This window comes from Branchiostoma belcheri, unplaced genomic scaffold (assembly GCF_001625305.1).
Source record: "Branchiostoma belcheri isolate BF01 breed outbred unplaced genomic scaffold, Haploidv18h27 scaffold13, whole genome shotgun sequence".
In the NCBI taxonomy this organism is placed as follows: Eukaryota; Metazoa; Chordata; class Leptocardii; order Amphioxiformes; family Branchiostomatidae; genus Branchiostoma; species Branchiostoma belcheri.
In genome coordinates, this window is record NW_017802713.1 from 2,617,509 (window position 1) to 2,689,597 (window position 72,089).

Sequence of the window (72,089 nt, forward strand, 5' to 3'; positions counted from 1 at the left end):
ATTTTCTTCTCATAGTTATCTGCCATCCGCGTTCTAGCATGGCAACAGACATCTTTGCCCATTTGCGGCATATTGACCACTGTCAGAGGACAACAAAATTTCTTGTTTTTTTCCCCAAAATCAGGCAAAAATTCATGCGCGCGCTGATGTCATCCATGAAAATTACTAGCTGTGGCCTGGTTGAGGATGGTTTGATTCTTTGTGTGTCAGTTGTAGAGCGCGCATTCATGAACACGCATATGTACAACATACTACGAGAGGAGCATTCTCAACAATCAAGTAAGGTCAAGGCAAGGAAACGAGTATGTGGGTGAAAACTGCTACTAGTAGTGCACATTGTTCAACTTGGCGCAAAATCGGTATAGATCTAACTTTGTGGCCATGGACGTTAAAACTATGTAAATTTGTCCATACATGTTTCAAAAAGAGAGAAGAGATCCTGAAGACAGATCTTGTAGATATATCCTGTAGGTAGACGTAGCACAGAAATGTAGCACCTGAAAAAAAGCATGTCTCGCCCCCGCGTTTCTTCCGTGCGGACGACAGGCAAGAGTTTTACGTCAAGTTTCGCCCCCTCCTTTCCCTGTGTGCATCCAGATAACGTACACGAGTAATCACCAGGGTCCTGAGTTTAATTAAGTTGCATTAATCTCATGTTAACGCACGTCCAGGAGCTTCAGAATGAGTTTCGCCCCCTCCTTTCTTAGTGTGAACCACATTAATGTACATACTGCAGTACCCTATAGGGCCGTAAGGCCACAGCATGTAAATTTTATGGATGCCATCCTCCGCAGACTCCAAATATAATGCGAGCGGGCGAAAAAAAAACAAGGTCCCTACATTTTAGAATTTTGACTCAATCATTGTAAAAATGGTTTTGATTCAGTGGGAACATCACATATACACAGCCAACATTGCATATCACTGCATCAAAGTAAGAAACAAAACATTAAATCAGAGCCTTTTCTTGTCTCCTCTCTTTATAGTTATCTGTCATCCACCGGCATGGCAACAGACATCTTGGCCCATTTTCGGCATGGTGACCACTGTCAGAGGGCAACAATTTTTTTTCCAAAATCAGGCGAAAATTAATGCGCGCGCTGATGTCATCCATACAAATTACTTGCTGTGGCCTAAGCAAGGTTAATAACGAAGCAGCTTTCGCCCCCTCAGAGTTCTTCATCATGATAACAATACAGGAGGAACATCTACGGCGCTAGTACATGTACGTACCATTTATCCCGTGTAATTATAACGTCCCCAAGGCCACAAGGTTAGATCTATCCCGATTTTGCACCGAGGTGAACAACTCGAACGTGTTACTTCAGTCGTTTCCAGCGCCCACGCACTCGTTTCCTTGCCTTGACCTTCCTTGATTGTTGGGAATGCTCCACTCGTAGTGGGCTGTAGAAGCTCTGAGGAAGGTTTCTATCGAAACGTAAGCAAGGTGAGAAAAGTTCTGGTTGTGTAAAAGAAAAAAAAATCCCAAAATATATCCTATATGTTTTACCAATCTGATGAAACTATTTTCAAAAGTACAGAAATGACCTAAACCACTCATTTAGTCGATCACTACTCTCTAAACAAAGGTTTGAGTTTTGGGTTATTTTTGGCGTATTTTAGGCTTTTCTTGTTGGGGTTTATTTTTTGCACTGGATTTTTTTGTTGGGTTCAATGGGTGAAAAAAAATCCAGCGCAAAAAAGAAACCCCGATTAAAAAAAAAGCCTAAAAACACGCCCAAAATAACCCCAAACCCAAACCTCTGCTTGGAGAGTAGTCCTGATCCAGTTGTCAGACGAGTAGCAGAGTAAGTAGTGAAAGTACAAACAGAACCACCTGCCGACCGCCTTCCTGTCATCTTTACCCCGTCTCACTTTCACTTTCCAGCTGTTCCGTGCACCTCCCTCCGGAAGATGCGGCCGGGACACTTCGCATGCGCGTCCGACCACTTCCGCAATATCGCAAAAAACCCCGGCCCAAAACAAAATCTACGGTTGCATCTGTGGACGCAACTCATTTTATTTCTACCCGGGCAGGCTAGTATAAAATCGTGGAAGGGATGAAAAAGTAGGTACAGCGTGTAGGAAATATATTTTCTTCTCAAAGAGGGACATTGTGAGCGATTTTCCGGGCCGTACAGTGAAAAGCGGAGATACAGCTGACTACAGTGCCGCTACTCACATCTAACTGTCTCGGCAACCCCGCAAACAAAATGGCTGAAGGACAACAAGAAGACAGCGGACAACAAATCGTGTTTCCCTGCGACTTACCCACCTGGGATGACCTCAAGTTGCTTCTTCAGGGCCTGAAGACGGTCCAGACGACCGATGATCTTGTCCCGGCGTTAGATCACGTTTACGAGCTCGCCCACTCGCGGCAGAAGGTATCGAAGCGAGGGAAGCACTCTCGGCGGGCGAGGGGGAGGAAGCCCCCGAAGAGAGACCGAGACAGTCACGTCGCGGGCCTGGCTTGGTTCCTGCAGAACGTCCTCGGCGAAGAAGAGAGACGGGACTTTTTCGGGAAGACCTTGCCGTGTATAGCAGACAGGGCTCTGGAGCTGGGAGAGTTAAAACCGGCCTCTGGACTGAAAATAAGTCAGCGACAGAGAGGTAAGATTTGGTGGGTTAGGGGAGGGGGGCAACGCTCGCACTGCACTGTATAATATTTGACACAACTGTGTCCATCTGTGTAAGATATTACAGAGCCGAATTATTTTCTACGAGAGACAGAAAAGACTGATGGCCATGCCATCTTGTGCTCCATGTGAAGTCATTTCAATGGAAAAGTGAGACACAAGTACAGTTGCATCATATGATGACAACACCTTAAATTTAATAATTCTTACGTTACGTTTTTAAGACCATGGGTTATCTTTCAAGCCCGATATGCGATTATTTGTTCTTATTTATGCAACGTCACCGCTGAAAATTTTACTAAGGCACGATCTGACTGTCATAGGAAAGAAAGACAGAAGGAATTTTGCATGAATGAACTCTCGAAAAAGCACACCTGTTTTTTGAGTGATCGCCCATTGACGAAACCTTGGGTTAAAAATAACAAATCGTCATGCCTGAGTACTGTTAATTTACAGTTGACGTCATGCCCAAATCTTTCTTTTGTTGTTTGGTGTAGGCTTAAAACAACAACATTGAGCCTAAAGCTAGCAGAAAGCCTTTCTAAGTATATTTGTTTACTTCTGTTGATATCCGTAAATGCTACTGCAGTATTAAAACACCGAATTGCCTCATAAATTTTAATCACCTAGAAGGTAGGAGGATGAAAATTCCATTTAAATTCTTCAAGGTTCCTGCCCCCCATTTGACAACATGCACTTTAGACAATACAGTCCAGGGCTCGAAATACTGGGTGCATGTGCACCTTAGTGCACCCAAAATTAGAGCTGTGCACCCAATTATTTTCTGTGGGTGCACTGGTGCACTGGTATTTTTGTAATTATCAAAATGTAGTATGCAGGATATTCTTGGCATCTAAGGGTCAGAAAAATAATAAAATCTTTGTTGTAGTACTTGTTTAAGATTTTGAAGTTAGCTCCCATTTCAGATTCAAGCTCAGAAGAGGAGCAGTAAGAATAAAGTTATTAAGTTTTGTTTTATATGGTGCACCCAAAAAATTTTTTGTGTACCTAATTTTTTAGGTTGGGTGCACCTGTGCACCTATTCCCAAAAATGAATTTCGAGTTAGCTCCCATTTTAGATTCAAGCTCAGAAGAGGAGCAGTAAGATTTGTATTATATTATATATTTTGTTTATATGGTGCACCCAAAACATTTTTGTGCACCTAATTTTTTAGGTTGGGTGCACCAGATATCCCAAAAAATGAATTTCGAGCCCTGTAGTCCCTGGAGTATCTTTTAAAGGATCAGGGCAAGACATGAATGTTCTTTGGTCATGCATCATTTGTTAGGAGCTATATATAGACTCATTTTAAATGGTTGTCAATTTCCTTAGCAAAGGTTACATGTACTTTGAGGAGAAGAAAACTCTCAAGGGGATTTGCATATATCAACAGCAATTTAGGATTTTTGTGGGGCCAGAACAGGTGTTAAGAACTTGGATGAGGTAATATATAGAATACACAGTACAACACAGGATATTCCGTATTGCCCGCCGGGCCCCGAGGTACCAGCCCGACCGCGCGTCGGATCTCCCAATGCCGGAGGGAGATCCAATCCGTGGGAGGGCTGGGACCGAGGGTGAAGCGGAATACACTGTGTTTGTATTTTATTTATGTCATACCCACCCAAGAAAACACGCCTTTCAATGCGAAATGAGCAAAAATTTGGTGTCCCTAAATCCCAAAAAATGCAACAACATCAGTTCCAACGTCTGGATTCTGTATTCGAATTTTCGAAAGCGGTGCAAAATGCGTTCGAATTGCTCTATGGAAGCCACGGAAGCCTGGGCCGTACGCGTTAAGAACCCCCTGGCCATATCGCTAGTTATCACACTGGCTGGAACACCCGTATCGAACGTAATCGCGGCCCAGGTATGACATAAATATAAAATATCACTGTGGTGTCCTTGTGAAAATGTCTAAAAATTTCAGAATGGCCTATGAAAAAAAGGATAAAATATTTCCTACTATCACAAATGTACATGTAACTTACTACACTGAAGTAACCAAAATTGCAGGTGCAATAATAAAGAAATAATTGATTTTCAAGATATTGATATTATTTTCATGGTACCATTAAGGTATAATTTACAGCTCTTTTGATTTTAATATAGTGTACTGGCTGTGACTGGACTACTAAATGCCATATTTAATTGTTTACTTTATGACAACATTGACTAAAATATGCTTCCTGGGCACAATCAATAAATCATTAGTACTACTAGTGTATAGCACAAATTGTTTGTTTAACACTCAATGTTTGTCCTAGCTAATGCAACCGGAACTAGATATGATATTGAACTTTGGTTGATAATATTACACAGTGTACAAAATACTTTTTTGAACCATTGTTGCCCAGTGGGCAACCTACGGCAAAAATTAGGTTGCCTATCAGAATTTTAGGTTGCCCCACCTATAAGTTACTAATTTCTTCAAATTAAGTAATGTTACATACATAAGCCTTTGACAATATTAATTTCTAACAGCCTTTAGTTAACTGAATTGGATAATAACATTAAAAAGCATCTGCCGGATACTACAGTGGTGCAAGCGAAGTGGGCATGATTTGGGGGGCATTCTTAAAATTCAGGTAGCACACTGGGCTACCTAGGTTCAAAAATAGGTTGCCCCAAGTAAAATTTGGTTGCCCGGGGCAACTGGGCAACCAGGTATTTTGCACGCTGTATACAGTGAAACAATGTTACAAATATTCTCATGTACATTATGATTTACACAAGTTGATAACGTATCACTATCAAAGGTAAAAATAGATGTAGTTACTGTTTTGTAAACAAGTTATTCATAGCTGTTGATGGGATATAAAAATCAATATATTGATCTGTACCCAAATGCCTTAATCTCAAGGATAGAAAACTGTACAGTCAAAATATTTCAATAGATGAAGCACCTGGAAGGTCCCTTATAAGTTATAGTATACTCTTTTTGATAAGTGCGGTGGGTTCTTTAACATGCGTGGGGTGTGACTCTCCCCAAACACAGGACCTCCATTTAACGTCCTATCTGAGGAACGTGCCTATTATAGTAACCAAAGCTAGTAGGCACTTACATGTATTTCCACCTGAGTGAAGTGAGGAAAGTCGTGTAAAGTGCCTTTCTCAAGGGCACAAGATCGGTGACATGGTAGTATTTGAACCCGCGACCTCTTGGTCCTGAGCCGAACATGCTACCATTTATGTCACAAGGCCCCATAACTGTGCTTTATCCAGAACCGTGTTGTACTCATATTAGAACTGTGCTAAAATGTCCCAAACCAATTGTATTCAGAACTGTACTTTAGGCTACACCAATTTAATTTCTTGGTTAACGGATTCGCCTGCTGCAAAATGCTCATATTTTGCCCTGAACAGTTGAAAACAGTCCTTTTCTTCCTAGTTGTTACAGTTATTCCATCTTTCAATGCATTGGTATCATAAAAGTTCAAAATTCAGCCTGGTGTGTTGACTTCATGGCTCCTATCGTACCATTTTGGGCCATAATAGGATGCCTACGCCTGTTTTTATTTTTATTTTTATTTCACCCACCCGCTCCATTATTTTTCTAGAAAAATCTGTTAACCAAGAAATTAAATTGGTGTGGCCTCAGCCCTCAGGGGCTAACATATTATATGATCTTGGAAACACTCTGAGAGACCTGTATATACAGGACCGTGCCTGATTCTAAACCATAACCCATTCAGTCATAGAACTCTGTAGATACTAGATAGGCATTTGGTTCTGGATTTGACATTGATAGGGCCTTGCAACACCATTTTGTTTAATGTGTCTTACAGTCCATTATGAGATTTGATATTACACATGAATGTCATGATGAAGAGTTCCTACAATTCCATAGACATGAAATATATAGTGTGTATAATATACTTGACAGCTGAAAGGATAGGGAGGCATCTCTCCTAATCTTCCCTTTCAAAATGATGGATGTTTTTCTGCCGTGTAACATATGCATCTTGTGGTGAATTCCAAGGCTCAAAACGTCAGAGGACGATTTCAAGTGCAGTCACGCTAAAATATAAAAATAAAAATAATGTACGCAGTCTTAGTTGATGAAACTTAGGGAAGAACAAATTTATCTCTTTCTCTGAGTCTCAGTCTTGTCCAGGGATGCAATTTGCTTGTAAGTGATTGAAAGAGTATAATATAATAATCTTGATTTCCCTTTTCCCAGCACGTCGGAAGAACCGTAAGTAGTTGCACCTGCATGAAATCTGTAATGTATTGTGCATAGAACCTCGGCAGAATGTCTACATAAGGTCATATTCGTATAAAGTTAACTTCCCGTCTGAACTTCCAAAATTCTTATGTTGAAAAAAATATCTTCCGCAATAGGCAAAATTCTAATGCAGAGGTGACCAAAAATCCAACGAAAATCGTTAAAAAAATCAGGGTTTCCTGCTGGCGCAGTACGTTCTGCCGATGCGCTCCTTTCTCCTGTATACTATATGTTAGCCTGGGTACCATCCGGATTTTTGCTACGCAACGCTAGAAAAAAACAATTTTTTTGAGCGTTGCGTAGCGAAAATCCGGATGGTACCAGAGCGTTGTGTAGCGAAAATCCGGATGGTACCCAGGCTAACTATATGTGGTATTTGGGGAGGGAAATATAGCAGAAATGTAGAAAATGCGCCATGTAAAATGTCTTGTTCAGGTGAGATGTTTATGAACAGAGTACCTGTACCTGTGGTAAACACTTGAAACACAAACTTCCTCAGGGAAGAATGAATGGGAAACTTGAAGAAGGGTGCCCATTGTTGCCTGTGTGAATACAGGGTAATACGACCCCCTGGCTCAAAGAACATGTTGCAGGCCTCGAAATTAACTTTTCTTCCTATTTTCCCAGCACTGTCCCAAAAATAAATTTCAATTGTCCCGAAGTAAGGAAAAATTGCCCCAACCTGTTTTTGGAAAGTATTGTATGACTTTAACTTGAACTTCCAACTTTATTTCTTATGTTCACTCCCAGGCGCACTATAATATTGCAGAGTAGACAGGAAATTTGGGGGACTTTTCCGAATCCAAAAGCCAGGACGTGTGCCTGATAGATTAAAGAAGAGCTGACATTTTGATGTTGATCATTTTTCGATTGTCCCAAAAAAGTGTCTTTTTAGTTGTCCCAGCCTAAATTTTAGTGGTCAGTGGCCATTGGGACACCTTTAATTTCGAGCCCTGATGTTGACCATGGCTTTAAATGCAGGTTGGCTGGAACAAACATGGGTGGGACCATTTCTCCATACATCAAGTGCCAGGCTGGACAGTGTTCAAACAACATGTGCATTATGCCATCGAGTTGATTTATGTACAACGCACTACCCACACAAAAGATCTTTTAAGTAAGTGTAATCTTAAGTTAGACTGCGATTTCCCAACATGGCGTCAAGTTTCTGAGACTTATCCAAATACTTTTAGAAGCGAAGAATGAGACTACTCTGAATAGCAAAGTTTGCAACCATTTATTTTTCACGAGCCAATGTTTCGATGACCGTCTGTCATCTTCATCAGGGCAATTCTGACTGGTTTAAAACTGTGCACTGCTGCTAGATGTTACTTGGGGCAGAGTGCACTAAACGTGTTACATGGTTCACAGTGCACTGTTACTTGGTTCAGTTGAACTGTTAACAGTGCATTTAAAAGTGCAATTGTGACATACATCGGCATTGTTACTTCATCGAAACGTCGGCTCGTGAAAAATAAATGTTTGTGATCAAAGAACCTTGCTATTCATTCGTTTACCAACCTGATGAAATTATTTACGGATGAGACTACTCTGTACTCTAGTAGCACTTGCTTGCATGTACATTCTGTATAGTGTGCACTAAAAAAGTTAGATATTCCATATGTTCATAAAAAAGGTGACCATGCAGCACAAATTATACACCTGTTGACCTTGGACCTTTTACCCACATGTATGACCAAGGTAAAAAACAATGGACGATGTTGAAGTTTAATCAAAAACAACTTAGGAAGAAGAATAATGCTTAAGAATTGTCATTAAAACCAACATCTTTTGCAACATCTCATTTTTTGCAAAGTCTAAAATTGTGACGGTGGTGGTGATCATTTAATTATGATGATAGTACAAGGTTTCTATACTATATGCTAATATAACTGTCTTTCTCCTAATAATGATACACATCTTTTATAATTTTGTAATATTGTAAAGGCAACCAATTCAAATTTGAGCCCACTTGGTTCAACTTATAATTTCAGCTGCTCATGAAAGATAAACTAATAATTACATATTGTATACATGTATATCACCAATTATGTCACACCATGTCCTTGCATACAGGTAACACTATGCACTTATCATATAGCTGTTAAAGTTTACTTCAATGTGTGCAGTAGATTTTAGCTGATTGCCCCAAAGGTGTGATGTAATGAGAATTTAATACCAGATCATGGTCCAGGGTCACAAACCACTATTTCTTATCTATGGCATTTTGAGTTATTACATGTATCATGATACTATGTTGCTACCCCCAGGAAAAATCCTTCAAAAATTAATAGCATTCTATGTTAATAATGTATAGCATTTGGATTGAAGTCCAACTAGTGTATGATATGTGTATAAGCAAAGGTAATTTTTTTTGGTCTATGCAACATTGAAAGAAATGTAATCCTTAATTCAATATTTGATTAAGCAAAGAACAAATGTCGCATGCACACAGCAGTTTGTTGCAATAAAAAAAATCCTTCAAAAATTAATAGCATTCTTTAAGTTTGGATTGAGGTTCAACTAGTATATGATATGTGTATAAGCAAAGGTCGTTTATGCAACATTGAAATGGAATCCTTGATTCAATATTTGATGGCAAAGAACAAATGTCACATGCACACGTACAAATGTCGCATGTTCCTAGCCAGAGGGGTTCAGCAATGGAATCACTGAATCTGTATGACCGTGGTGCCATTACCAGGTCCAGATATGATCCATTAATGGGAATAAGATATTTAGAGGGATCCAAAAGGATATAGGAAGCCTTAAGGGCTTCTTAGATCTGTATATGATAGATACGAGGCTTTGTACATGTTTGCATATACTGTATACATGTTATACTGTATACATACAGATGGATTGAATACAGATGGTGCCATGGTGGTCTTGTACATATATATATGTGGTAACCTTTACAGTTATGTTAAGGGTAATGGTTGAGTGAGAAATTTAAAGGTTCTGGATTCAAGTCCAACACACATGTACACACCCACACACACACACACACGCACACGCACACGCACACGCACACACACACACACACACACACGCACACGCACACGCACACGCACACGCACACGCACACGCGCGCACACACACACACACACACACACACACACACACACACACACACACACACACACACACACACACAAACACACACAAACATACACATATACATACATGTACGTTTGTAGAGAAATGTTAGACATAAAATGAACCATTGATAAAGATGTCAATAAAGATGTATTTTATATGTTCAACCATGTATTTCAGACCACTTTGCTACATTGCAGGTAACAGAAAAACAGACAAACAAACAAACAGAAAAAGGATGTTGAACATTTTAAATCTCATGACATGCTGTCCTCCAAAACCTCCAAAAGTCTGAGTGCCGTTGTTTAAGTGCAGTCGTTATAATTAGTAAAAGTGGGCTGCATGGGCAAAATTGAGGGTACTCAGATGGGAGTACTCTAGTAATAGGAAAAGCCATGCATTGAGAGGACAGTGTTGATACAAGCGATACTCTGACTGCTCTTATCTGGAACACCTTGTCTTCTCAGCATGAGTGCTTTATTACTTCCCACTCAGTCTAGAGTGATTTTATCAACCTGCCGGAAATTCATTTTCGCAGGCCGACTTGACTAGAGGAGAAGGTAGCCTGGTATCCAGTCTGATCGTGGTCGGGGCCGTAAGAGCTCAGGGCCGTAAGAGCTCTGTCCCGCCCGCCTCACATAGGTTTCCCGGTGTGTATTTCACGAGAGATTAATTAGCCCTCCAGGAACACAACCAAATCCCCAAGCATACTGTCTCTGATTAGCGTAACACTCCTACCGGGACGGTCTGTTGCACTGGGCGGGGGAAGCTATTAGAGCCCCCGAAGACACAACCTGCCTGAACACCCCAATACCCCCAATCACGATCAGACTGGATACCAGGCTAGGGAGAAGGAGGGTATAGGAGGTTTTCACTGCATTTGAAGTTTGCAGTTGAAGCCACACCAATTTAATTTGTTGGTTCTCGGATTTTCTCAGAAAAAAATATGAAGTGACAGGGCGAAAAAAATAGAAATTAAAACAGGTCTAGGCATTCTATTATATTTATAGCCCCAAAGGCAACAATAGAAGCCGTGAAGTCAACACAAAAGGCTGGTTCAAAATTTAAACAATGAATTTTGAACTTTTGATGATACCATTGCATTTTAAGATGGAATAACTGTAACAACTAGGAAGAAAAGGACTGTTTTCAACTGTTCAGGACAAAATATGAGCATTTTGCAGTTGATTCTAACTTTTTTTTTGCAAATCAGAAAAAAATGAAGCGGCGAATCCGTTAACCAAGAATTAAATTGGCCTTGTACCCGGTAGTACACAAGACTTCTAATTCACTGCATTTCGAAGAAGTCCTTATGTACTAATTAAACATGTAACGACTTACATATAAATATAACTTATAAAGACACCCTCATTAGTACAATGTACATCGTGTGGTCATTTCTTTGATCCACTGTGTTCAATTGAGCATTCATTCCCCTTACTAAAAGGGTAGATGTATCAAGGACTTAGACCAGTTCTTGTTTTTGTGCATCAGAGTCTAATGGAACAGTGATATGGATTTATCCTCTCCCTAAAAGGGGGAATAAGATTTAAGACATTTTGGCTCTTAGTTCAAAGGGACCTTAAGTGGCACCATTGCCAAACGTAAAAGCTTCGCTTCACTTTGAACTTGAATCAATATTCCGCTGGACATCTAAATTTGGTTGCACAATACCAGGTGCAAAGTTGTAACTTGCTTATACAATAATATTGTAAATTTATAAGGCCACACCAATTTAATTTCTTGGTTAATGGATTTTTCTAGAAAAATAATCGAGTGGGCGGGCGAAAAAAAATAAAAACAGGCCTACAGTAGGCATCCTATTATGGCCCAAAATGGTACAATAGGAGCCATGAAGTCAACACACCAGGCTGGTTCAAAATTTAAACAATGAATTTTGAACTTTTAAGGATACCACTGCATTGAAAGATGGAATAACTGTAACAACTAGGAAGAAAAGGGCAAAATAAAATTGAGCTTTTTGCAGTTGATTCTGAGTTTTTTTTTTTTTTTTTTTGCAAATCAGAAAAAATGATGCGGGCAAATCCGTTAACCAAGAAATTAAATTGGTATAGCCTAAGTGCAACATACGAGGCCTCTTTTTGAACAGTTCTGGAATGATTCTGGCAGTATTCATTTTGCAGTGACTTATTCATATAAGAAGAATATCAGCGATTTCTCAAAATTGTATTTGGACTTGTAGAATTGTTGCAAATTCATTTAATTTGTTAAAATAGAAATGTTATGATGATTTTTATGGTCTATTGTGTACATGAGTATGATCCGTAGAATGATCCTGACTGTCTTTTACACATTTAGCAGTTCCACCAATGAGAGACTGGCAGCATGTCTGTCAAATATGAACATTTTTATGTTTTTATTTTGTAAATAGTAATGAATGAAACAGGAAATTCGCAAAAACTCTAGGTACTTCATAAATTGTCAAGGATCATAATTTCATCTTTCATCCTATTAAGAAAAATGGATGGTGAAGCTTTCTGTCCGAACTGTGTATGATACATCCCATAAACTTGTAATGGATCTGAAGTTTTTTTAAATTAATATGAAAACTTCTAAGCTGTTCCAGTCGTTGATTTACTGTTAGAAGCGCTCATGACTTTTATTCCTACTGACTTATTCATGTTTGTTCTTCATCGCAGATTGGAAAACAACATGTTAACCTTCAACTTCACGTCAGTAACAGCTGGCTAATCACTCAGATCTGTGCTCCGCTGCTTTAACATTTACAGAACTCTGCTTTGTACATTAACCATGCTGCTCACACATACAGTCTGTAAAAGCACTCTAAAGGTTTTACAATGTAGCTAAGGGATTTTATTTTAATGTTACATACAGGTCCAGTTAGAGCTGTGTACCTAAACAAATTTTAGGTACAGGTACAGGTACAGGTACACAGGTTTAGGTACAGGTCCGGACCTGAACCTGTACCTGAACAATTCGACCAATTTATATGCTCTTCTGAACTCCTTCAATAACAAAAAAACATTAATAAACTTGTTAGTTAAGGTTTATTCTTTGTTTATGGCGAATGCTCAGATAAAATATAGGCAAAACTAAAGATGTTTTTGTTTTCATGAACACACTGTCCTTACACAGGGACCCATTTGAGGTCACAAATAGGCATAAAATTGGTGTGAAATTGTTTAGGTACAGTACAGGTACTGAGGGATTAGGTATTTTGGACCTGTACCAAATCAATTTTTCCGGTACAGTATCGGTACTGCGTACCGGTACACAGCTCTAGGTCCAGTGCATTAGTGGAAACACACAAATATACAAGTTGAGTCAGTCTTATATGTAGTTGAGGATCCAATGTAGTGACTTACATTTATGTGAATTAACCGATACATAAACACAACAGACCAATCCCATAGTGTGACCAACGTTGATTTTGCCTAAATAAAATGTACTAGGACAGGATGAGACAGTCTGAATAAAAGTTTCTAAACAGGAACTATGTCTTACTGACAGAGGGACAACTGCATGTGCAATCCCCTCAAATTTACACTAAATGTATTAATCATATATTATAAGTTTACCGAAGGAAAACATTATTATTATATTAAAAATTTATTGTTTTTGCTCTATTTCCTCTTCTTCTCCAAACCATTATATAAGATCAATGACCTGAACCAGAAGTCTGTCACCATGGTAACTCAGTGTTGGGTTACATGTACATCATGTTGCAATTTCATAGCAGGAGGGATTTAGACTCCTGTCACCATATATATCATGTGTTTGAGTAATACATGTGTAATTAACAGTGTAGACGATATGCGAAGGTAAACATTATATGCATATTAATATGATTTGCAAATGTCACCTTTAAGTTTTTAGTTCTGAATTTGAACCTCTTTTTAGTTAATTCTGAATTTGAGCCATCAGAATCTCAGCTTCTGGGACCCAACTTCCTGTGTCTGACCTTATGAGAGATGAAAAGCACTGACTTAAACGTTATGTTGTTCCTACAGGTGGGTCGGTGGTTCTTCAGCGCCGGTTTGTTGCATCGGTCGTGGCTCACACGTTCCTCTGCACGTTTCCCAAGGGTCGGAACGCCGCCCTGAACGTCTTCAACTTCACCAGGTTCTTCAACGTCGTTTTCGTGGCTGGAAGGAGGTAGCCATTTTAAATTATTTCCAGCTATTGTTTGCATGGCACTGACATGATTTAATGATTTTGAGGAAGACTTGGTACCTTTAAAGTCTAGACAGATACAGTGCACTCCTCCCCTGAGTGTATAGTGAACGAGCCCCGGAGTCACAGAAAGTAGGGCCATCTGGGAAAAGAGAGGTCTTCCCAAGGGTTTCCAGGAATGTGGGCATTGATGTGGGTCAGAGACATGCATGTGGACATTCTGCATGCCTGTGGACAAAATGCCTGTACCATTCCTAGAATTCTTGCAAACTGCACACAATACTGTACCATTAGGCTCCTCACTGAGACGTCGCCAAAAATGCCTGTACTATTCCTACATGTAGAATTCTTGCAAACTGCACACAATACTGTACCATTAGGCTCCTCCCTGAGACGTCGCCAAAAATGCCTGTACTATTCCTACATGTAGAATTCTTGCAAACTGCACACAATACTGTACCATTAGGCTCCTCCCTGAGACGTCGCCAAAAAAGTCTTGGGTAAGTATCCATCTATTTTATGGTGGGACACTGCACAGGTCACATACAGGGACTACATAAACAACTTCTCTGCCGGCAGCACTCTGACATTTAAGTAGGGGTGAGATAAGAATGATGCCTTTTGGCTATGTCCTGAGATGGAATGCCATGTTCAGACTACAAAATGTACATCATGGTAATGTCAGTAATGGATGATATTCTCCAGAGAACAGATTTAGCTGTGTGTGTTTTGCAGCAAGGTATTCTGTATTCAAGGCACACATAGTCATTGTCAATTTTTTTTTTTGTAAACCTTGGGGGAGGTACCAAAAAATTACGTGCACCAGACATACCTTACGTGCATCACTATGATTTTCTTAGTCTTTTAAAACTGTAATCCTCTAATAATAAAAAGAAGGTTAGATATGTTAGTATTAGAGCATTATTTTATTATCTCATTGTTGATTTTTGTTATAATCATGATCATTGTTATTAACATTTTTGTTACAATTATTATTGTTGTTATTCTGTTGGTATTATTATTTCTTGTTATGCCATCTTGTAATCTTATTGTTATCTGATCAGGTAGCAAAGAAGGAAACTCTTGTTTCCTCAACTGTTGGGGGCAAAATACATGTATATATTAAGCATATTTGAGTTGACTCAGAACCAGAATCCTTTTTTAAATTTTTTTTTGCAAATCAGAAAAAATGAAGAGGCGAATCCGAGAACCAACAAATTAAATTGGTGTGGCCTAATAGATGTTATTCATTCTTGGACCTAAATCCTAAGGAGTATTAGTAATGACATTGCCTCCTACAGGCAGAATGTGAAGCTGTAGTTTAGACATGTCCCCAGGGTCTGTCTCCCTAGCAGTTCTGATTCAGTCACGGCAAAATCGAATCCACCGGCCTTGAGATGATGGAAGGGATGGTTTATAGATATGGATGGCAAGGCAACATGTTAGAGGCAGGGTGGCATCTGTGTTCCCAAGGCATGACCTAACCTTAATGACGGACTCTGGAAGATTGCGGGGACTGATAAGGGTAAAGAGGAAAATAGATACATGCACTTGGAGACAGATGATAGAACAGAAATGGAAAGGTAACATTTTCAAAGCAAATGCATAATGTTTACCTACACATTTTGTATGCTCTGTTAACTCTTACTCAAACACATTCATAATATATGGTGACAGGAGTCTAAATCCCTCCTGCTATAAAATTGCAACATGATGTAACCCAACACTAGTTACCATGGTGATAGACGTCTGGTTGAGGTTATTGACCTTATTTGTTTGGAGAAGAAGAAGAGGAAGAAGAAGAGGAAGAAGAAACAGAGCAAAAACAGTGTGTTTTCTTTTTGCGAAGGTAAACATAAATAGAGACATCTACTGGGACACGTAGAAGACAACAGTTAGAAATGTTTTCTTTGTGAGGGTGGAAAACTTGGTGAAAATTTAGCATATCTTATTACCGGGTACCAAAATTTGAAAATTGGTGTAGCTGAAATCATAGCAAGACTCAGGGCTTGAATTACACAGGTGACATATAACTACATGTCCCTGGCAGTAAGTAATGTGTCCGTGCAACTACAATTCTAAAGGAGCCATTAATATTGTAATGCTGGGATAAGTACAGCATTAGGCTCCATTTGTACGTAATGGCAGGCATTTGCATTGCTGGGGTTTTATTTAGTGCCAGCTTTGACACGTAGAATATGTCTGGACGCAAGGCGCCGCCGCATAGATTTTTTACCATCTAAGTAATATAGTATCCATTTGCTGCATCGCTGATGAAAGAAATACGTGTGTGCTTCGGGCTGAGTGCTCAAAGGAGGCATTGATGTATATTCCTAATGCGACTAGACAAACCACCCATCGAAAAACAGATCTGTACCTTTATCTCCACAATAACTGAAAAGCGAGGAGAAGTTGAATTTATATAAAGATAGTTAGTTAATTTTGTATCTGTTAACCGTGTCCATTCATCTTGTTTTGTTGTGACCTGTACTTAGCCAAGTGTTGCAGAAATGTGCAATAAAGGTCTTCATTCATCATTGAAAAGACTGAAAGGATCAGAAATACATTAATATAGAATACAACACGGTGTATTCCGTATCACCCGAGGTACCAGCCCGACAGCGCGTCGGACCGCCCGACGGCTGAAGGCCGGAGGGAGATCCGATCCGCGGGAGGGCTGGGACCGAGGGTGATGCGGAATACACCGTGTTGTATTTTATTTATGTCATACCCACCCAAGAAAACATGCCTTTCAATGCCAAATGAGCGAAAATTTGGTGTCCCTAAACCCAACAAATGCAACAACATCAATTCCAACGTCCGAATTTTGTATTCGAATTTCGAAAGCGGTGCAAGCGGTTAGGGCGAAACGCGTTCGAATCGTTCTATGGAACATTTGGAAGCCCCGGGCCGTACGCGTAAAGAACCCCCGGGCCGTACCGCTAGTTATCACACGGGCCGGAACACCCGTATCGAACGTAATCGCGGCCCTGGTAGGACATAATATTATGTACAGAAACTTGGTAGAAGCCTGATGTAGCTTGGAACTTTCAGAACTGTGCTAAATGCAAGATTTTGAAGTTTTTTTTTCGTTGCCTACACTGATTGTAACTAAAGTGATCAGAATTCAGGGCTCGTTCCTTCCACAGCTGTGAATTTTTGTTCATCCTCTCAATTAACTAGAGCAGCACATCGGCAGAACGTACTGCACCTGTGCAAAACCTCCATTTTTCCTGGTTTTCGTTGAATGTTTGGTCAATTTTGCATAAGAATTTTGCCCATTGCAGACGATATCATTCATTCATTCATTCATTCATTCATTCATTCATTCATTCATTCATTCATTCATTCATTCATTCATTCATTCATTCGTTCGTTCGTTCGTTCGTTCGTTCATTCATTCATTCATTCATTCCTTTCTTTAATTCATTCATCCATCCATCCATCCACTCATTCATTCATGTTTTCCAACATAACATTTTGAAACTACAGACGGGATGTTAACATTATACAGTATGCGCAAATACAACCTTATATGAGCTGTTCTGCCAAAATGCTATGCACAATACATTACGGGTTTTGCGCAGGTGCAGTACGTTCTGTGGATGTGCTTACTGGAGCAAAGTTTCGCCACCATGAAAATCCAAGGGCGTTATTTCCACTGGGAAATTTTGAAGGAAGGTCAAAACTATTCCCAGCCTTTTTAGGGGCAAATTTCAAATCTTTTAATCTTGTGGAGGTATTGCGGCACCGTTGATGACCCAATGAAAATACGATGAAGTTTCGATTTTTTGGCCGTCAAGAGGGACATCAATTTTGTGTTCCTCCCACGCAGTCCCCAAAATTCTGTCCAAAAACCAATTCTGGAGAAAGGGCTGAATTTGTATTCTGTTACCAGGTACATGTAGTTATATGCTAAGGTCAGAAGGTGGATGGCAGATAACTATGAAGAGAGGAGACAAGAAAAGGCTCTGATTTAATGTTTTGTTTCTTACTTTGATGCAGTGATATGTGATGTTGGCTGTGTATATGTGATGTTCCGACTGAATCAAAACCATTTGTACAATGATTGAGTCAAAATTTTAAAATGTAGGAACCTTGTTTTTTTCGGTCGCCTTGTTTTTTTTTCGCCCGCTCGCATTAGATTTGGGGTTTGTGGAGATTGTCATCCATAAAATTTACTTGCTGTGGCCTAAGCCTTAAAGATTGGTGAACTCTCTTCAAGGCTAATAGATAGAAGGGCTAAAAAAATGCTGGCTAAATCTTAAGGTGCACCAGGGCACCTATATCTTATTCCCAAAAATGAGATTCAAGCCCTTTACTATGAAATGTACACTTCAATCAGTTTCAAAGGGAACCCAACTTCAAAATACTTTCTCCTTGAACTGTGCCACCCTTTCTAAAACAAAAGAAGGCAACAAAGAAAATCCTTCTGGTTCCTCCCTGACAGGCGTTTATTAAGTATGTAGCCTCCACATGAGAAGTCATTGGTTAAATAGGTCAGGCGTACCCAGACAAATTACTCCTGTACGCAGGTTAGCTGTCGGAAGGAATATGGCCCAGTGGGCAACCTGGTTCAAAAAGGATTTTGTACACTGGTAGTGCTGCATACCTACAATGTAAACCCACATTTAGGTTCAGGTCCGGATTCAAGTCCAGAGGTTTAGGTTCAGTTCCGGACTTGTAAGTCCAGACCTAAACCCATGGCATATACAAACTTGCATGATGGCAACCTTGCAATGTTGTTTGGGTGAAACTTTGACCACGTAACATGGAGGCCGGTACTTGATGATGCCAGATGGCAATGTTTTTTTTCGAATTCATTTTGCAGCAAAGATTTTGCAATCTACGGAAGGTTTTAGGTGGTTTGGAAAGAAAAGGGGTATGTGAAATTGTCTTTTATGGTAATAAGTCCGGACTCGGTTCTTGACTTTTAGGTTTTTTTGGACTTGAACCTAAACATTCTTACAAGTCCAGATCCAAGTCCAGTGAACCGGTATGCAGCACTTTACACTGGTAATAGGTACACAGCACTGTGTGCCATATTCCTTCCGACAGCTAACCTGCTGTTGGTTGCCCAGTCTTACAGCAAAAATTAGGTTGCCCATCAGAATTCTAGGTTTCCCCACCTATAAGTTACTACTTCTCTAATTAAGTAATGTTACATACATAAGCCTTTGACAATATTTCTAACAGCCTTTAGTTAACTGATACTAATAATAGCCATTAATACCTAAAATTAAAAAGCATCTGCTGGATACAGTGGTGCAAGCCAAGTGGGCATGATTTCGTTTGGGGGGGGGGTGGCATTATTAAAAATCAGGTAGCACACTGGGCTACCTGGGTTCAAAAATAGGTTGCCCCAACTAGAATTTGGTTGCCCGGGGCAACTGGGCAACCAGGTACATGTATTTGCACGCTGCCTAAACCCAGGTTCAGGTTCAGATTCAAGTCTAGAGATTTAGGTTCATGTCCGGTCTTATAAGTCCGGACCTAAACCCAGGGCATATACAAAATATGGAACAGACTTCTCAGTTAACATTCATTTTTCCCAATGGAAAATTATCCCGGGGCATCTTTCGTAGTGAGCACAGCACTACCAGGGTTTAGAAGCAAGATAATGTTCCGTAAATAATGTCATCAGTCATATATGTATATTCAAGGAGATTAAATACAAATATTGTGTGTATACTAAAAAACCTTGTATTTAACCTCCTTGGTATATTGTATAACATCTGTGTCCATAATATCACCAGGGTCCATAATATCGCCACCTTGAGAAACAGTGTGCTTTGAGATATTTTTACTGCAACATACTTTTGGTATGCACTCCTGCACACCTCAAATGTACATACCTAGGGTATGTTGCAGTAAAAATATCTTTAAGCACACTTTTTCTCAAGGTGGCGATATTATGGACCCTGGTGATATTATGGACACAGATGTTATATCTTTTCTGCTTCTACAGATGGAAGATGATTTTACCATTTAGGGATAAAGACTAATCCCAACCATGCATGACAGTATCTAGTGATGGAATAGATACATGTACACACTGGGATGTTTTCCTTCCAGTATTGATTCTGAGGTCTGCTCGAAATACTGGGTGCATGTGCACCTTAGTGCACCCAAGTTTTTTCTGTGGGTGTACCAGTGCACCCAGATATTTTTGTAGGTTTATGTATGTTAAGATTTTAAAAATAATTATGTATAGTTAGTAAACAGCATATTCTTTTTTTTGACAAATATTTATACCAAAACACACAACTAAAGTTCAGCTACACTGGGGAGCTTTTGAGACGCACTCTGTCTCCTGACTTCAACCCGGTTAAGATCTTGTCTTGGAGTTCTCTTGTCACGTGACTTGATGGGATAATCACGTGACAAGAGACAGTCATATACAGGTTGCAGGTAGTGACACAGAAAAATAATAAAATCATTGTTGTTACAGTTACTTTTCTATAGAAATGAAACATCACAATATATAATAAGTTTTTTTCTGATATTCTAGTCTTACTTGTACAATATTTTGTTTCATATGATGCACCCAAACTATTTTTTGTGTACCCAATTTTTTACCTTGGGTGCATCAGTGTACCTATTCCAAGAAATGAATTTTGAGCCCTGTATATGTTATCGTTTCTTCTATCCAGGGAGACCCAGGTTGCCAAACTACGCTGCATCCTGCACTATTTTGAAAGACTGGCTGAAGACCCTGAAGGACCCCAGGGTAACATCACCTTCACCAGAAAGGTACATTTTATCTTACTTAGCACAACGACACGCGTGGTGTGAATTGTGTATACGGGTACAATACATTATGGATGTTATGGCCACTGCACCATCATTTTGGTACAGCTCCAAAATAGCTTGAACATTTAGTACACAGCTCTAGGCAATGGACCTGAACAAATTAGAACATGTGTGGACATATATTTTGCTGATAAAAATGTGAATGAAGGTAAGAATCGTGCAGCATTGATGCATGAATTACATTACATGCATGACAGACTCTGTTTTTAGTATTTACTGGTAATTGTCATCTAATTGTCTGTTCATATCGGAATTCTACATCAACTTTGCTACGTCAGGCTAGAGCTGCATGTGTACCTAAACAAATTTTAGGTACAGATACAGGTACACAGGTTTAGGTACAGGTTCAGACCTGAACCGGAACAATTCAACCAATTAACATGCTCTTCTGAACTTTTTCAATAACAAGAAAAACAGTAATAAACTTGACAGTTAAGGTTTAGTTTTCCTTAATTGAGAATACTCAGACATGTTTTTGTTTCTCTTGAACACACTGTCCTTACACAAATGCAAAAATTGACTTTAGACCAGGTCAGCTTGATTTCATAATTAAACATGTAACACCTGTCCTTGGTGCTGAATGAGAAATCCATTGGGTAAGACTAGTGCTTTCTGTTTCTAGTGATTTGAGTGTAATTGCTTCATCCAAAAAAAAAATAATAATATGTGACCTGTACACCTCCTAACAAGCTAACATAAAATCAAGGAGTTGTTTTGATAGGAATATACAGACAAAAATGAAAAGGCTAACCAAAAACTCTCTTATTGAAACTCATTACTTTGTAGAATAAGTCCTGTCCTTGGTGCTGAATAACAATTCCACTGAGTATTGTATGTTCATTGTTCCTCCTGCCTCTAGATCCATTGAAATATGATGTCTCTTACTGAGATTTGATGAAATTTCAAAAGCAGATATTACAGTTGCTGGGTGCCATAGATACAAAAGGAGACTTGTATCCTAAATGTCATTTTAGGTTTAGGCAGTCTGTAACTAAATGTCCCTTAAAATCTTTTCTGCATTGGATGGTTGTATTTTCACAGATCTTTTCAAAATAGCTTTGTGATACAGGTAAGCCCTGATCCTCAGAAGATAATTCTGTATCACCAGGTACCTACTTACTATACGGGAACTTGTAAGGTTAGGTCCATGTTTGAGTCACTTTGATGTCCTCTGAGTGTGCATCTCTGTAAGGAAGAGTCTTACTGGAACCGTGCCAAGCCAGATGAGCCATATGGGCAGGGCACATCTGTCATGACTACAGGCCTCTTTCATGTCTAATTGTGCACATAGGGAGAGACTATGGCCATCTACTGAGGCCTTGATGTGAGGCCTAGGAAAAAAATGTTGTGTTTCCTGCTTTCCAACCGAACTGAGAAAAACTTAGACCCTAGACTTTTTTTTGGGGGGGGGGACCCCTGCAAGGAACATAAATAATTGTTTGAGCTGATCCTCTTCTAAGCTCCCTGATCTGACACCAGAGTGATGAAACATTGTACACATGCTCGTAACCAGGATTTTGAATTGGGGGGGGGGGGTTTCTTCCCACTGGAGCGGCGAAGGCGCGAGGTTCCTAGGGGGGTCCGGGGGCATGTTCCCCCGGAAAATTTTGAAAAATGAACAGTCTAAAATGGCATTTCGTGCAATTTTGAGAGGATTTCCAAGAAAAAAACAGAGATAAATTTTCATTCAATGACAAAGGGAGCAGTTTTTCTATGATTCCAGTCCATCTTTTGAAGAAAAATCTTGGACCTTTACATAAAAAGTGGACCAAAAAGTGGACCTTTACATAAAAAGTGGACAAAAAAGTGGACCTTTGAGCTTTGTGGGGGAGCCTTCCGAACCCCCCCTGGCTACGGGCATTGCCATTGAAACACTACATGTATGCGGTGAGCCCCTAACTCATTATAACCATATAGTACGTGCAGGGTCATCTTAGTAAACCCTGCATTATACAGGAAATCTAAGTAAGGTCAGGCCGTGCTAATCTCTGTGGACAGTATTTGGCATTTAGATTAGGAGAAAATCAATTACGAGGCAGACCTGAGCCATAAGTGATTCCAGGAGACCATCTTGTGGATGAAAACTGCATGATGGGTGGACGTGCAGAGCATGAAGAAAACTTCAACGTGACGTAAACTTGTTCTGATCTTCAAATCCTGTGGTTAAGATACATGTAGCTTGTAAGTTTTTAAACTTTACAAGCTGCAAAATACTTAACCTCCTCAACTTTGGTAACATGAAACTTAAAAGTTTCGTGTTACCAAAGTTGAGGAGGTTAGATATTTTCAAAATTGTTACTTTCAATGTTAATGTGTTTGCATCTCAGCTGTGTAAGTCAAAAAGCTATTATAATATTACAATGTAAATACAATTCAGCAGTATTTTGAAGCAGATAACAACTGTTTTTCTGGGCTACATTTATGAGAACAGTTAAGAATCCTTATCAAAGATCCCCAGATTAAGATTTAAATCCTGACCAAGGACTAGTCCTTCATGACATCAAACACAATCATAATCTAACAGTATTACAGAAAACGAAAATTCATTTAATATATTTGCATGCAGAAGTCAGCCATATGATTTACAATACTTGTGTCCTAAATGTAATACTTAGCCTCATTTATAGTATTACCAATTGTCATGTAAAATAAAACAATTATTATCTTGTCACGGGAAAACCTAACACTTGCTACATACATGTACACTGAGCACTGGGATCCAGTGGCATCAGGCTTGTAGCTAGGGGGTGTCTTTTAGACTCCCGGTACTGAAAAACTAACAAGAAATTAGACTCCCTACTTTTTGGTAGGACACGCTAAAGACACCCTAAAAAACCACATGCCTCCCTTCAGTCTTACTATAATTAATACAAAATTGATTTTGTAACTAAGGAAAAAAAACTTGCAGCCTGTGTTCCTCAAAATTTGTACCTCAAAATGTGGAAACTAGTATTTGAGAGCATTACAAATTTCATAAAAGCCCCCTAAAAAGCTAAATGCTCGGTGCACAACTTTGCTGTGCATAGCATACAATAAAAAAAATGGACACCCAACAAAAAAATCCCTAGCCAAAAGCCTGCCGCTACATATATTTTATAGATGGTCAGCCCGCCAGCAGACTGCACATAAAATAATTTGTTTCTCACGCGAAATGGAAAGCTCATGACTCGCACGAGGTAGCGGGCATCACAGTTTGTCAACGTCCTAACTGCCAGATCGGTGTTGATGGCTGTTGAGTCTGTATTGCTAAAACGCCAGAAGCTTTTCTTTCCCCCAGTGGCAGAGCTGTCTTTCATGTGCTATTAATAGGTTTATCCTGCCATCTACACGTACGCATCTCTCCTGCAGCTGTAAGGCCACAGCAAGTAAATTTTATGGATGACATCCTCCGCAGATTCCAAATCTAATGCAAGTGGGCGAAAAAAAACAAGGCGTGCCAAAAAAAACAACGTTCCTATAATTTAAAATTTTGACTTAATTATAATTTGTACAAATGGTTTTGATTCAGTAGGAACATACATGTAACATATACTCAGCCAGCATCACATATCACTGCATCAAAGTAAGAAACAAAACATTAAAATCAGTCTCAGACTTTTCTTGTCGCCTCTCTTCATAGTCATTTGCCATCCACCTTCCGGCATGGCAACAGACATCTTTGCCCATTTTCAGCTCGCTGACCACTGACAGAAGGCAACAAAAAAATTTTTTTTTCCAAAATCAGGTGAAAATTAATGCGCGCGCTAATGTCATCCATAAAAATTACTTGCTGTGGCCTAAGTAGAAAGCTGTGAGTCAAAGTGCTGTCTGTCTGAGATAGCTGAAGTATTGGTCTGGGAGGTTTGCATTACTGCTGACAACATAATCAACCTTTCAAGCTAGGCTCTGACAGTTCCAGTGAATTTCAGATGGAAATCTCATACACTGTCTGTCTCTTGTCCTTTTCTTCGGATGCCTAGCCTGGGTGTCATCCGATTTGTAATGGCTACCCCGAAAAAAATTTTTCGGGGTAGCAGTTACAAATCGGATGGCACCCAGGCTATCGGATGCCTGCATACTAATTTTTTCCGTATGGATACATTTTGTTTTCAGTTGTTTTTCAGTAGAGTGACAGGAAGTGCAGGGGGAATGGTGTAACCACAGACTGACAGGAAGGTCAAATTGGAGGTCAAAATGGCCTCCCCCACTGGCTGGGAGCAAGTGAGATTGAATATTGGAGGTCGAAAATGTCTCGCCTTAGGCCACACCAATTTAATTTGTTGCTTCTCGGATCGCCCTGTCCATTTTTTTCTGATTTGCAAAAAGAAAAAAAATTGTTTGAGTTCTAAATTAACTACAAAATGCTCATGAAAGACATATTTTGGCCCCAACAGTTGAAATAAAAGTTCAAAATATATTGTAACTATAAACCAGCCTAGTATGTTCACTTCATGGCTCATATTGTAAGATTTCCGGCTATCATGGGGTGCATTGGCCTGTTTTTTTTTCTTGCCCTGTTATTCCTGATTTTTTTCTGAAAAAATCTGAGAAACAACAAATTAAATTGGTGTGGCCTTAGACTGGAAGGAAGAGACAGTGGAATATGCAAATTTGTACAACTGCTAATTATCTTGTTCCCTGTTGTCCTACCAGGTGGTGAGTGAGGAGCACCTGCCCAGCTGGGACACCTGGCTGTCATGTGACAAACAGCTGTGTCCAGTCACAGTCGTCCAGCAGGGAGTAATAGAGGATTCTGGGAGTCACACTCTCCAGGTATGTCACATTTGCCACATTGTATAAAATGTTTTTTCTTTTGCATATCAAAGTTTTGCAAATAACAGTATACTGTAATTCACTTTATGTTCACGGTAGCAGAATTTCACGATCTGACAGGTGCAGGAAAAAGAAAGTCCAGGAATTATTAAATTTTGTTAACTGTTACATAGGTTCACGGTACAGTGAACATAACAGTACTGAGCAAAAATCAGAAAATACAGTAGCCCAAGGCCATGAGGACCATTGTCAGATTATCTCATGCAAATTTCCACCTAATAGTATGCTACAGTAGGAGAGAATTTTGTTGGTAAAGATCCTCGGAAATATCCTTCTTTTGATTGTAATCATATTAAAACAAAGAAATAATGCATTGACGTAAGCAAGGAGCCTTGACGTAAAAATTTAGGGGTCAGGTCCTGAAACTTATTTATACTTCAACACAGTAGCATGTCCTGTTTGCTCAAATATTTTAACAATTTGAATGATGGATTGACTTGTATCATGTCAACTTTCTCAGTACATACTCACAAGCAGTGAGAACTTCCGTGCTTGGCTGCCATCACAGAGGGGAGATGTACACATCTTGTTGGTTTTAACTGCGTTGAATGCAACAAGGCATTAAAATCAGATGGGATAGCTGCCTGCTATGTTATAAAAAGGGAACCTAAAACAGGGTTCTAGCTAGGATTTAATTTTAGCGTAGTGATACTGGCCGCATGTCAAGGAAGCGAAGCGACCGAGAGGGGGGATGGGGCGGAGCTTTTAAAAAATTGAGCTAAAAAAAGGGGCCATTTGAGGGATACCCAAAGGCAAAAAACTTATTTCTAAGGTATGTACAATGTATCCTTGATTGGTAATTTTTCACATTTGATCTGGCATTCTTGAACAAAGAAATACAGTCACAATGCCCCTATGCTGTATTGAAAATTTAGCGTAGGGGGAAAAATTTAGCGTAGGGGGTGAAAATTATAGCGTAGGGGGCCCCTACGCTACTTTGCACTAGGTAGAACCCTGCTAAAATCTAGGAAACAGGGCAATATAGCCTTAGTTTGTATGGACTCCAATGATACAATATGCTAAGAGCCATACAGTAACATGCATTTTGCATGTAGTTAAGGTTTTGGGTATGGTTGCAAATGGAAAAGGTAATTGAATTGAAAGGATAAAATGGAAATTTAATTTTCAAAAGAATTGGTTGTCAGAAGAAATGCTTGCGGTAATACATCTGTTTAGCTTTTTATTTCAAAATAAGCCCTTTGCTTTCAAAATGTTCACACATGCAATACCTTCTCAATTCTTCACGAGTCAGATTCCAATCAATTTATATGCAGGCCAAATTGTTCTTTTCTCAGACTGATGCACATCTCTTGTTTTATTTTTTGTGTCCTGTAGATGGACTTTGCCAACAAGCTCATAGGTGGCGGGGTGCTAAATCAGGGAAGGGTTCAGGTGAGTTATTTTGCAGCTGACAGTAAAGATTATTTTATCATGTGTTACTGTACTGAGTCATGCAATACGATCATGGGGTCATGTGGGTGACAGAGTGCTAGGCTCAGGACCAAGAGGTCCCAGGTTCCAGTCCTGACATGCCACTGATCTTATGGGAAAGGCACTTAACACGTCTTTCCTCACTTAACTCAAGTAAAAATGAGTATTGTCCTGTTCTGTATACAGTATTTATCCTCTGCATTGGTGGCATCATAAAATGAGTTGAAATAACTTGAGTGTGCCCTCACCATGTCTAGTCATGAAATGTTGGAATATAAAAAAAATACAATGATTATCATGCAATGTAAGCATGCAATACAGTCATGCAATGCAACACCGTCATGTACAAATTTGAGTGTAACATTGAAGTATCTATCTATATACATCATGTATATAAATAAACAATAAATAATAAATTTCAAAGAAGCAAGATATGCTAATGAAGGGCATAAAATAGTAGTCTGTTGCATACTTTTAAGTTCTAAGCAGTTGTCGAATATATGTAACATGTATGCTGACAAAGTCACCCCAACTTGCAGAGGTTTAGAAAGAATATCAGCACATGATTTGGAAACGACCAGATGCCAACAGGCAAAGAAGTATCTGGGCTCGAAATTCATTTTTGGGAGTAGGTGTACCTAAAACCTAAAAAATTGGGTGCACAAAAATTTTTTGGATGCACCATACAAAACAAAACCTAATAATCAATCTTACTGCTTCTCTTCTAAGCTTGATCTGAATTGGGAGCTAACTTCAAAATCTTACACAAGTACATTGTACTACAACAAAGATTTTACTATTTTTCTGACCCTTAGAATATCCTGTGTACTATTATACATTTAATATGTACAAAAATATCAACAAAAATATTTGGGTGCACAGTTATCAAATAAAGTTTATCAAATAAAAATTGGATGCACAGTTCCAAATTTGGGTGCACCAAGGTGCACATGCACCCAGTATGCACCAAGGTGCACATGCACCCAGTATTTCAAGCCCTGTGTATGCATTGTAACCTCAATTAACACCAGAAAACTAGTTCGTGAACGTGTATTTTGATGTCATTTGAAACCTTTCAGGCATAGCGAGGAAAAACAAGCATGCGACGCATGACGTCATACCTGTTATTCCTACCTCCAGGCGGTTTGCCCAAATGACAGATTTCATTTGTGTAGCCTTGTCAACATGCCAGGATGGCAGTCAAGTTTGACATGAATAATTTATTCTACATGTCAAGTAACAGTTTCAGACAGCTCCATGTTGTGTCTGCTTCCCGGTGATAAAACAGCCTGAAATGACAGTTGCTGTAATGTCTAATGGATGAACAGGGCTGGAAATACTAAGTGCACCCAAATTTGGAGCTGTGCATCCAATTTTTTTCTGTGAGTGCGTCAGTGCACTCAAATATTTTTAAAATTAGTAGGTTTACAAAATACTATACAAAATATATTACTGTAACAATGTACATTGTGTAGATGTAAAAATGTATATTCTTGTGCCAGAAAAATAACAAAATAAAAATGTTACAGTTAGTATTTTTGCTAACATTCTTTTAAATAACTTGTATGGTGCAACCAAAAAAATTGTGTGCACTAGTGCACCTTTTCCCCAAAATGACTTTCAAGGCCTGATTAATGATAGATGAGCTCAGGAAGTTTCAGATTACACAATATTCTTGCCAAGTCCAATTGTAAATTCATGGGGAATTTGCATCACTGTATCACAAAATGATTAGCCATCAGAAATGCTATTAAGGCTGTATAATATCCCCTCTACCCAATAACTGTAAATTTGATTTTGATTGATGTGCAAGAGCATTAAAAAAAGAGTTTGAGCTGTTTATTTGATACACTGTAACTAGAAAAGTAATATTTGCAAAGAAATTCATAATGTTTACCTTCGCATATGGTCTACCCTGTTAATTCTTACACATGAACATAATTATATGGTCACAGGAGTCTAAATCCCTCCTGCCATAAAATTGCAACATTATGTAACCCAACACCAGTTACCATGGTGAGAGACAGTCTGGTTCAGTCAGGTCAGAGGTCACTGTTTGGAGAAGAAGAGGAAGAGGAAACGTAGCAAAAACAATATGTTTTTCTTTGGTAAACATAATTATAATGAGTTGTGCCTATTTGATGCTAACCACAATATTCAAGATTAAAAACTACTTGATGTAGGATTTTGCCAGGTAGTACTTTCACAGAGGAAGAAAAAAAAACTTTTTCAAGTCCAAACTAACTTGCAGCACCTGTTTCCTACTGTGTCTAGGAGGAAATCAGGTTCTGTATCTGTCCAGAGCTGATCACTTCTATGCTGTTTATGGAGAAAATGGATGCCAACGAGGCCATCCAGATTGCAGGGTTTGAGCAGTTCTCACACTACACTGGGTATGGCCGCACCTTGGGGTATGGAGGAGACTGCAAGGACAATTCTGAGGTTTGTCTAGTACTTTGATATACCAGTATATGAAGTAGGGAAAACACAATCTTAAAGATGGAAGAGCAGCCCTGAAATTGTACACTAACAAAACATATTCTAGTACCTAGATACTGGAAAATGTTCTGTAGATTATTCTCAATCTCACCTTATTCTACATTTTACAATGTAGCTTTGGCTATTGAATAGGCTGTTTTCTTTAGCACCAGCTCAGACGAGTTGGATCAATGCAGAAGCTCCACCTAGCAGCTGAAGTCATGTCTGCAGTGAAACAAATTGATCTGCCATTTCTTGCAATGAGCCTTTGCTCAAAGGGGAAAGATACTGTAGTTTACTCCAAAGCTTATTTTTAAGTAATTTTCCTTTTATTAATGAGTAATTTTGATTTTTTTATGGTGATGCTAATTTTTTTTCCTTGTAGGTGAATGCAGATGGCAACATTGAGACGACCTTGTGTGCAATAGATGCCCAAAACTACAACAGGAGAAAACATGATGAACAATACAAGCAAGGAAATCTTCTCAGAGATCTAAACAAGGCTTACGTAGGATTCAGTCCACCTTTGGATGAAAGACCACCTGCCATTGGCCCTGACAGGCAGGACAAGCTTGAAATTGACCAATCATCTTCCTGGTCTGATGATGACTTTCACACAGCGTTTGGAAGTTTTGAAGAGGAGCACAACATAGAAGGTATGAATTTAAAGTACATTAATTATATTATAAATGTTGTGCTTGCATAATGTTATTTCTAAATTATTCAGTAATTCATTAAAAGTGTAAATTATAAAGTTTCAATCAGTTCAATTACTGTTACAGTACTGTTACAGTACATTTGCCTCAATCAAAAGCTTTCTATGCATTATAAAAAAGAAACAAGTTTCTCAAATTTGGAAATAAGTTGGACCTTTGATTTAGGTCTAATCTGTTGGCATGTTTACATAGCAAGAAGGAACTTATTCAGACAAACACCCAGCTGAACAACTTGTACCTGTTGTATTTTCCCTGCAGTTTCTGCCATGGGGTCTGTATGGGAAGATCTGCCGGGGTCTGTATGGGAAGATCTGCCGTTCAACAGTGATGAGGATGAGCAGGGCGTGGCAATGGTTCTCATGGCAACAGACTGGTGCATGGATGACATCACTACAGGTCCGTCTGCCAGTCCTGTATCTCGCCTCCACCCCAAGCGGAGACAGGAGCGTGCCTTCTCCCCCTCCAGCCAAGAGTCCGGGTCCAGCGAATACTTCGACGCGGTGGAAAACATCGAGCTGACCTCTCCTCGAGGTTCCATCGAGGAGGAGAACATCCACTTCCGACACCACATGGTGCAGAATTTCGCCATCTCGCTTGCCAAGAACCTCCTACACGAGAGCGCCATGACGGCGGCGAGCGTGATGGAGGGGGTGCAGAACTTCGAGATCCAGGAGCCGTCCCATGTGACGACCAAGCCCCAGCCGCTCAGGCTCCAGCCAATCGCCGAGTCCCCCATCCGGGAAGCCGTGGACGTCGCCAGGGCGTTCGGTGAAGGAAACAGGAAGGTTATTTCAATCTTGGACTCGTACGCTGCCAGCGTTGTCAACACTGCCTTTGTAGATGGCAGCAAACTCTCACAAACAGAAACTGCAGAGGTAGACCAGGCTACAACAGTGGAAGCAGATTCTTCCGGTGCTGAAGCTTATCTAGACAATAGCATGGAACTCGGTAGCTCGTCTTTTGAATTTGCCAAGGGAAGTCTTGTCCGTCCGTCGCCACAGATTGACGAAAGTGTGCAATATGAATCAATCGCCACCAGGATCGTTGGCAAGATTCTAGACGAAGTGTCAGTCTGTGTCACAGCTCCACCAGAGGAGGCTGATATCATTCCGCATGATGACAGTAAGGAGGAGGATGAAAGATGCACAACAACAGGACAAAGTAATGGTGAGGACCTCATATACACTGGAAATGAATACGCATCTGGCGATCAAACTGTAGGTGAGATGGAAGATACCATTAGTGATATTGTGGGGGAGATCAGCATAACAGTTCCCATTTCATCAGCATCTGCCAGTGTGCCGGACACACCCCCACCCTCCCCAGCCACCCCCTCACAGATAAGAATGGCCCAAAGTGCCAAGTTAGACCACGGTGAACTGGCTAGTAAGCTTTCGACAACCATGTTTTCAGTCGAGACTGAAGACCAGTCCGAAGCTGCTGATGCTCCTTCTGATGAGAGAAGGGGTTCGGTGTGTGGGATCAACCATTTTGCGGAAGACATGTCGTGGAGCATCATGTGTGAAGCGACGTACAAGGCGTCGCAAGTCAGCGACTCCAGACGTAGCAGCATCTGTAACACCTCCAGCACTTCTGAGTCAAAGCGTACGAGCATCACCGAAGAGTTCTTTCAGTACCTTGCGGCTCAGAATTTGAAATCGGAGGGTAGGTTGTCTCGTCGTGGGAGCGGTGTTGCCAGTGCCTGTAGTTCTAGGAGGTCCAGTGCTTGTAGTGCGATGGAAGAGTTCTACCAAGCCTTGACTGGGAAGGACTACATGGAGGAAAAGCGCCGAGGCAGCAAAGCCAGCGACACAAAGGAAAATGTTTTACTGCTATGTCCAGAAAGTTTCTCCAGTCCAGCGTTAAGTGAAGGAAGCAAACATGTGAGGGCTGGAAGGAGGTCTGAGCCACACATCTCTGTCGAGATGGCAATGTTTGGGGCAACGTCTGTAAGCCGCCCAAGAAGCAGCAGTTTGAAGGAACACACCAGTCGAGAAGAGGATTCAAGCCAAGCACTCAACTTTCCTAACAGCCCACCAAAGAACGGCTTGAGCGCGGGGGGAAGCCCACACAGAGTGAACAGGTTTGCAACCGATCTGGCTGGAGATATCATCAACAATTCTCTTTCCTCGCTGCCTGAAAAGAGTGGCGAAGGCGGGATGACTCCACAAGGAAGGGGAGTGACCGACAAGAGGTCCACCTTCCGTAACATCTCATGTACTTCTGACACTGTCGTGACCAGAACGTCAACTCTGACTGAAGCTGGTATTTCCACAAAAATGACGTCGTCTAGACGAGGGAGCATGCCAAGCATCTCGGAGGATCCTCTACCAGGCAGAAGAGGCAAGCGTCAAAGTTTACCGTGCACGTTTTCAGATTCTCTCGTCGATACCCTAACCCCAGATGTGCTCGAGGGGTGCCTACTGATGTCAAGAAACTCTATCACTGCCAGCTATGAAAAGATAGCTGAGGAAATGTCCAAAGACATTATCAATGCGGTTGCAGAACATCTTGTAGAACAAGAGGTGACCACACAGCATGCTGCTGAGCATATTGCCCATACACTCTCCTCCTCCATTCTACAGGATGCCTTGGGTAGTGTACATGAAGCCAAAGATGACACTGCCCTGGATTTAGGTAACACCGTGGAAAAGTATGCAGAGAATGTGGTCCAAGAAGTCCTAGAAAATGTTCTGAGCAGGCCCAAGATTGCAGTTGATCTGTATGATGAGAGCCCGACAACAGATAGCAGTATCAGTATCATTAGCAGCTCTGAGTTACCTTCTCAGCAGTCGTCTGACAGTTTCTGTGAGGTGGTGCATGACGATTTGAATCTTGTGGGTTCGCTGGGCAGGGGATGCCCTTCCTGTGTGAGCTCCTCCAGCAGTATCAGTGTAATAAGTAACGGCGAAGTCACGGCTACACACCACATAGAAAGATACTCAGAAGCTCTTGTGGAGGACATCTTAAACATTGCCAAAAAGGAGGCTTTCTCAGGGGAGAAGAGTTCAAGCGTAGAGAACTTCTCAGAACAGGTGGTCACTGGTATCATTGGCTCAGTCTTGGAGGAACTGCAGCCAAAGTTTCACGGAGGAGGTCTTGCCTTTGACTCCAAGTCGATACCAAGTTCTACCAGCAGCTTTGACGTGCTGCACGAAAGGGACTCAAGATCGTCAAGTTCCAGAATATCCAGTTCGTCGGTGGAAAGGTGCACATCGTCTGATGACAGTGAAGAGGAGACAACGGTTGCTACTGGTCCTTTCGGGGTGGATGACCGGATGCAGTTCTCCACGAGCAGCGTGGAGGTCGCACACGACCTGTCACCAAGCTCTGACGTCAGCACCCCTACCAAACACGGCCTTGTACAGAGACAAGTATATGCCGGTATGGGAGACTCTGTCTTGAGCTCGGCTAGCAGTTTTGATATCCTTGGTAACACCCCAACACCGGAGGATCAGAAGTTCCCCTTCAAGTCACTAGGGGGCGCTGAGATGTACGAGCATGGCTCTAGTCCATCCAGCAGCAGCATCGGCATTGTCAGCCCAGAAGAGTGCACAGGAGGTGAACTTGGTAGCATGACAGCCCAAACCACGTCTGTAGAGGAACTGTCGACAGTACTGGCCAGCAACATTGTCCAGTCGGCAGTCGGGAGGTTCGTTACCAACGTGATGTCAGAGTCTATGATCAGCTCGACAGGAAGTATAGAGATCCTTAGCTCCCCTTCCATAGAAGAGTTGACGGAAGACCCTGGACCAGGGCTGAAAATGCTCTCGTCCTTGTTTCGAGTGGACACGGACAGATTTCCGTCCACTGAGTCCGAATACTCCTCCGCAAGCATAGCAGTTTTAGATACAGTGAGTGAAAGTGGAATGGAGAATTCTTCCATCTCAAACCTGGCGGAATGTTTAACACAGGATGTCATGGTTTCTGCCTTTGAGGAAACCTCTCATATGCGTGCCTCCAAGTGGTCTTTGGGAAAACAACATGAGGTTTCGTCATCGCTTACTCCAGACATAGGCGGACCGTGTGAGGGCCAGCCAATACCAGCAACATCTGGGGGTGAAATATTCAGAACAGTTCCGAGTCTTTCTGCCTTGGCCAGGCAGGAAACCACTAGATTGTCTACAAGATACGAGGATGAGTCCTCTCCACCTCAAGAAACAACGTCCAATACCGAAGCTGGGGAGGAAACCTCATCCGTTAGTTCAGATGAGTGTTCCACGTGGTACCCGCTTGAGGACATCACACTAACAACCGACCTGCATACTGAACCAGACAGTGGTGTGACAAATGTTTCAAACTTGGAGATGTTTGCCGACTGTATGGCCTGTGCCATTGTAACCACAGCATTTTGTGCTGTTGGTGATCCTCCCCAGCCAGAAAATGGGCACACAGACACTTCCCCAGAGGACAGTAGTTTTGGCATTCTAACTGACAGTCCGGGCGAGCTTGGAGCGCACAGCCAAGAGGAAGAGTTGTTCCAGGATGAGACAGAAGCTGTCATGGTCGAAACCTCTCACAGCCTCATCCCACCGCCCCCAGATCAGTTCTCATCAGAAAGCATTCCTACGGTGGAAGTTGACTTGTGGCGAACTTCTCAAAGATCGCACTCGTTGCCAAGTATGAACAGTTTCTGTGAAAATGTTGCAACTGATATTCTCAATCGTGCAATGGACTCCGTGCAGAGGCAAGGTGGAACAACCACTGCAGGCAACCGACCAATTGCCACAGGTATGACTGCATTACATGGCTGCCTTCTATTCAAGTTTTGACTGCAAGGATATACAGTTTAAGTCATGTCATCTGAAAGAGCGCACTTTCCTCTACTTGCTTCACAACTTACTAGTAACTCTCACTGTTGTGGATTCATGTGGATCAGATTTTTTATTTCATAATTTATAGATTCCCCTAAGCCTTCCAAAATCAAATATGACCAGAGTGTTTTAAGTTCTGTTTTTAGACAAGTACATGTACAATTACATGTATGTTGTACTGTTGAGTAGGGTCCAATTCCACATTATGCCATTTGCTCATATTTTATGACAACAGGAATTTCAACTGCCTTTTTTTATGTTTACCGAAGGAAAACATATGGTTTTTGCTCTGTTTCTTCTTCTCCAAACTCATAAGGTTAATGACCTGAACCAGACGTCTATCACCATGGTAACCAGTGTTGGGTTACATTCTGTTGCAATTTTATAGCAGGAGGGACTTAGACTCTTGTCACCATATATATGAATGTGTTTGAGTAAGAATTACTAGTAACAGAGCAGACCATATGCAAAGGTAAACATTATGCATTTGCTTTGCAAATGTTACCCTTCTAGTTAACTAAATTACAATATTCTCCCACATCTATGAAAATTGTGTCTACAGGGAACTGGGGCTGTGGTGCCTTTGGTGGTGACCCCCAGGTCAAGGCCATGTTGCAGTGGATGGCTGCCTCCCATGCTGACTCACCTGAAATGATTTACTACTCCTTTGAAAATAAAGATGTTGAGCAGGTATACATAGTTTTTGGAGCAATTTTGTTTTATATACACCGTACATGTACATGTATCAAGTACTGGTATCTAGTTTTCACAATGTAGGATACCTTTTTGTTAATTGGAATAGTATGTAATTTCTGTCACTCACTCACTCGCTCACTCACTATCCTAGTTTAGATTTCTCCTTTCCCCAATTTCTTTTAACAGAAAATGACTTCTGGGATTTTATAAGCTAATGGCTTTTTAATACAGTGGATGAATATTCCAAAATCCAGCAGCAAGAAGGAACAAGACACGTCGTATTTTCTTCAACATCCCCACTTCAAGGTTTACATTATAAGTTACCAGATTCAGTTTCTACCTGCTTGCACTGTAGAATGTCTAAAAAATTTACCCTCGACCTTGTTGAAAAGCGGTCATATGTTGTACCGAACAAGCTTTTGAATTTAAATAAAGGCTTACTACTACAACTTACTACTACTAAAACTACTAGCATTATCATTCATGTTGATTGCCTTCTGTTTTTATCTTCTAACAGCTTGAGGAGGTCTGTGAGCAGTTGAGGAGCAGAGGTTGGCTGGTGGCAGACTTGTGCCAGGCTGTGCAGGAGTACTCTGAGACCATCAGACCACCAGTTTCTAAGAAAACACCAGACACGGCACCAGCCTTTCAAGACTTCTTTGCTTTCCTGACAAAAAGGGAGTGAAGAACTATAATAATTGCATTTATTTTGTACATTATGAAGAGTACTGAGCCTTAACATACATGTTACACTTATTGTATTAGCCTCCTGCGCAGACTTCTAGCGGGGCAGTGTTTTTTTCTATGAGTGGCTAGAGCAGCGGCTTCTTTTGGGGGAAGAGGGGTCTCCCTCTGAGTCTGTACAGGAGGCTAACACTAACATAGCAGTCTCTGGTCAGGGTTTTGATATTGTATTTTACCACTAAAACATCTCTTAGGCCACACTAATTTAATTTCTTGGTTAACGGATTCGCCCGCTTCATTTTATTTCTGATTTGCAAATAAAAATAAAAAACTCAGAATCAACTGCAAAAAATGCTCATATTTTGCCCTGAACAGTTCAAAACAGTCCTTTTCATCCTAGTTGTTACAGTTATTCCATCTTTTTAAGCAGTGGTATCATTAAAAGTTAAAAAAAAAAAGATTGTTTAAATTTTGAACCAGTCTGGTGTGTTGACTTCATGTCTCCTATTATAGTACCATTTGGGCCATAATAGGATGCCTAGGCGTGTTTTTATTTTTATTTTTCGCCCGCCCGCTCCAATATTTTTCTAGAAAAATCTGTTAACCAAGAAATAAAATTGGTGTGGCCTTACTCAAGTTCAAAACTGCAAGTTCAAAACACAATAAAAGCTCAGAACTCAAGGTTTCCACTACCCATGGTGGCAAACATGTCTGTGTTACACAATCTCCCACTGTTGGGCCTCCTCCACCTGATGATAACAATCAGGAAAATAGTGATTGGCAAATTAAAGATGGCAATATGGAAACAAGGACCCAAGACTGCTATGAAGGCTAAAGTTACAAACCACATCGCTGGGCACTGATAAACAGATACACATGCCATGCCAGTCTTTCATAATCCATTGATGTAAAAGTGTCTTCTACAGAACAGCTGTGGAAATTATGGACAGTGTTGCATTTTCCCGATCCCCCAAACTAAGTCAAATTCGCAGTTGCTATGAAAATTTAGAAGTTTTGCAGTTGTAATACAAGCTAGATTCTTGAAGTAATCTACTGGTTAAAATTTTACAGAGTTTTACTTTCTTGTTAGATGTGTCATTTTAGGAGACAGGTGTAGATAAAACAGTCCAATGTATATTCTGTTGTGTTTTAAGATGAAAAGATTTCATTGTTCCAGTAACTGAGGATTATAATAATTTGTGCTTGAAAAGGACATAACATGTATATCCTATATCATGTCCTTGAACATACCAATACTGTATTGAAATTGGATGAGATACGGTAGTTAGTATAAGTACATGTAAGATCTATTGGCAGGCCTTTTTTTGTGACAAAAATGATAATTTGGCAAGGTTTGGACTGGTTAAAAAAACATCCACTGGCTTTAGATGTGATTGTGTACATGTTGTAAGTTGGATATTTGACAGACTACAGACACATAGTGCATTTTCAAACTAAAAACGTGCCTATCACTGTTTTGCAATCTCCTTTTGAAAGTACATGTAGTATAATTGTTCTAATGGTAAGAGCACTGGACTGTCTTGTACTGTGTAATACACATGGCTGTGAATATGATATATATATATACAAATGTATACTACAGCACAGGGCATTACATGTTGAATCATGATTATGAAACAGTGTAAAATGTACCTTAGGAAATGGCAATCTACATTTTTTACTGTTTTGTCACACTGTATGACTGAAAAATGTGCCACATTTCAAACACTGACATTGTAATTGTGCATTTTTATTAGCTGAACAGACACATTTTGTTGTCAGCTTGTCACACTGTATGTGCACTGTTACTGGAGAATTATATTATATTATGTTGCATTATAAAATCCAGCCATGTTTTCTGTTGTTGCTCTTGCTGCCTCTTCCTCCTCAACATAAGGCCACACCAATTTAATTTCTTGGTTAACGGATTCGCCCGCTTCATTTTATTTCTGATTTGCAAATAAAAATAAAAACTCAGAATCAACTGCAAAAATGCTCATATTTTGCCCTGAACAGTTCAAAACAGTCCTTTTCATCCTAGTTGTTACAGTTATTCCATCTTTTTAAGCAGTGGTATCATTAAAAGTTAAAAAAAAAAGATTGTTTAAATTTTGAACCAGTCTGGTGTGTTGACTTCATGTCTCCTATTATAGTACCATTTGGGCCATAATAGGATGCCTAGGCGTGTTTTTATTTTTATTTTTCGCCTGCCCGCTCCAATATTTTTCTAGAAAAATCTGTTAACCAAGAAATAAAATTGGTGTGGCCTTACTCAAGTTCAAAACTGCAAGTTCAAAACACAATAAAAGCTCAGAACTTAGGGTTTCCACTACCCATGGTGGCAAACTTGCCTGTGTTACACAATCTCCCACTGTTGGGCCTCCTCCACCTGATGATAACAATCAGGAAAATAGTATTGGCAAATTAAAGATGGCAATATAGAAACAAGGACCCAAGACTGCTATGAAGGCTAAAGTTACAAACCACATTGCTGGGCACTGATAAACAGCTACAGTACACATGCCATGCCAGTCTTTCATAATCCATGGATGTACATTTGTAAAAGTGTCTTCTACAGAACAGCTGTGGAAATTATGGACAGTGTTGCATTTTCCCGATCCCCCAAACTAAGTCAAATTCGCAGTTGCTATGAAAATTTAGAAGTTTTGCAGTTGTAATACAAGCTAGATTCTTGAAGTAATCTACTGGTTAAAATTTTACAGAGTTTTACTTTCTTGTTAATGTGCCATTTTAGGGGACAGGTTTAGTTAAAACAGTCCAATGTATATTCTGTTGTGTTTTAAGATGAAAGATTTCATTGTTCCAGTAACTGAGGATTAATACTTATTTGTGCTTGAAAAGGACATAACATCTATAGCCTATATCATGTCCTTGAACATACCAATACTGTATTGCAATTTGATGAGATACACTGTAGATAGTTTAAGTAAGATCTATTGGCAGGCTTTTTATGGGTTCACCACACCACGAAGTGGTGTGGTGAAACCATATTGCTTTTTCTGATGTTTCTTCTTCTTCTCCTCCTCCTGCCATTTTTTAAATGGATTCAGCTTCTTCATTTTAGGGCCCAAGGTCCTGAAATTTGGTATGGAGGTACAGTGGGCAAATACCCCTAGGCGTTTTTTAAATTATTGTGATACAGGCTTTTAGAATGGTTTTATTTGAGTTTTTTGGCTGTGTTATAGCAAATGTATTACTGTATTAGTGTGCCTTGTTTACCACGTTTGGGCATTGAGTCATCACAATGGAATGCAGGGCATCAACCAATAGGCATGCAGCTTTCCTCTATTCTTCTTGCTGATTGGCTGTTGGGATTTAACTTGATTAACACCTGCATAGATCATTTCCACCTGCACAGAGCATTTCTTGCTGATTGGCTGTTGGGATTTAACTTGATTAACACCTGCACAGCGCATTTCCATACTGACAGTATGTCTGTATTCAAGTGTTTTGGTAGGTATTTCAAGCTTTCCTGCTCCAGCATTGGAATGCGGGGCATGGACGTTTTTTTTATTTTGAAAATCAACAGTTTGCATTATGCAATTAAAAATCCTAACCAATAAAGTAGGGAATAGCTATCCAACTGTTGTTTTAGTTGTATTTTACTTCATATTATAGTTATATCAATGTAAATCATTGTTTTCCCTTGTGTTTCTCATTCTTTCCCTGCCATGTCGTAAAATGTGGTGAACCCATCGCTGTATTTGCTCCAAAGCAAATATTGGCCTTTCTAGTTTGTATTTTGTTTTGAGACAAAAATGATAATTTGGCGGTTAGGTTTGGACTGGTTAAAAAAACATCCACTGGCTTTAGATGTGATTGTGTACATGTTGTAAATTGGATATTTGACAGACTACAGACACGTAGTGCATTTTCAAACTAAAAACGTGCCTATCACAGTTTTGCAATCTCCTTTTGAAAGTACATGTAGTATAATTGTTCTACTGGTAAGAGCACTGGACTGTCTTGTACTGTGTAATACACATGGCTGTGAATATGATATATATAAAAATGTATACTACAGCACAGGGCATTACATGTTGAATCATGAAACTTCAGTGTAAAATGTACCTTGAATGGCTTAGGAAATGGCAATCTACATTTTTTACTGTTTTGTCGCACTGTATGACTGAAAATTGTGCCACATTTGAAAACACTGACGTTGTAATTGTGCATTGTTATTAGCTGAACAGACACATTTTGTTTTCAGCTTGTCACACTGTATGTGGACTGTTACTGGAGAAGTATATTATATTATGTTGCATTATAAAATCCAGCCATGTTTTCTGTTGTTGCTCTTGCTGCCTCTTCCTCCTCAACATAAGGCCACACCAATTTAATTTCTTGGTTAACGGATTAGCCGCTTCATTTTTTTCTGATTTGCAAATAAAAATAAAAATCCAGAATCAACTGCAAAATGCTCATATTGTGCCCTGAACAGTTAAAAACAGTCCTTTTCATCCTAGTTGTTACAGTTATTCCATCTTTCAATGCAATGGTATCATTAAAAGTTCAAAATTCATTGTTTAAATTTTGAACCAGCCTGGTGTGTTGACTTCATGGCTCCTATCGTACCATTTTGGGCAATAATAGGATGCCTAGGCCTGTTTTTATTTTTATTTTTTTTTCGCCCGCCCGCTCCATTATTTTTCTAGAAAAATCTGTTAACCAAGAAATTAAATTGGTGTGGCCTAAGAACAAAATACTAACTTCTCTATTCTTTTAACTGTGATATCTTTGTGCAATTCATAGATTGGGTATACCAACATTTGACTTCCCATTATTCTGTGACGTGATTATTGTACTGTTTTAACTGCTGCTACCGGTATCTTCCTCAGGCAAAAATATCCATTCAAATGCTATATACATTGTACCTGTAAATCCATTTACATGATACTCTGTCATACAACATGACGTGTATAATACACATGATGTATAACTTGATACAAACCAGAGTTAGTAATTATTTGGTATGACCGGAGCTGCAACTAGGTATGATGTGCACATGTCGTGTGGTAGTGTGTCAATTACCACATGCATAACAAAACTGTTGTAACATGTTTCGTGTGCTGACATAAAGATGAAACAGTAATAATTGTTTGGACTTTAGCTTGTACATGTAAACAAAGGGGAGAAAGATTACCAGGATTTATAGGTCATTATGTTAAAACAGTGTAATATTATTACATGCATAAACAGCATTGTTAAAATGCTGCAAGGTGAACTTACACTTGTCTGAGCAGTTGCTTGAGTAAGAGTTTTCTTGTGAAGAGCAAGAAGAGTTGTGTCAAAAAGAAAGATGTATATGTAAGAATAGTATAAGTGGTCACTTTCAGTGCCAGTATACATGATGTAAATACTTGACTTTTGCAACAGAATAGGAAAAAAGTTTGAAACATGTAAATGTAACACAGTTCTCAAGAATCAAACTCTCGGAGCATTGTATCACTAGTGTATGTATACCAGGTGGGAATACAAACTCAACTGATTGGTGTTACAGAATGTATACGTTTCTTGCCCACGAATGTTCAGTTTTGCACTTGTCACATTCTTCAGCTTTGACAAGTCTTTGTATGTTTGAAAAGCACCATGCCACAAAAATATACATTGCCATATATGTATTAGCATTGTCATTGATGTTCTCACTCAAAATATGCGAGTTCAGGTTCCAACTATGCATGTTTTAGGTCAAAGGTAAAGACCCTAGTTCTTGTCTAGGTCAGGCTTTAGTTAAATATGCAGTGTTTTGTTTATGTTTCAGGGGCATTCAACTTTTACCCACAATGCATCATATTGCACATGTGCAGTTGGAACCTTGAACCTGCTTATTACAGTTGAACATATATTAATTTGAGATTGAAGGGTTTGTAACTTTGAGATCATGCCAGTTCAGTCTGTTGGGTTTTGGATTTGAATTACTTATATATTGCTGAAGTAGACTTATCAACAAGACAACAGTGAAAAAGGTTGTATAATCTTAGGGTACACAATGTTTCTGCTCGTATAACCAGTAGCCAATTTTCCTAATAATATAGTAAATTTAGTAATATCCCACTATCATCATCTTGTCCTATTTCTGAAGTTTTTGAAGTACTCTAGAATTAGGGGGAACCAGTACAATTATTTGCTGTGGTCCTAGTAACCATCATATAATTATGGATTGGATACCTTTAGTTATATGGCCATTCCACAAATACATTGGGGAAGGGGCATTTTAGATAACTTGCCAGTAAGAAGTTTTAACACTTTTCAATTGGTATCACAACACACCCACAACAAATGCATCATTTCAATTTGTCATTTTTCACCCACCACACCAACACATGGTTTTATTGGTATGTATTAAAACGTTACCACTTGTTTAACTTTGGAAGTTAGGTAATACATGTATCTGTTACTCTTATTCACATGACTGTGAACAGTAACAAAGCTGCTGGGGTGTACATGTTTACTAAAAATAAAAGATTACTTTGTATCACATGAAGTCCTCTTTCTTGCCTTGACCATTGATATATATGTAGGCTTAATTTTTGTATGTTTATCTTTAATATGCATACCGTTAGTGTTTCTCCCACGTCTGGCACCTTTTATGACCACTTGATTCTATAATAACTTAATTTCTACCTAACATCTGCTTGGAGATGGGGAGGGACTTTGCAATTGCGTTGTCTCGATTTTGTACCCGACATCTGCTTGGAGATGGGGAGGGAGGGGGCACATCTTGGGCTGGTCACTGGGAAGGGGGCAACAAATATAAATTATTTTGCACTGTTGTATCAGTCTGTGTTCATGGACGTACTGAGTATGTAAATAATAACCTAAGTGCAGCAGAGGGAAGGGAGGGGACGAAAAAAGACTGGGATAGAAAGCTGGGTTACCCGGCCATACGTAAATTTGTATGACGTCGCTGGGCGTACAAAAGGGGCTACAATGATTTCCTACGGAAATAACATCGTAAAGAACCGTTTGGATAAAAAAGGAACACTTCCATAACCCGAGACAACATTTGGGGATACTCGCATGCACGTTAGGGCTCACACAAAGACGGAATAAACTGTACATGCGAGGGATGCTTTGTTACGATTGTGACGCGCCGGATTGAGTACTTAGAATGCTCCATACAAAAAGTCGTAGAAAGGTCACGATACGTCAAATGAGACCATACAATGTATCTCCGTAATCAGAAAGGTACAGAGAACCTTGTGTAGTTCAAACAATGACTTCAACTTATACTGGATCCACGGATTAACGCGTCAAAGTTCGCCCTTACTCAGAATTTAGGCGGTTTCCGCCATGTTGTTTTTGACTGAAATACGCACCACATGGGGGTTTCGTGGCACCCGGTTGCGCATCTGTTTCCGGGTCACACCAGGGGTCACACTATCGAGTACACTGTCAGACGACGTGGAGGCAAATTCTCCGTCATAAATATGTGAACATACAGTCTAAACAGTTAATAAGTTGAAAGTGTATAATACCTTTGAAAGTGTATAATACCTTTGACACAGTTTTTAAACGGAAAAGTCCTCCCTTATAACTGCGTGAATACACAATCTAAATAGTGTAGACTTGAAGTGTGTAATACCATTGACAATGTTTTCGGACGTTTCCTCTATAAAATTAGTGCGAGACTATACAGTCCAAACAGTGTACTTTGAAAGTGTGTCACACGATTGACACAGGTCAAGTTGGAAGGCAAGTTCTCCGTCATAATTGCTTGCATGTACAGTTTAAAGTAAGCAATGGATAGCTTGACAGAATGTCATATCATTGATACAGCTTTCAGACGGAAAAACTTTTTAATCACAAGTAGGTGAACATACAGCCTGAAGAGTGAAGACTTTGAATTAAAGCGTGGCATTTCACACAATTTTCCGTCGTAAGTGAGTTCATATACACTTTAAATAGTATTTACTTTGATAGTGACGGAAAATGTTCCCACCATTTGAGGGTTAATACAGTGTATACTTTGAAAGTGTGTCATACATCTGCACAATGTTTTTTCGTCGCTTGTGCGCTGGAGGATGTGCAGCCAAAGTTGAACGTGCCCCTTGAATATTGTCGCCCGTGAAGTTAATCTGTAACGTTATAACATTATAGTCGGCTGCACAGAATTCGAAGGACAGGTCGGCGATGTGACGTTAAGTGCGGCTGCATTCCGCAGGTGTTTTCAATGGGGATGTTACATATTTTATTCTGCTGATCAAGTGAAAATGATGAGTTTTCTTTGACATGAGTAGTGGCGGGATAAAATATGTGAACATACAGTCTAAACAGTGAATTGTTGGAAAGTGTGTCATACCTTTGACACGGAAAAGTCCAGCCTCATAGCTGCGTGATATACAGTCGAAACTTCTAAACAATACATACATTGCTTTGCCATTGTGTCATACCATTGACACAGTTTTGGACGGAAAAGTATTTCAATCACAAGTAGGTAAACAATGGAAAGAAAAATATGCTTTTAAAGCGTGTTATACGATTGACACAGTTGTCAGACGGTAAAGTTTCCGTCAAAGTGCGTGTGTATACAGTCTAACTATAGTCAACCATTGACACAGTTTAAGACGGAAAGTACTGTGTCATAACTGCGTGATTATACAATCTAAATAGTGTACACTTTAAGTATGTCATACCATATGCATCGACAATGTTTTAGGACGGAATTCGAAAACTGTTCCTCTATAAAATGAGTGCGCTACTATGCAGTCCAACTTTGACAGTGTGTCATACGGATTGACACAGTTTTTGGAAGGCAAGTTCTCCATCATAATTGCGTGCATGAACAGTCTAAACAGTGAATACCTTTTTTTTTTGAAACATATAATGACAAGACGCGGTGGCGACACACTCAACTTAAACTTATATTATATAATAATTGTGAATACCTTGACAGGATGTCATATCATTGACACATTTTTTGGCCGGAAAAGTTTTCCGTCATAAGTATGTGAACATACTGTATAAACAGTGAAGAACACAGTTTTTAAACGGAAAAGTCTTCCGTCATAACTGCGTGGATATATACAGTCGAAACAATGCATACTTTGCTTTGACATTGTGTCATGCCATTGGCACAGTTTTAGACGTATAGGTTTAAAAACTATACATTTATTTTTATTAAAAAGTGTGTCATACGATTGACACAGTTTTTGGAAGGCAAGTTCTCCGTCATAATTGCTTGCATGAACAATCTAAACAGTGAATACCTTCAAGTTGACAGGATGCCATATCATTGACACGATTTTCGGATTGAAAAGATTTCCGTCATAAGTATGTGAACAGACAGTCTAACAGTGAAGACTTTGAAAGTGTGTCATGGTGGAAAAGTCCTCCGTCGTAACTGTATGCATATACAGTTGAAACAGAGCATACTTTGCTTTGACATTGCATCATACCATTGACACAGTTTTGGGATGGAAAGCTCTCCGTCATATATCGATATCTTAGTGAATATACAGTCAAAACAGTGTATACCTTGATATTTTGTCAAACCATTGACACAATTTTCCGGCATAAAACTTTTTCTTCATAAGTGCATAACTATATAATATAAACATTGTATAGCGGTACTTTGGCAGTGTGTCATACTATTGACACAGTTTTCGGGTGGAAACGTTTTCCGTCATCAGTGGGTGAATATACAGTCTAAACAGTATATATTTTGCCAATGTGCCATACCATTGACAAAGATTTCAGACGGAAAATGTTTCCGTCATAAGTGGGTGAATATACTTTAAACAGTATTTACATTGACAGTGTGTCATACCATTGACAGTTTGACACAGTTTTCAGACGGAAAATGTTTCCATCATTTCCATCATCAGGTTAGCCAGGGTTAGCATACTGTCAAACAGTGTATACTTTGAAGTGTGTCATACAGCTGAATATGCACAATGTTGTTTTTTTTTCGTCCCCTGTGCGCTGGAGGATGTGCAGCCGAAGTTGAACGTGCCCCTTGAATATTGGCGCCCGCGAAGTTCTGTGGTTCTGTAACGTTATAGTCGGCTGCACAGAATTTGAAGGACAGGTCGGCACTTAGAGTGCATCCTGGATACGGACCTACTCTATCCCAAAGAGATCGCACCTCAGAGCGCATCCTCGATACGGACTTACTCTACCAAGAAGACGTCGCACTTAGAGCGCATCCAGGATACGGACTTGCTCTATCTAAAGAGGACGGTCCCAGCAAGTTAAGATATACCGCAAACCCACACCGCAATAGCAGTTCAAACTTGTTTCATAATGACTTTTACCAACAAAGATAAACTTACAAGAGAAGGTTTAAATTCTGTTGTCTAAGGCGCTATATCATTCGTATTTCACCTGTGTCATTGGAATGATACAGCCTTGAACAACAGAATTTGCATGATGGTTATTGGAATGACATATCTGCCATGTTAAGGCTATGTCATTCCTATGACACAGGTAAAATATCTGCCGTCTTAGGGCTATGTCATTCCTATGACACAGGTAAAATATCTGCCGTCTTAGGGCTATGTCATTCCTATGACACAGGTAAAATATCTGCCGTCTTAGGGCTATGTCATTCCTATGACACAGGTAAAATATCTGCCGTCTTAGGGCTATGTCATTCCTATGACACAGGTAAAATATCTGCCGCCTTAGGGCTATGTCATTCCTATGACACAGGTAAAATATTTGCCGTCTTAAGGCTATATAATTTCTATGACACAGGTAAAATATCTGCCGTCTTAAGGCTATGTCATTCCTGTGACACAGGTAAAATATCTGCCGGCTATGTCATTCCTATGACACAGGTGGAAATTCTGCTGTTCAGGGCTATATCATTCCAATGGCTCAGGTGACATATATCTGCCATGTTAAGGCTATGTCATTCCTATGACACAGGTGGGAATTCTCTTGTTCAGGGCTATATCATTCAAGTGACAGGTGAAAAATCTACCGTCTTTATTTGTCAAGCAATTTTTACATGTATGTAGACATTCTAGCATTGTTCCATTTAAAGATATATGTAGTCCAAAGTTACAATTACCCCATAACTGAAATTGTCGTGAACGAAAATGAACTACATTAGAACTTACATACGTGCGCACAGCAAAACAGATTGTCTGTAAGACAACTTACGGTATGTTTCGTTAGAAACATGAATGATATGTCCCGGTCAGAATGGTTAGGGTGAACAGGGTGTAACGTGAAGTTCGAAGAAACAATTAGTATGGTTAAACTGAGTGATCCTGATAGAACAACTATTAGAGGTAAGGCTTACATGTTATCTTGCAATAAAGAATAAAATATATAGTAATACTACGCTGTGTATGCCGTATTGCCCAACGTACCAACCCGACCGCGGGTTTAATCGCCCGACAGCCGCATGTGGCCGTTACACTTTTTGTGTAACGGGGCCGTTCGAGATTCTATGAAACATTTGGAAGCATGTGTGATAACAAAAGAGACTCCGGGCCGTACCGTTACACTGGCCAGAACATCCGTATCGGACGCAATCGCCGTCCAACTATAAGCACACATACGCGTATTAGCAGCTGTTAGGGGACGTGGTTTGACCCGGAAGTAGACTGGACAGCGGTCGTCTGAAAACCCCCATGCAGACCGCAAAACACAGAAAAACCACGCCAAAATGAGTACTTAGAAGGTCAACTTTGACGGGACATATCTCGTCTTCCAGTGATTTTTGAATTTCCAACTGACCCACACACGGTGGTCTGACTCGTTGACATCACGGGGACACATAAACCAGCCTCATTTGACGTATCGTGACCGTACTACGACTTTTTGTATGGAGCATTCTAAGTACTCAATCCGGCGCGTCACACGATTCCGTGCTTCGCCATCTTGAAATCCCTGACAAGACTCGAAAAATGCAACGACTTTCAGTCAAATTTTCAGCAAATCCACGACCACTATACCAACAAGGTAGTTACCAGTCAAGTCTACGATAAACGCACTTACTTTCTATCGAATCCTCTTAAACTAACGAAGCCAAGATGTGGTAAAAATCCCCCCTTTATTTCGTGCCATACAACCCCATTTATTCCAAGCAAAATCCGCCACCATCTTGCTGCGCACGTCGTCCTCAGCGAACTGGGGCGATTTCGTCGACAGCCGACGACTCTCGGGCCTCTCCGGAGTTTCCCGAAGCTTCTCCGACCGCAATCGGAACCTGCTCGTATTCTCCTCGGAAACTTTCGAATGACGCGTCATGACGCTAGCCAATGAAATTCGAGCTCCAAACCCGGGAAACCCTTTATTTTTACCTCGGGAAACCCCGTTTGCTTTAAACCTATAAATACTCCGGACGGCCGAGCTTCAGTCAGAAGCGCCTTGTGCGCTGCAGCGAGTGGAGCTCCTAAAAAGGACTCTCCGTGTCAAACCAAGTTGTAAATAGATGAGCATTGGCTACAAAGTAGCTAAAATATAGTAAACAAATACTCAAGAGGCGTATGGATAGATAGGACTGCGCCTTTTCGTGGAAATTCCCGCCAAGGAAGCCACTTCCATTCTTACCGAGCACCCGCGCCTGAGCTCACGGCGTCACCATGCCTGTTTTCGGGCCCATCCTCAGCGACACTTCGGCGCCTTTGCGCCCGGTGAAAAGAGTCCAGTTCGGCATCCTGAGCCCGGACGAAATTGTACGTGGTGGCAGTGGTGATGCAATTTACATGTCCTCTCAATTTAAGTCGTCATGCATGTATTTTAGTCCTTAGTTTCGACGTCGGCAATTTATTATTCGGAAGTTTTCAACTAAACCTTTGTGACATAGTGGGGGGGGGGGCGTTTATGTAGATTTGTTAAAAAGTTTTAGATCGATACAAATATTTCTTATGTTGCCAAGTAACTAAACCGTAATGGTTATAGAATTTATTCTTTGTGGAAATGATAATATTACTTCCCGAGTAATATGATATTACTAATATCATCAGGATATCAGTTCACAAGTGGACAATATTATATATGGTGTAACGTTATAGTTTTGCTTAACTAAACTGTATACTAGAAAAACCTATTTTTGCTCCAATATTTATGTACTAGGAAAGCAGGAATAAAATATGTGGGAAAATCTTCTATGTTGAAGTTGCTAAAGCTTGAAACACTTTCCTGAAAGAAAACTTATGCCAGGTTTAGAAATCTGTAAAATTTAGATCTGCTAAAAAAAGCGTTAAACTTTAAAGACAAAAAAATGCTAAACTTTAAAGACAAAAAAATGCTGAGATAGCTCATGACTCAAGAAAAGGACACTTCTTATGGAATAATACATACTTCTGAATTATGCATTAATTTCATTGGAAAAGTCCTTAGCAAATTTGTTGATGCCACAAAAACAGGTTTTTAATATTTCCAACATATGGCATTACAGAAATGTAATTCATTATGATGACATGAAAGATTGGCATTTTGCAAAAAAATTTGCTCTTGAAGAGAAAAGAGTTAAAACTTCCCAGTGAAACTCTAAGTCTAAGGTTATAAAGTTTATGACGGATTGCATATGATTTGTAAATTTGCATATCAAGGTCATCTTCGTTTTAATATAAACATGTATCTTTTATGCAAAATCATTCCATTGTTTGGGAGAGGTGCTCCCTAGTTGGTTGATGTCGCAAAAAAAAGTTGTCGACTTTCCATGAAAATACTAAGAGAAAACCCTAAATTTGAGCATTTTGGGAGAGGTGGTAAGATTTTTGGAAGAGGGGAGCACCTTTGCTTCAATGCTTGGGGATAGTCCTTTCCTAGGCTATGTTGATCATAAGACGACCAAAATTCGGTTTACAAACAGTCCCTTTATGTATTCACTTCTTTTACAACTACAATCATAGTACAATGTATATTATGTAACTGTGTTTTGCATGAATGTATTCAGGCACCCAGCCAAAGCTTGAATAGGATATTGAATAGCCATTGGAAAGTATAGTGTCAGCAGACACTTATAAGAGTATGAACGATACAACCTTTTCTCTTCATATCTTGAAAGTTCATCTGTGTTGGTAGAAGTCATTATGCAGCGAGTTTAAACTGTAATTTCCAACACAAGAAATTGGACTCACCCAAATTTTCGACTGTACAACTCCAGTCTTTGTCAAGGAATGAACAATCCACGGAGTCACGTGTGTTATCTGCGTGACGTCACGGAAGCGGTGGATTGTTCATTCCGTGACAAAGACTGGAGTTGTACAGTCGAAAATTTGGGTGAGTCCAATTTCTTGTGTTACAAATTACAGTTTAAACTTGCTGCATAATGTTTTCTCTTCATGTATCATTTTTTTTCCTAATTGTTTTATGTTATCGTAATAATTGATTATGTTGCGTTCAGAAACGGATGTCGGTCACAGAAGGCGGAATCCGGTACTCCGAGATGATGGAGGGAGGGCGGCCGAAGCTCTGCGGTCTGATGGACCCTCGGCAGGGCGTGATCGACCGCTCCGCCAGGTGTCAGACCTGCGCCGGCAACATGGCGGAGTGTCCCGGACACTTCGGACACATCGAACTGGCCAAGCCGGTGTTCCACATCGGCTTTCTGACCAAGACCATCAAGATCATGAGATGTGTGTGCTTCTTCTGCTCCAAACTGTTAGTCAGTCCAGTGAGTACAGGCTTGTTGTCTTCTAAGTTATAGTAGAATGGTTTCTTATGACATCAACTATGTCACAATAGTCACAGCCTGAATTGAACTACAGAAATTGACTGCCAACATCAAAAATCATTTTCTACATCAGTCAAAATGTCTAGTGTTGAAATTTTGTACACATTTGTAGTGCCCATACTTCAAAGTTTATAATTAGGCCTTGAAAGCATATATTTTCCTTCAAAATTTGAACGGTTTGGTATTACTGAAAGGTACATGTAACTTGAAAATATGGTTGGTACAAATTGAAAGAAGTTGAGGGATGGCACTCAATTTTGACTTCATCCATGAAATGTTGGGGACTGGTTTTGAACAGAAAGATCTGTGAGGAAGTGAACAGTAGCAAAAGCAAAGAAACAGGCGCTGCTTTTTGGAGCACTTTCTTAACCGTTCTTCCACACTTCCCTTGTTTCTTATACAGGATGACCCAAGAATCAAGGACATCGTGGGCAAGTCGAAGGGCCAGCCCAAGAAGCGACTGACGCACGTGTACGACCTGTGCAAGGGCAAGATGATCTGTGAAGGAGGGGACGAGGTGGACGCTGAAGTCGGTCCTGAGGAGGGAAAGGAAGAGAAGCCCAAGGTAAAGTCATTCATCTTCATGGCCATTCTGTGGTACAGTAGCAGGGTTGGACAAGTTTTCAAAAATCCATGTGCCCTATCAGGCAAGAACATGGTCATTTCTACTTGCCCAAACCAACTTTTCACTTGCCCAATGCAAAATATAAATGACATGTTTCTATGCATTTTTACCGCAAGAACATTTTTTTTCAGAAAAAAAAAAACTTATATGCTTGACCAGTATTTCCCAAAGTAAGGAGTTGCAAATGAATGATTCTTTGACAAAAAGTCATACTTTTGACTGACATCAAAAGATATGGGAATACATTATGGGAAAATGATGAGTGATTTTGCTCCAAACACTGGGGCATAATGCCACATCCAAAAAATTAACTTGCCCAATCAGGCAAGTACAGGGGGATGTTCACTTGCCCGAACAGTACTAGTACTTTTACTTGCCCTGGGCAAGTGGGCAATGGGACTTGTCCAACACTGTTATCAGTAGTTAATATAAGTCATCATATCCTCAGGCTATATGTTGATTTGGAGACTATTTGATTGATCGATTAATTGACTGATTGTTCCCAGGGTCATGGTGGTTGCGGTCGTTACCAGCCCCAGATTCGCAGGGTGGGGTTGGACCTGACAGCGGAGTGGAAACATGTCAACGAGGACTCCCAAGAACGGAAAATCCAGCTCAGCGCCGAGAGAGTACTGGAAATCTTCAAACGCATCTCTGGTAGGTTGTGCTGCATACCGGTTCACTGGACTTGGATCCGGACTTGTAAGAATGTTTAGGTTCAAGTCCAAAAAAACCTAAAGTAAAAGTCAAGAACCGAGTCTGGACTTATTTCCACAAAAGACCATTTCACACACCCCTTTTCTTTCCAAACCACCTAAAACCTTCCGTGCTGCAAAATGAAGAAAACATTGCCATCGGGCATCGTCAACTACTGGCCTCCATGTTATGTGGCCAAAGTTTCACCCAGACAACATTGCAAGGTTGCCAACATGCAATTTTGTATATGCCATGGGTTTAGGTCCGGACTTACAAGTCCAGAACTGAACCTAAACCTCTGGACTTGAATCCGGACCTGAACCTAAATGTGGGTTTACTAAACCAGCACTAGTTTTTAGTAGTAGTACTACAGGTGAAGTACTGATTACGCTTTCTGAATGGCTTGAATAAAATTCTGAGGAGACAAATCATGAACATTTTTATGTTTACCGAAGAAAAACATTGTTTTTGCTCTGTTTCCTCTTCCATTCCAAACACCAAAAGGTCAATGACCAGAAACCAGACGTCTATCACCATGGTAACTGGTGTTGGGTTACATCATGTTGCAATTTTATAGCAAGAGGGACTTAGACTCCTGTCACCATTTATAATTGTATGAATGTGTTGGAGTAAGAATTAACAGAGCAGACCATATACGAAAGTTAACGTTATGCATTTGCTTTGCAAATGTTATCTTTCTAGTGTATCTTTATTTTTGATTGGTAAATGTTTGCTGCCTTACCTTTTAAACTGTTTCAATTTTGTCAAAAGTGATGCCCGTTGCTTCCATAAACTTACTAAATGCTTTCTGTGACAGATGAGGAGTGTAGCATCATGGGAATGGATCCGAGGTTCGCCCGACCAGACTGGATGGTTGTGACGGTACTTCCCGTGGCGCCGCTACAAGTCCGACCCTCGGTAGTCATGTTTGGTGCAGCCAGAGGACAGGTATGTGGTATACTTTATCTCACAAATAGACTTGTCGTATGTAACATCTAAATTTGAAAAAAAAAGAAGGAACTTAATTTCATAGTCACTCCAGTCAAATCCTTGGTCAACTTTATCAAGGCTTTGCATAAATCATGGACAGCTGTAGCAAAAAAGACATATAGCAAATTTTTTGACAGATTGAAACACCCTCTTTCTAAGAGTGAGAGCATGAAATTTAAAAAAAAAAAAGAATTTTTAGGCTACAGTGTTTTGCACATTCAATACCTTTTCATATCTGTGATTCTTGTGAAAATAAGTGGATGCATTCCTTTGGGTGCAATGACCAAGTGGGTAGAGTGCTCACCTTGCATTCGGTAGGTCGTGAGTTCGATCCCCGGCCGAGTCATACCAAAGACTTTTATGGTACATATTGCTTTCTCTGCTTAGCACTCGGCATTTGAGGAAGAGTATGGGAGTTCAACACACTGCACTACCAGTGGACTAGTGATTGAACTGTTCTGTGGCCCAGGGCTAGTGAAAATGGAGATGAGCGCCGCCCTATGCGCCACTCTATGCCAGAAGGCTCTTTAACTTTTTAACTAATTCCTTCAGGATGATTTGACGCACAAGTTGGCTGACATCGTGAAGATCAACAACCAGCTGAAGCGGAACGAGATGAACGGAGCGGCGGCTCACATCATCGCGGAGGACACCAAGATGCTGCAGTTTCACGTCACAACACTGGTGGACAACGAGGTCCCCGGCATGCCCAGGGTACGTACGCTGACAAGGGACAATATTTGGTCTAATTGTTTTGTTGTAGGGCTGTGTATCTAGTACCTGTGCCCTCGATGTTGTTTTGACTTGTATAGTGTACATCTTTTTAGGTACAGGTTCAGACCTTTACATCTTTTTAGGTATAGGTTCAAACCTTTACATCTTTTTAGGTATAGGTTCAAACCTTTACATCTTTTTAGGTATAGGTTCAAACCTTTACATCTTTTTAAGGTACAGGTTCAGAATCAGATCTGTATGTTTTGTAGGTACAGGTTCAGATCTACATGTCTTTTTAGGTACATGTCCAGATCTACACATCTTTTTAAGTACAGGTTTAGACGTACGTTTTTTTAGGTACAGGTGCAGACATATACGTTTTTTTAGGTACAGATTCAGACTTGAATGTCTTTTTAAGGTACAGGTTCAGACATGTATGTTTTCTTAGGTACGGGTTCAGATGTACGTTTTTTTAGGTACAGGTTCAGATCTACACATCTTTTTTAGGTACAGGGTCAAATCTGTACGTCTTTTTTAGGTACAGGTTCAGACTTGAACGTCTTTTTAGGTACAGGTTCAGATCTACACTATCTTTTTAGGTACAGGGTCAAATCTGTACGTCTTTTTAGGTACAGGTTCAGACTTGAACGTCTTTTTAGGTACAAGTTCAGACTTGAACGTCTTTTTTAGGTACAGGTTCAGACTTGAACATCTTTTTTAGGTACAGGTTCAGACTTGTACGTTTTTTTAGGTATAGGTTCAGACATGTATGTTTTTTTAAGTACAGGTTTAGACATGTACGTTTTTTTTTTAGGTACAGGTTCAGACATGTACATTTTTTTAGGTACAGGTTCAGACTTGAACGTCTTTTTAAGGTACAGGTTCAGACATGTATTTTTTTTTTAGGTACAGGTTCAGACTTGAACGTCTTTTTAAGGTACAGGTTCAGACATGTATGTTTTTTTTACGTACAGGTTCAGACTTGTACGTCTAGCAACAAGATAAACTAAAAATTTTAAGTTAAAGATGACAATTTTGACAATTTAGCATTCAAAAACGAGGAAAACTTGTAAGAACTCTAGGTTGAAGATGTGAAAATCTTCATATAAAGATGACAGTTTATCAATGAAACAAGACAGTGTTGTCTCGCACTCGCTAAATGTCTACATGTATGAATAGCTTAAAGAGAATTGGCCAAGCTTGTTTGCCGTTAGTACCAGGTTGAACTGTTGGTAACTTAGAATTTTACTATCTACAGGCTGTACAAAAGTCAGGACGACCGCTCAAGTCAGTCAAACAGCGGCTGAAGGGCAAGGAAGGTCGTATCCGTGGTAACCTGATGGGGAAACGTGTGGATTTCTCCGCCCGCGCTGTCATCACGCCGGACCCTAACCTACAGATCGACCAGGTCGGCTGTCCGCGGACTGTCGCACAAAACCTGACCTTCCCAGAGATTGTCACACCCTTCAACATTGACAGGTAAGTAATGCTTTTTTTCACAGGATCTGTAACTTGTAAGTCTTGAAATGCCTGCAATGGTTTTAATTATGGTACAGCTATCGTGTGTTTTGTATTATTATAAATAAATACAGAATTGTTCAACCATTTCAACCATGAACTACAAGACACTACTTTTTTCTCCCAATGCGATTTTATGTCATTGTGAAAAGAAATGGATTTACAGTAGACAATAGTGTTGTGAACAAGGAAGCTTAAAAGGCCAGACCAATTTAATTTGTTGGTTCTTGGATTTTTTCAGAAAAAATTTGAAGTGACAGGGCGAGAAAAAGATAAACATAAAAACAGGACTAGGCATCCTATTATAGCCCCAAATGCTACAATATGAGCCATGAAGTCAACACAAGAGGCTGGGTTTATAACAAACCACTGCGTTGATAGATGGAAAACTGTAACAAATAGGAAAAGGACTTTCCTTAATTGTTGGGGGCAAAATAGTAGCATATTTAAGTTGATTCAGAACCAGATTTGAATCTTTCTTTTTTCTGCAAATAAAAAAAATAATAAAGAGGCGAATCTGAGAACCAACAAATTAAATTGGTGTGGCCTAAAGTCAAGGTTGAAGCAGCATCATGTTTTGGAATTACATGTACATAATATTATAAAAATGTTTATTGTTGCCAATGATGATCTCATGTTTCTGACACAACTTGATGTTTCAACATCACACTCTAATTTTTTACTGACGGCAACTTTTCACATTTTGAAACTACCATACCTTTAAGCGTATACAACTGTAATAAAAGATCGCCTATTCCTCTTATTTTGTTTCAGAATGCAAGAGCTAGTGAGAAGAGGAGCGAACCAGTATCCTGGTGCAAAGTACATTATCCGAGATACGGGACACAGAATAGACCTCCGCTACCACCCTAAACCCAGCGACCTCCATCTACAGTGTGGCTACAAGGTAAGGAAAGCATCAGGAAAATTGTATTTTCCTATTTAATTCCCATATTGGGCATCTACAAAGTTACTAACCTGTTCTGGATCTGCCAAAAATATCACTACAATGTGTACTTGTCTTTTTTAAAGTTTTGACAATTGTGGTTTGTATCATGTGTTGGTGAACACATTCTGTGTAGACATGTGAAGGCTTTCTTGGAATAATGGTCTAACGTGCCATCATTAATCAGGTACTATTATGTTTACTGAAGAAAAATGTATTGTTTTTGCTCTGTTTATTCTTCCTCTTCTTCTCCAAACAAATAAGCTCAATAACCTGAACCAAACGTCTGTCACTATGGTGACTAGTGTTGGGTTACATCATGTTGCAATTCTATAGTAGGAGGGATTTAGACTCCTGTCTGACCATATATATGAATGTGTTTGAGTAAGAATTAACAGAGCAGACCATATGCGAAGGTAAACATGATGAACTTGCTTTGCAAATGTTATTTATCTTTCTAATCTAAACTACTGTGTAAAACAGTAAAACTAATTGTAGGACTGGTGTCTTTTAGTATGGTGGGACTATGGTACTCTGTGAAGATTGAAAAGTGATTTGTAATGAATCGATTTCTTGTTGTTGTACAGGTGGAGCGACACATTCGCGATGATGACATCGTGATCTTTAACCGTCAGCCCACGCTACATAAAATGTCCATGATGGGCCACAGAGTCAAGATCCTACCCTGGTCAACCTTCCGTTTGAACCTAAGGTAAGAACATCTTAGGTTTTGGATCTAAAGGTTAGGGGTTCGAATCCTATTCCTATAATATTGGGGTGGTTGTGGTGTTCCGCCATTTACCAAATTACACAATTTCGATCCAGAATCTTGCTACCTACAAAAAATTGTCAATAAGGCCACACCAATTTAATTTCTTGGTTAACAATTTTGCCCGCTTCATTTTTTTCTGATTTGCAAATAAAAATAAAAATTCAGAATCAACTGCAAAATGCTCATATTTTGCCACGAACAGTTGAAAACAGTCCTTGTCTTCCTAGTTGTTACAGCTATTCCATCTTTCAATGCAGTGGTATCATTAGAAGTTCCAAATTCATTGTTTAAATTTTGAACCAGCCTGGTGTGTTGACTTCATGGCTCCTATCATACCATTTGGCGCCATGATAGGATGTCTAGGCCTGTTTTTATTTTTATTTATTTTTTCACCCGCCAGCTCCATTATTCTTCTAGAAAAATCCGTTAACCAAGAAATTAAAATGGTGTGGCCATACTGGCTAAACAACAAATTAAATTGGTGCCGCTTTACTAAAAATGGCGTGTTTTGCCTTCACAGTGTAACAACACCGTACAACGCTGACTTTGACGGAGACGAGATGAACCTGCACGTGCCCCAGTCGGTGGAGACGCGGGCGGAGATCATGGAGCTGGCCATGGTGCCGCGTATGATCATCACGCCGCAGTCTAACCGCCCCGTCATGGGGATAGTACAGGACACACTCACCGCTGTCAGGAAGTTCACACGGAGAGATGTCTTCATCGACAGGGTTTGTCTCTTACTACTAATACTAGTATAAATTAGTTAAACCAAAATATATCTAATACAAGTTAGGCCTAGAAAAAAATGCTGTGTTTCCTGTTTCAGTCATGAAAAGATTTAGGGTCGGTAGGTAGGGAGTATATATATATATATATATTTTCATTTGACTTTGGCAATCTCTAGTAATCAAACTTATGCACTACAGTTTACAAAATGAAAAACTTGCATGAGGACACTTATATATTATATTTTCAAAAGTCAGTGTTGGAAAATATATTGCACAATGTTTCATCACTCAGGTGTCAGATCATGGAGCTACAAAAAAATGTAGAAAAGGTTGATCAGTAAAAAAAAATTATGTCTCTTAGAGTCTTGCAGGGGTCCACCAAAAAAAAGTCTAGGGTTTGCAGTTTTTTTCTAGGGTCGCTTGGGAAACAGGAAACACAACATGTTTTTTTCTTGGCCTAAACCAAAATATAACAATACAAGTTGGTTAGATGCCAAGTTTTCTGAATGCATGCATTTGATATGACTACCGGTATTGCCTGCATTTAATATAAAATTGACAATGGAAGACTGTAGAATTATTTTAGTTTTATTTATTATTAATATTTATCTATTATATTTATAAGGCTCTCATAACTCCTTGTTTAGGAAAAATACCTTTTTTTGTAACTGCTTATTCCAGTAAATGAGTAATCCCTGGATGGTTCATTTCAAGCAACCCCCTGTCAAACCATCATTTCCTTACTTCATACAAGGTTTTAATCATTATTAATTAATTAATGTGCTTGTCTAATTTTTAGGTCAGCTTTCCACAAGTCAATTTGATTTTTCTGACAGAAAGTTTGTTCCCCCCTCCCCATTACACACCATTTTGCTGGCCCCCCAACGGCCAACCTCTTAAAAAAAAAAGAAATCGTTTATCTTTAATAAGAAAATGATATACAATGCTCACAGTACAAGAGAAGGTGTTCTAAATCAAGGAGTCACTTGCAGTTCTTTTGTATTCAGAAAGGGGGCGCATATTTACATGTACCAATGCTATCTCTGTAACACACACAGGAGAGCATGATGAACCTACTGATGTGGTTACCCACGTGGGATGGTAAGATGCCCCAGCCGGCCATCCTCAAACCCAAGCCTCTGTGGACAGGCAAGCAGCTCTTCTCCCTCATCATCCCAGGACACATCAACTGTATCCGCATGCACAGTACGCATCCAGACGAGGAAGACAGCGGTCCATATAAGTGGATATCTCCCGGTGATACCAAGGTACGAGGATACTGTAAATATTGAAATTTGTGATGATCTCTCAGGGCTTGAAATTCATTTTGGGAATAGGTGTACTGGTGCACCCTACCTTAAAAATTAGGTGCACACAAATTTTCTAGGTTGCACCATGTAAAACAAAAACTAAATAGTAATTACAGGTCTTACTGCTCTGCTTCTGAGCTTGAATCTAGCTTCAAAATCTTAAACAAGTACTACAAGAAAGATTTTATTATTTTGTCGGATACTTAGATGCCAAGAATATCTTGTATACTATTATACATTTGATATGTACAAAAGTACCTACAAAAATATTTGGGTTCACTGGTGCACCCACAGAAAAAATTTGGGTGCTCAGCTCTAAACTTGGGTGCACTAATGTGCACATGCACCCAGTATTTCAAGTCCTGTCCCTCCACCACAGTAAATGATGGAAGGGATACTGTTATTCACTACATGTTTGCAGTTTGAGAAAATATATATAGGTACATATACATGTTGTATATAGACAGATCAGTGGCGTCGGTGGCGCAACAGTTAGAGCGTTGGACTCGGAACTGAGAGGTCCCGGGTTCGATACTCACCGTGGCCCGACGTTGTGACCTTGGGAAAGGCACTTTACACGACTTCCCCACCTATACGGTGGAGTGACGCCCACCGAGCCTCTTTGGCTAATCTGTCTGTCAGGGTGCCAAAAACACCTTACGGATTTGGTGCGCCGATATGACAACATCTCATATTGGCCACTGAGAGCCGTAAAATTTGTTGTTGAAATATAGACAGATACATACATTTAAAGATGTTTAATAAACATCTTTAAATGTGTGTATCCAAAAATAATATTGTTGCCAATGATGATCACATGTTTCTGACACAGCTTGATGTTTCAACATCACACTCTAATTTTTTACTGACGGCAACTTCTGTTTTCAAAAGATATCATTCCTCTTAGCTTGTACAAGTTGTAAAATGTTATTTTCTTCTCTTTAGGTCATTGTGGAAAATGGAGAACTGATCTCTGGCATCCTGTGTAAGAAGTCGTTGGGACCGTCTGGTGGCTCGCTGGTTCACATCGTAGCGTTGGAGCTGGGCCACGAGATCGCCAAACTCTTCTACGGATACATCCAGACGGTGGTCAACAACTGGCTTCTACTGGAAGGCCACACCATCGGTATCGGGGACTGCATCGCCGACACGCAGACGTACCAAGACATCCAGAACACCATCAAGAAGGCCAAGCTGGACGTGATAGAGGTCATCGAGAAGGCCCATAACGACGAGCTGGAGCCGACGCCCGGCAACACCCTCAGACAGACATTCGAGAATCAGGTGAGAGATTTTGGGCTGTTGTTTTCTCTTCGATATTTCTAAATTACTGGCGTAACAGGTGATACCGCTACGAAGTGCAGATCCAATTTGGCAGATTGTAAAAGCAACATTGGAACAGAAAGAAGAAATAGCCATGCCTTCAAGTACCAGAGTTATCAACCAAGGAATGAGGTGTTCAAGAATTTATTCTTTCCTAGAACTATCGCAGAGTGGAACTCACTGTCACCAAGTACAGTAGGGACATTATCATTAGATAGCTTTAAACAGTGTTTAGAGTTAGATGTTGAAGGGTTTGGTGTGACAAGTCGTTAGGTGTAATGTAGCCAGCTGCCGCCGCGCCGCGTGCCTGTGAAGCTGGTGTGTCACACTGAAGGGCGGTTATACTGGCTATACTGTTATAGTATACAGGCACAGATACAGACAGAAACAGAAATGAAGGACCATGTATTTTTGTTCCAGGTGAATCGAATCCTGAACGACGCTCGTGACAAGACTGGAGGCAGTGCCCAGAAGAGCTTGTCCGAGTTTAACAACTTCAAGTCCATGGTGGTGGCCGGCTCCAAAGGCTCCAAGATTAACATCTCACAGGTGACACTAATTCTTCACATGTTGATTTGACTATAAATACATGTAGATGACCCGCGCACACATGAATGTTCGACCGTTTCCAAAACAAAAGGTTTTCAACCTTACTGTTAATCGTACAAAACAGTTGCAAAATGAGCAAGTATACATGTATACTGTAAGTTGCAAAATAAATATTGGAAAACGATACCAATGTTGTAGAGGCAAAATTAAACGGAAAAGACGAAAATGTAAAGAAATGAATTGGAAGAGTAGATTGTCTCCCATACCATTGCTAAACTCATAATGTATTTTGCATAGCACTTTGACATACATGTAACATCTCATAGAAGGTCGTATTCGTGCATATAAGGTTAACATTCCGTCTGTAGTTTCCAAATGTTATGTCGGAAAGAATATCATCTACAACAAGCAAAAAAGATGCAAAATTCAATGAAAACCGTGAAAAATGGGGGTTTTGCGCAGGCGCAGTATGTTCTGCCGACGTGCTGTCTCGCTCACCGATCCTGTGCCGCTTGTTCCAGGTTATCGCCTGTGTGGGACAACAGAACGTAGAGGGAAAGCGTATTCCCTTCGGCTTCCGCCATCGCACGCTGCCGCACTTCATCAAGGACGACTACGGTCCCGAGTCTCGTGGGTTCGTGGAGAACTCGTACCTGGCCGGCCTGACGCCGTCGGAGTTTTTCTTCCACGCCATGGGCGGTCGTGAGGGACTGATTGACACAGCTGTGAAGACATCAGAAACAGGTAAGTCAGGGCTTGAACTTCATTTTTGGGAATAGGTATACTGGTCCACCCAACCTAGAAAATTAGGTGCACAAAAAATTTTTTGGGTGCACCATGTAAAACAAAATCTAATTACAGATTTTACTGCTCCTCTTCTGAGCTTGAATCTGAAATGGGAGCTAAACTTCAAAATCTTAAACAAGTACTAAATTAAATTAACAAAGATTTTATTTTCTGACACTTCGATGCCAACAATATCCTGCATTTTATTATACAGTTGATATGTACAAAAATACCTACAAAAATATTTGGGTGCACTGGTGCACCCACAGAAAAAAATTGGGTGCACAGCTCCAATTTTGGGTGCACTAACTTAAGGTGCACATGCACCCAGTATTTCCAGCCCTCTAAAGTTGTCAGTTTGAATTTTTGCACAGACTTGTACAATCTTTAGAAATGTTCTTGCAGAAAAGATATTGTCTATTGATAAAGTTCAAGAAATATATATTGATATCAGTTAGCCTCTCCAAAGGAAAAGAAATCAGATTTATTCTAGTAAGATAATGATATCCAACAGTTGTTACAGTTACTTGCAGTTCTTGTACATCCAGAAAGGGGGCGCATATTTACTGATGCTATCTCTGTCACACAGGTTACATTCAGCGGCGTCTGATCAAGGCTATGGAGAGCGTGATGATCGCGTACGATGGGACGGTCCGAAATTCTAACCGTCATCTGGTACAGTTGCGTTACGGAGAGGACGGCCTCGATGCTGTTTCCATTGAGTTTCAGAACCTGGCGACTCTCAAGCCTTCCAACAGATCCTTTGAGAAGAAGTTCAAACTGGACTACCAAAATGAAAGGTTTGTACTTGTTTAATCACACCATGGAGGTTTTTTTTTGATTTGCAGTTCTCTTTTGAGTCAATAGGTGTCTCTCTTAAATCAGTGTCCTGCAGTCACCTACAAAATACTGTAATTCACTTTATGTTCACGGTGGCAAAAGTTCACAATCTGAGAAAAATGGACATGTTCACGGAACTATATATTCACGGTGGTGACAGGTGCAGGAAAAAGAAGGTCCAGGAATTATTTGTTAACTGTAATGATAAGTTCACGGTACAGAAGTGACAGTGAAAACAATGAACATAACAGTACAGTGAAAAACTTGAGAAATGTCAGTATGCGAATTGGTTGATGTCTCAACCAGGTCCTTGAATTCTACACAGACGGTTTCCTGGAGTTGCAATTCTCTTTTGAGTCAATAAGTGTCTCTCTTATACTGTAAATCAGTGTCCTGCAGTCACCTATGAAAAATTCTACTGTAAAGCATTTTCCGGGTTTGCTTGAGATACAGTTTTCTTTCGAATCAATAGGTGTCCCTCTTAAATCAGTGCCTTGACTCTTCCAGTCACCCGTGAAAGAGGGCCTGCATGCCCTTTTTCGTAAGGCGTAATCAGGCCTTTTTAGTCTTCGTAATCCGTAGCCAGCCGCCCCCAAAATCAACGTAAGTCGTAATAGTGCATTAGCTGGAAATCATAAAGCCGTAATCAACTCTGAGACGTTAACGTAATTCATAATTGGGGGCGAAAATTGAGCGTAATTTGTAATGACTACCCCCCATGCAGGCCCTCATGAAAAATTCTACAGTAAAACATTTCCCGGGTTTGCTTGAGATGCAGTTCTGGTCTAAATCAGTAGGTGTCTGTTCCTGATCCGTGCTTTGTGTCCTGTAGGTACCTGCGGAGAATCCTGCAGGAGGACATCGTGCGTGAGATCACCAGCGACGCGCGCCTGCAGACGGAGATTGAGGCGGAGTTCGAGCAGCTGCGAGTGGACAGGGACGTGCTGCGATCTGTCAATCAAACAGGCGACGCCAAGGTGGGGGGAAAGTCACAACAGTGTGGGCCTTAGAAATTTGTGTGGCGTCTGTGTGGTGTAGTGGATAGAGCACCCGACCGTCAAGCAAAGTATGACCCAAAGTCAAGCGAGTAGACCCAGGTTCAATCCCGGGGTTGGACTCAGACATGTCCGGACATGCACCCAGACGTTGTGCCCTTGGGAAAGGCACTTTACACATATTTCTCCCCTCAGAAGGATCCTGGGCCCTACTAGGGTTTGGGTTGGTGTTAGGAAGGGCACCCAGCCATAAAAAATCTTGCTGCAAAAAAATTTGATGCAAGCACGTCTAACCCCCGTCTCAAGGAAAAATGATGCTAAAATTGGATTTAAAAAATCAGGACAAAAAATGTTATGTTAACTGACCAACCCTAGAAAAAAACTGGCGACCCTACAATCTTTTTTGTTAGACTGTATTGTATAGGTTGGATCACTAGAAATCGCCTATAAAAGTCTATAAAAAAGGAAGAAAAGATTATCCCAACCCTTAAGTTTTTTTCAGGACTAAATATGGGAAACACAAGATTTTGTTTCCTACCCCTAGGCATCTAACTTGTTATGTTGTTTTTAAGGAAGCAATGGTTTGTTTTAACACCTAATTTTTGGCCAATGGGTCCAAGAGATCTGGACATGTGATATATTTGTGACATTTTTTTGATGTCTGATAAAAATTTCTTGCTTGCTTGTCCCAGGTGGCACTGCCTTGTAACTTGGCCAGGATTATTTGGAATGCCCAGAAGATCTTTCATGTTAACACCCGGGCACCCACTGACCTTCACCCAATCAAGGTCGTTGAAGGTGAGTCTCTTTAATTTCAGTTTCTCAGTAGACTTACAATTTGGGTACTTGCTTTAAGATTTCCAGTGTTGATATCTCTTGTTTTGGGCATGCTATTGTGATGTATTTTCAAAGGTAGCTTTTGGGCTCGTTTTGGACCCTCTAGCAGCTTTTTTGGAACTGCAGGGGACGATTTTGTTTGTATCTTTCAGATGTTCGAGACTCTTGGGCTTATTAGATTTGGACCCTCTAGCAGCTTTTGTGGAACTGCAGGGGTTGATTTTGTTTGTGTCTTTCAGGTGTTTGAGACTCTTGGGCTTATTAGATTTGTACCCTCTAGCAGCTTTTTTGTAACTGCAGGGGCTGATTTTGTTTCTTATAGGTGTTCGAGACTCTTGGGCTTATTAGATTTAGACCCTCTAGCAGCTTTTTTTGAACTGCAGGGGCTGATTTTGTTTGTGTCTTTCAGGCGTTCGAGAGCTGAGTAAGAAGCTGGTGATTGTGAAGGGCGATGACCCCATCAGCATCCAGGCGCAGGCTAACGCCACCATCCTGTTCAACACCCTCCTCCGCTCCACACTCTGTACGCGGCGCGTACTGGAAGAGTTCCGCCTCTCCACCGAGGCGTTTGATTGGCTGTTAGGAGAAATCGAGTCCAGGTTCAACCAGGCTATTGTGAGTATCCAAACTTTTGATAATGTTTATAATTTTTGATAATGAGTCCTTAGTCTATTATAATTTAGTCTATTACCAGATAGGTTCCCATACTATAGTAAGATTGTATACTATTGCAAGAGTGCAAGAATACGTAAGGTTTGAGACTGTATAAGTTGAAATTTGATCTTTGTTCGTTTAGCGTAGATTTGCGCCTTGATACTGTCACAGCCTAGTGCTGTGCGCTTGCTGCAGTTCCATGACCTTCCGCATAGCGCTTTTAAAAGATTGCATCACGAGTGAACTAGCAGACAAACTTCAGCCCATTTTCACATATTTTGTACATTATACCTTGAACTCAAACTTATTCAAATTCTGAACCTAACTTTTGTACCCTTCTATATTTTTTACCGCGTAGGTCACATTGGGGTTCTTAACTATAGAAATCCCCATAGGCCAGAAACTGTGTCCTGCTACCTTAATACATAATGTAATTGTGACAACTGTGCACTCTACTTCCCCCAGGTCCAGCCAGGTGAGATGGTAGGAGCGCTGGCTGCCCAGTCCCTGGGAGAGCCCGCCACACAGATGACACTAAACACGTTCCATTACGCCGGCGTGTCGGCCAAGAACGTCACGCTGGGTGTGCCACGTCTCAAGGAGATCATCAATGTCTCCAAGAAGCCCAAGACTCCGTCACTGACGGTGTTCCTGCTGGGACAACCAGCTAATGATGCGGAGAAGGCAAAGGTAGGAAACAGTGTACCTGATGAATGATAGATAGGACATGTTCAGGGTTCGAAATTCAATTTTGGCAATTGCACCATATAATTTATAAAACAAAACCTAATTACAGATCTTACTGCCCCTCTTCTGAGCTTGAATCTGAAATAGGAGCTAACTTCAAAATCTTAAACAAGTACTACAACAAAAGTTTTATTGTTTTTCTGACACTCAGATGCCAGGAATATCCTGTATGCTATTATACATTTGATATGTACAAAAATAGCACCAGTGCACCCACAGAAAAAAATTGGGTGCACAGCTCCAATTTTGGGTGCACTGAGGTGCACATGCACCCAGTATTTCCAGCCCTGATTACATTGGATATTTGGGTTACCCTTTTTGGCCCTTTCAAACTGACTCTGAAGCTACATAATTGTAGGTTATTTTAACCTGGACCACCTTACAAACACAATCATTATGTACCTGTCAAGAATGATTTAAATGTACAAATTTCTAAAGAAAGCTGTTACCTTTTTCCCTAGGATATCCTCTGTAGATTGGAGCACACGACCCTTAGAAAGGTCACGGCGAATACCGCCATCTACTACGACCCTGACCCTCAGAACACGGTGATCGAGGAGGATCAGGAGTTTGTTAACGTGTACTACGAGATGCCGGACTTCGACCCTCACCGCATCTCGCCCTGGCTGCTGCGTATCGAGCTGGACCGCAAACGCATGACGGACAAGAAGCTGACCATGGAGTCCATCGCAGAGAAGATCAATGCAGGTAAGGCCACAGCAAGTAAATTATATGGATGACATCCTCCTCAGACTCCAAATCTAATGCGAGCGGGCAAAAAAAACAAGGCGAGCCGAAAAAAACAAGGTTCCGATATTTTAGAATTTTGACTCAATAATTGTACAAATGGTTTTGATTCAGTGGGAACATCACATATACACAGCCAACATCACATATCACTGCATCAAAGTAAGAAACAAAACATTAAATCAGAGACTTTTCTTGTCTCCTCTCATACCAGCCTGGTATGTTGACCTCAGGGCACCTTTCATACCTTTTGGGGCTATCAGAGGATGCCTTGGTCTGTTTTTAGTTTTATTTTTTTTGTCCTGTCTCTTCATATTTTTTCTGGAAAAGTCCGGAAACCAACAAATCAAATTCGTGTGGCCTAAAATTGATTTAAAAATTGAATTGAAAAACTTGTGTGCAGATAAGCACTGAAATTCATATGTGTATTGTTGCCAATGATGATCACATGTTTCTGACACAACTTGATGTTTCAACATCACACTCTAATTTTTTACTGATGGCAACTTTTTGAAATTTGAAAACACAATACCTTTAAGATTTGCACAACAAGAGGCTACAAATGAAAAAATGCTACTTTCTTTCAGGCTTCGGAGATGACTTGAATTGTATCTTCAACGATGACAACGCTGAGAAGCTGGTGCTTCGAATCCGTATCATGAACAACGACGACAGCAAAATGATGGACGTAAGTGGACGGCTCTCATGTTTAAACTGTTATCAATAGTGAAATATCTGTTAAACATTACTGTAGATATTATGTCAGGAAAAGACATACCATTGTTTAGAGCGAAGTACAACGTAACTTCTTCAACTAAGAGTTTTTAGTGGTTACGAAATACTTTTTTCAATGTTCTGCACTATTGCAAAATGCAAAATGCAGATGGATATTTCAAACACTGCTTTTCATGTCAATCAGCAAAAAGTTGAAATATAAGGCATATAGCTACTTGCATTTTCTAAACCCCAAGGTCACACACCATAATAGGCTTAGAATACAGATACAAATTTATGTGACACTCGGATAGTGTAAATTTATGTACCTGTAATTATGTTTACCAAAGGAAAACATGTTGTTTTTGCTCTGTTTCCTCTTCTTCTTCTCCAAACAAATGAGGTCAATGACCTGAACCAGATGTCTGTTGCCATGGTAACTGGTGTTGGGTTACATCATGTTGCAATTTTATAGCAGGAGGGATTTAGACTCCTGTCACCATATATATGAATGTGTTTGAGTAGGAATTAACAGAGCAGACCATATGCGAAGGTAAACATTATGCATTTGCTTTGCAATTGTTATATTTCTAGAGGTTTTTTGTTTTCCTTGCTGCAGGAGGAGGAGATGGTGGATAAGATGGATGACGATGTGTTTCTGCGCTGTATCGAGGCCAACATGCTGACAGACATGACACTACAGGGCATCGAACAGATCGCTAAGGTACACATTTCTGTCGACTGCTAGCAGCTTCTTCATCTGTATTGTTACAGACAGTATAACCACCCTTTGGCGTAACACACCAGCTTCACAGAATCAGCGTAGCTGTCATTCATGTTTTAGTCGACCAAGGCTAGCCAGGGGTCTCCCCATAAAGGGGAGAGGTGCTCTCTAATCGGTTGATGAAAAATCAGCAAATTTTCATGTAAATACTTAGAGAAAACCCTAACTTTGAACATTTTGGGAGAGGTTCTATCATTTTGGGATTAGGGGGAGCACCCTTGCTCCATTGCTTGGGAACAGCCCTGCTAGCAGTTTCTTGTTTTCAAAGATATGAGCAAAGCTTATGGTTGGTTTATTTGTCTGCTTTGGAATTATGATTGGTAGAGCCTGTCCTGGCCTGGCTGTGTCGATACGTTCGCTGCCTGAATATTAAGGTGAAAACTAGGATGTCCTTTGTGAGAAACTAACATTGGTTTCTAAATTTCTAAGTGAACACAAGAAAGAAGACTATTGTTTTCTTGTTTAGAAATCAGACTTTGTGTTATGCCACTAGTCAGATTTTTAGGATATTACTGTAATTCCTGATTTTTTCACTGTATCTTTATGTTCACTGTTTCACTGTCACTTCTGTACAGTGAACTTATCATTACAGTTATAACAAAATAATAATTCCTGGACTTTCTTTTTCCTGCACCTGTCGCCACCGTGGACATATAGTTCCGTGAACATGTCCATTTTTCTCAGACCGTGAACTTTTGCTACTGTGAACATAAAGAGACTTACAGTATCAGGTATACCGTTTCTTTCCTGACACCTGCACTCTTCCCCCCAGGTGTACAGACTTTGTGTTATGCCACTAGTCAGATTTTTAGGATATTATCAGGTATACCGTTTCTTTCCTGACACCTGCACTCTTCCCCCCAGGTGTACATGCATTTGCCGCAGCAGGACTCCAAGAAGAGAATCATCATCACAGACGAGGGAGAGTACAAGGCCCTACAGGAGTGGATCCTGGAGACAGACGGAGTCAACCTCATGAAGGTTCTCTCCGAGAAGAACGTCGACCCTGTCCGAACCACGTCTAACGACATCGTAGAGATATTCCAGGTAAATGGTTTGATTTCATCACTGTGAAATCGGTATTGTTTCGACTATGTTTGTAAACTTGGGCCTTGAAATGCCACTTGCATATGCAGGTTAGTGCAGCAAACAATAGCATAGTACAGTCATCAACAATAGCATAATACAATGTCTTCTGAGGTCAGATGGTCAGTAATTCTTTGTTTTAAATGTATATGAGATGCTGTATATATAGTTTGTGTTTCTATGTCTGTACCGTTGTTTTCTATGGTTGAAATACCTGAAATAAAGAAATTCATTCATTCAAAGTTGGAGCTGTACAGGTACAAATGTATATCTGATGTCTGCTATTCTAGTTGCACCAGTCCATGTATACATGTATGTAAACGTGGATATTTTTTTGGTGGTCTGTTACCAGATATAAAATGCTCGCAAAGATTGGAAATGGTTTCAGAACTGTATCATCCAAAAGTTTCTAAAAGCAATGTTGAAGTTTACATACAAGCATTGCTGATTTTGTCTACATCATAAACATGCAAGTTATTTGAAAACTCATGCAATTTTATTGTCAGGCAAATCATCCAACTATCACTGGCTATCACGCGCTTTTCGTGAACGCTCATTTGCAGCAGTATAGATATACAGAGAAAAGTACAAAAACCTTTACCCTGAGTATGAATGACACCATCCAGAAACATTTCTAGCAGAAATAGTACCTCTACAAAAGTGTAAAATAACATGATCCCATCTTTTGTTAGATCCTTGGCATCGAAGCTGTGCGGAAGGCGATTGAGAAGGAGATGAACCACGTTATCTCCTTCGACGGTTCCTACGTGAACTACCGCCACCTGGCACTGCTGTGTGACATCATGACCCAGAAGGGTCATCTCATGGCCATCACGCGCCACGGGATCAACCGCCAGGAGGTCGGACCTCTCATGAAGTGCTCCTTCGAGGAAACGGTAACGTTCTTACGCAATTCTGAAACTGTTTTCTACTCAATCCTTATTGTGCTGATATCATTGTATCAGTCTAGTTTCAGGACACTGTATACAAGTACTGTTGATCTTTGGATTTAAATTGATTCCCTTTGTGTAGAAATACTGGGTGCCAAAATTCGAGCTGTGCACTCAATTTTTTTTTGTGGGTGCACCAGTGCACCCAAATATTTTCGTCAGTTTACGTATGTAAAGATGTTAAATGTATAGTAGTATACAGCATATTCTTAAATTCAGAAAAATTATAGTATCATCGTAGAAGTACTTTTCCTTAGAAATAAAACATAATTAGTTTTTGCTAACATTCTTATTTTATCTTACATGGTGCACCCAGAAAATTTTTTGTGCACCCATTTTTTTTAGGTTGGGTGCACCAGTGCAACGTTAACTATTACCCCAAATGGATTTTGAGCCCTGTGATGATATGGTATTTGATGATTACCATATTCCTGCCCACCCCAGGTTGACATCCTGATGGAGTCAGCGTCCCACAGTGAGACAGACTACATGTGGGGGGTGTCAGAGAACATCATGCTGGGACAGCTGGCACGGATCGGGACGGGCTCCTTCGACTTGATGCTGGACGCAGAGAAGTGCAAATACGGCATGGAGATCCCCACTAACCTGGTGGGAGGGGGGCTGATGGCTGGGCCAGGTACGACACTGTTGTTTTGTAATCTTCGTTACTGGTCTGCTTCATTGATGTTTGAACCTACCCTTTAGGTGGGACTTCTTATGCAGGGCTCGAAATACTGTGTGCATGTGCACCTTAGTACACCCAAAGTTGGAACTGTGCACCCAAATATTTTTGTAGATTTACTGTATGTATGTTAAGATGTTAAATGTATTATATAGTAATATACAGCATATCTGAAAAATGATAAAATCACAGTACCCAGTAGTAGTACTTTTCTTTAGAAATGTATCACTTGATTTTTATGAACTGACAAACTTTTTTCCTTGAGTTGACCTTTCCAACCCAGTCAAACTAACTCTCACCAATATGTTGAATAGTTAAAACAGAGAAATGGAAACATTAGTTGAATCAGAAGTATAGAATTTGCATAGAATATGACTTGAAAACTCTTCAGCTTTAAAAGTAAGAAATTTGAGCAAAGATGCATTTGTACTATGAACAAGGAAAACTGACAATAATTGCCTTCACTTAAGTGGATGTACTTCTAAGAGCTTAATTTAAATCAAAGATCATTGGCTTGGACTCATCCTTTTGTCCTGAGACCATATTGTGGATGAAACTTTTCCCTGAATGTTACAATGAATTAGAGTTCGGATCCGTCATAGATATCAGTGGAACCATCCTATGAATAATTTAGTTCCTTATGAATCTTGCAGAGCCAGAGGAATTAATTTTATACTTTATTGTAATCGACTATGTTGAGAATGTGCTTGCTCATAAGCACAGTTCATTTTACCTGTTACTGTCTTTGTGTAAATGTAACAATAATGTAAAAGTGGCGCAACGGCAGCGTGCGCGACTCAGAACCAAGAGGTCCCGGGTTCGAGCCCTGACATGCCACCGATCTTGCGCCCTTGGGAAAGGCACTTAACAT

The 72,089-nt window shown here is 40.2% G+C and overlaps 2 protein-coding genes across 2 annotated transcripts in view; both read left to right on the top strand.

Moving 5' to 3' along the window:
- Nucleotides 1-1,950: 1,950 nt before the first annotated feature.
- On the top strand, nucleotides 1,951-36,862 carry LOC109463758. Its single transcript, XM_019760608.1, has 10 exons — nucleotides 1,951-2,610; nucleotides 13,957-14,101; nucleotides 20,773-20,872; nucleotides 25,565-25,684; nucleotides 27,080-27,136; nucleotides 29,450-29,617; nucleotides 30,039-30,309; nucleotides 30,628-35,100; nucleotides 35,746-35,873; nucleotides 36,397-36,862. Exons 1-10 carry the CDS (start codon nucleotides 2,214-2,216, stop codon nucleotides 36,562-36,564), a joined length of 6,027 nt encoding a protein of 2,008 aa, XP_019616167.1. The 5' UTR covers nucleotides 1,951-2,213; the 3' UTR covers nucleotides 36,565-36,862.
- Nucleotides 36,863-48,905: 12,043 nt separating this feature from the next.
- The window catches only part of LOC109463833 (DNA-directed RNA polymerase II subunit RPB1-like), a 26,184-nt gene continuing 3,000 nt past the window's right edge, over nucleotides 48,906-72,089 (top strand). The window contains exons 1-25 of the mRNA XM_019760711.1: nucleotides 48,906-49,216; nucleotides 50,893-51,162; nucleotides 51,626-51,787; nucleotides 52,354-52,504; nucleotides 53,361-53,491; nucleotides 54,086-54,247; nucleotides 55,506-55,726; nucleotides 56,540-56,672; nucleotides 57,299-57,423; nucleotides 58,004-58,214; nucleotides 59,273-59,482; nucleotides 60,470-60,808; nucleotides 61,268-61,396; nucleotides 61,918-62,140; nucleotides 62,772-62,982; nucleotides 63,855-63,999; nucleotides 64,710-64,815; nucleotides 65,264-65,469; nucleotides 65,974-66,198; nucleotides 66,717-66,963; nucleotides 67,590-67,690; nucleotides 68,336-68,440; nucleotides 69,365-69,547; nucleotides 70,279-70,482; nucleotides 70,981-71,173. Of these exons, the coding sequence (XP_019616270.1) occupies nucleotides 49,124-49,216; nucleotides 50,893-51,162; nucleotides 51,626-51,787; nucleotides 52,354-52,504; nucleotides 53,361-53,491; nucleotides 54,086-54,247; nucleotides 55,506-55,726; nucleotides 56,540-56,672; nucleotides 57,299-57,423; nucleotides 58,004-58,214; nucleotides 59,273-59,482; nucleotides 60,470-60,808; nucleotides 61,268-61,396; nucleotides 61,918-62,140; nucleotides 62,772-62,982; nucleotides 63,855-63,999; nucleotides 64,710-64,815; nucleotides 65,264-65,469; nucleotides 65,974-66,198; nucleotides 66,717-66,963; nucleotides 67,590-67,690; nucleotides 68,336-68,440; nucleotides 69,365-69,547; nucleotides 70,279-70,482; nucleotides 70,981-71,173 (4,486 nt within the window). The 5' untranslated portion in view covers nucleotides 48,906-49,123. The remainder of the gene's footprint in view (nucleotides 49,217-50,892; nucleotides 51,163-51,625; nucleotides 51,788-52,353; nucleotides 52,505-53,360; nucleotides 53,492-54,085; nucleotides 54,248-55,505; nucleotides 55,727-56,539; nucleotides 56,673-57,298; nucleotides 57,424-58,003; nucleotides 58,215-59,272; nucleotides 59,483-60,469; nucleotides 60,809-61,267; nucleotides 61,397-61,917; nucleotides 62,141-62,771; nucleotides 62,983-63,854; nucleotides 64,000-64,709; nucleotides 64,816-65,263; nucleotides 65,470-65,973; nucleotides 66,199-66,716; nucleotides 66,964-67,589; nucleotides 67,691-68,335; nucleotides 68,441-69,364; nucleotides 69,548-70,278; nucleotides 70,483-70,980; nucleotides 71,174-72,089) is intronic.

Bases quoted from the DNA above. Each gene is read 5' to 3' on its own strand.
- LOC109463758 (XM_019760608.1), top strand. From the start codon at position 2,214: ATGGCTGAAGGACAACAAGAAGACAGCGGACAACAAATCGTGTTTCCC. The intron at 2,611-13,956 runs GTAAGATTTGGT...TTGTTCCTACAG, and splicing joins AATAAGTCAGCGACAGAGAG to GTGGGTCGGTGGTTCTTCAG. The intron at 27,137-29,449 runs GTGAGTTATTTT...TACTGTGTCTAG, and splicing joins TAAATCAGGGAAGGGTTCAG to GAGGAAATCAGGTTCTGTAT.